Source organism: Nicotiana tabacum, chromosome 22 (genome assembly GCF_000715075.1).
Source record: "Nicotiana tabacum cultivar K326 chromosome 22, ASM71507v2, whole genome shotgun sequence".
Classification (NCBI taxonomy): domain Eukaryota; kingdom Viridiplantae; phylum Streptophyta; class Magnoliopsida; order Solanales; family Solanaceae; genus Nicotiana; species Nicotiana tabacum.
In genome coordinates, this window is record NC_134101.1 from 171228083 (window position 1) to 171300171 (window position 72089).

Consider the following 72089-nt stretch of genomic DNA (forward strand, 5'->3'; position numbering starts at 1 on the left):
CTAACACCTTCCCTCGGGTCAATAGAATTCCTTACTTAGAATTTCTGGTTCGCAGACTTCATTTGGAAAAGTCGAAAATTTCATCGATTTGGGATTCAAGATAAACCGGTGACTTGGGACACCAAAAACCAAACCTTTCCCAAGTGGCGACTCTGAATTAAATAAATAATCCCATTTCGAATATTGTCACTTAAATTGGAAAAACTCCCTCGCGCATTTAACCCTTCGGGGCGGGCGCACAAAAAGGAGGTGTGACATGGATCGGCTAACCAAGTCCACGCACTTCATTCATGTGAGTATTACCTAGTCTTCAGAGCAATTGGCTGAGATTTATATCAGAGAGATTTTTTGCCTTTATGGGGTTCTAGTTTCTATTATTTTAGATAGAGGCATGCAGTTTACATCGTAGTTTTGGAGAGCTGTGCAGTGAAAGTTGGGCACTCAGGTTGAGTTCAGCACAACACGTCACCCTCATACGAACGGACAGTCCGAGCGCACTATTTGGATATTGGAGGACATTATACGCACCTGTGTCATTGACTTTGGTGGTTCATAGGACCAGTTTCTATCGCTCACGGAGTTTGCTTACAATAACAGTTATTAGTCGAGTATTCAGATGGCTCCATATGAGGCTTTATATGGGAGGCGGTGTAGATCTATGGTGGGTTGGTTTGAGCCAGGTGAAGCTACGCTTTTAGGTACAGACTTGGTTCAGGATGCATTGGACAAGGTGAAATTGATTCAGGAGCGGCTTCGCATGGCGCAGTCGAGATAGAAGAGTTATGCTGACATAAAGGTTCATGATGTGTTTTACATGGTTGGGGAGAAAGTTTTGCTGAAGGTTTCACCCATGAAGGGTGTTATGAGATTTAGAAAAAAGGGCAAGTTGATCCCTTGGTTTATTGGGCCATTTGAGGTGCTTCGGAGGATTGCAGAGGTGGCCTATGAGCTTGCTTTGCCACCTAGCTTATCGAGTGTGCATCCAGTATTTCATGTTTCTATGCTTCGAAAGTATATCGGTGATCCATCTCATATTTTGGATTTTAGCACGGTCCAGTTGGATGGTGATATGACTTATGATGTGGAGCCGGTGGCCATTTTGGGGTGGTAGGTTTGAAAGTTGAGGTCAAAGGATATAGCATCAGTGAAAGTACAATGGAGAGGTCAGCCCGTTGAGAAGGCTACTTGGGAGGCCGAGCGGGAGACGCGGAGCAGATATCCACACCTATTTGAGGCTCCAAGTATGTTTTTAGACCCGTTCGAGGACGAATGTTAAGAGGGGGAGGATGTAACGACACGACTGGTCATTTTAAGAGTTATAGCTTTGTTCCCCCATTTCTCGCTTCTTTTGTGTTCTACAACTGTATTATGACTTACTGGGTTAATTGGTTCGGGTCCAGAGTCATTTTGGAGTGAATTGAGACACTGAGTCTCTTAGTTGGAAGTTTAAGTTGGAAAAGCTAACCAAATGTTGACTTATGGGCAAACAACCTCAGATTTGAATTTTTATGTTTCCGTTAGCTCCGTTAGGTGATTTTGGACTTTGGAGTGCATCCAGAATTAGATTTGGAGGTCTGTAGTAGAATTAGGCTTGAATTGGCGAAAGTTGGAATTTTGGCGATTTTGGTCGGCAGTGGAAATTTTGTTATCGGAGTCGGATTTGATTTTCAGAAGTTGGAGTAGGTTTTTGGTGTCATTTAAGACTTGTTTGAAAAATTTGAGGTCAATCGGACGTGATTTGATAGGTTTCGGCATCATTTATAGAATTTGAAAATTTCAAAGTTCATTAGGCTTGAATCCGCATGCAATTCATGTTTTTGATGTTGTTTGAGGTGATTTGAGGATCCAACTAAGTTCGTATGATGTTATGAGACGTGTTGATATGTTTGTTTGAGGTCCCGAGGGCCTCGGGTGAGTTTTGGGTGGTTAACGAATCATTTTGGCCTAGGTGAGTTAGCTGATGATTGCTGCTGCAATCTTTCTAGTTTCCTCTTACGCGTTCGCGAGAGGAGCCTTGCCTCGAAGAGTGTTTGTGATATGAGAAGGATTTTTTCTTCGTGTTTGCGAAGAGGAGGACGCGAATGTGAAGGTTTGGTCTACGTGTGCATCGCGAATGCGGGAGTAGGGTCGCATTCGCGAAGAGGAGAGGTAGCTGGGGACCCCTAACCTTTTGTTCTACGCGTTCACGAGGTAAGGGATGTGTTCGTGAAGGTCTGAGTTTGCGAAGCATTGCCTTCGCGAAGAGTAAAGCAGAAGGTCATTCAAGTTGGTCTACACGAACCCGAGAGGACGGTCGCGTTCGCGAAGAAGGAAATCTAGGCAGACAATGTTAAATTCAAAATCAAGGGTTTGTACCCATTTATTCATATTTTGAGCTAGAGATCACGGATTTGGGCGATTCATGAAGGGATTATCGTGGAGTTGATGGGGGTAAGTGTTTCTCACTTGGTTTTGGTTAAATCCCATGATTATATCTTTGATTTAATCATCTAATTAGTGATTAGGGGTGGAAAATTAGGGAAGAAGATGAAGTGTTCTTGAGTTAGATTTTTGGAGTTTTGAATGGGATTTTGTTATCGAATTAGAGTAAATTTGATATGGTTGGACTCGTGAGGGAATGGGTTTCCGTATTTTGTGGCTTTTGTCAGATTTCAAGATGTCGTCCCGAGGGCCGGTGATTGAGGCCAACCCTGTACTACTACAAAGTAGCAAGAGAGGTCGAAGCAGCTTTTACCCGAGAAGGTCGGGATCGATTTTCACAGGGAGCTAGAGATTGGAGTTTAGTTTCTATCTAAATTGATGTTGCATAATTGTTCATAATTGCACTTCTAAACATTTTTGGTTTTGATTTTACTTCTAATTTTATACTACTAAGATGCTAAATTAGGATAGGTAAAGCTAGGATTAAACTATTGGAAGTTGTTCAAATAGATAAAAGGCACTAGGGTAGTGACTTGCTCCTAGGTGGCTAATTGACGGATTCTTGAGTCTAAGGCTAGATTGTCATATTTGGGGAGTATGATATAACCATTGCATGATTCTACTCACTCTATACTTCTTAGTAGTTCGAGTGATTTTGCCCGAATTGACTTTCTCAAGACCAATTGAGTATGATAATTTGTGCAAGCAATTGAGGTTCAAGTCAGGTATTACTATCTCTAGGTTTAACCCTTTAATTGGGGCTATCAATCTCTTGAATATGCCTCATTTCCTCGTTGGACCAATTTTATAGACTTAGGCTCTCTTTCTCAAGAAGAGCCAAAGTCAACTAGGCATAAACTAGTGTTTGCAACCACTAATTCTACATTAAAACCCTAAATTAGTCCAAATATCAAGCGCATAGACAATCAAGCATTAAAACACCAGACCCGTCAATTACCCACACTAGGGTTGAGCCACAACCCTAGCTAATGGGTCTAGCTACTCATGAATAGAAGAAAACAAAGAAATAGATGAAGAAAAGCCCATAATAATTAATTACTAGGTAAAACTTAAAGATTCAATGATGATACTAAGCTAAAATTACTCAAAATGGAAAAGAAGAAGTGTTCACGAGCACAGCTCTGTCTCAAAATACAATACATGACCTAAAAATGGGAAAAGAAACTATTTATACTAGGCTAAAAATTCTAGACAAAAATATCCCTGCGGGGCTAGTGCGGACCACACAAAATCGAGTGCGGCCGCACTAAGGCTCTTGGCTAAATAATCTTCTCTCTGAAGTTGCCTACCGCGGACCACACAAAATTCTCCGCGGCCGCGGTGGCTTCTATTGCGGTCCGCATAAAATGGACTACATACCGCATTGACCAGGTTCCTCCAAAATAGCACCTCTCTGAACTTGAGCTTTGCGGACCGCACAAAGTCGAGTGCGGCCGCAATGAAGTCAATGCGGTCCGCACAAAATACTCTGCGACCGCATTGCCTGGTTGCCTGAATTGATGTTCTTTGAACTTCATCTTTGTGGACCGCACAGAATGGTGTGCGGTCGCATTTATCCTTTAGACTGAGCTTGGCCTTGTTCTTGGTACTTGTGCATGTTTCACTCCTTTTTGACCTGGTTTTTGACAAATTGTCACCTTGTTGACCAAACTCTGCAATCAAGTACAACATGTGAGTCTTTGGGACTATTTTGTACATATTTCTAATCAAAACTTAAGCAAAAAGGAGTGTAAATTGTATCATAATCCCTAGTTATATACTCCCCTAAACTTAAGCTTTTGCTTGTCCTCAAGCAAACAAAATAAGACCCACCCCTTAAGAGTCAATCCAAGAAAATTCAGCCGACCTAAAGTGACCTCGTCTAGCATCAATTGGGACTAACAATTGCCCTCAATTCAAATGAATTATTAACAACATACACTCTTTTGAACACCATGGATTTAGTGCGACACAAGAGCATCAAGAGTTGACTCAACACGTCAAAGAAACTCTTTTCTATTACTTTGGTCGTTGTGGAACCCAAACTCACACATCCTCAACTCTCCCTAAGCAAACCTCACCTTTAAAATAGTGGCACTCAGAATGAGGTTAATGAAAATACACTCATCTCTCTCAAGGAAAAGTCACAAGTCCGGCTCTAAGTACCATATGTTTGCCCCTTATGTGAGTCACCACTAATGTACGTTTCATTCAACTCAAGATCATATAGGGCTTTTGTGTGGATATAGTGAAGGTTTTTGGTTCAGGGTAGGAAATGTTTGGTCTAAGTAGGTTCCATCTTCCCTTTAGCACTTCTTTTGCTTCATTTTAGCACACATTCACTTGACTTTTTAAGCTATTTCACTTCTTTCTAAGGGGTTAGAGAGACACATTATCACTCTTTCTTGTTCATTTCAATCTTTTCTCCTTTCTCAACTTTCCACACCTTTCATTATTTGCTTTTATTGAATCCCTTTATTCATTTCTACATTGAACATTCTTTTTGTCTTTTTGCTTTTCTTTCTTTTTCATTGCCTTTCCTTTTCTTCATTTTGTACCTTTTTACCACTTTGTTGCAATCATCGTCTCTCCCCCAAAACTTATACTTTTACCATGTGCTAAGGAAAAATCAGGTTCCAAGAGAGGGTATCTTTAGGACGGGTAAAGGCTTGTATCATGGTTCTTGAAGGAAAAAAGGTCTAAGACTCAAAAGGGTTGACTAGAGATTTTATCATTGGTAGGCTATAGAAGTATTCAAGATATCGTTCGGATTAAGGAGAGCCTATAATGATGTCTCAAGTCACATTACACTTAGAATTTCGCCTAGACAAACATTCAGGGCAAGTTCTAGACCATGGCTCGGGACTTGGACTTGTAATTCAAATTCTCACCACACGAGCTAGGGGATTGCTAAAGACACAGAGTCGGGGGCCCACAACAACCTAGATAAGATTTGATAACACAATGGTCCAGAAAAACCACTTGATGATTATCGGCCAACACAAGAGTCTCAAGGTCACAATTTTTACCATTCTATACACAACAATTTGTTTTTGACCATATGATCAAAGGCAAATGTGTTAGGCCCAAGTGAAGTTTTTCTTGAGGCACCCTTACCAACTAACTACTAAAAAGCAAAAGAAAAACAGACTCAAACCCTTAAAAAGGTTGCCATGCCATCCATCATCGGGAAGAGCCACCCGGTTCACACAAATTCCACATTTGGAAAAAACCTTGGCATTAAGAAAACCAAAGGCTTATTGCAAAAACTCAAAACAAGAAGCTACGAACATAAAATAAGAAGCTAAGAAAAGAAAAAATGCGGAAAGTAGAATGAATATGTACAAGAGGGGATTTAATCGAATATACAATAGGGGAGATGAATATATACATAAGAACATAACTTTTATATACAGACCCAAGGTAAAAAGTACGAGAAATGTAATGAAATGCTGAAATTATATACATACCAAAGATAAAAAAAAGAAAGAAATCATAAAATCTGTCATATGTATAGTCATCCAAATCCAAATAGGGCTACCCCCTCAAATGAAAGCTGGAATTGTCCTCAATGCCAACTAACCAAAATAAGCACAAAAATAGAGGAAAGAGGAAAAAGAAACTCCCTATGGGCCGTCCGTCTACATGGGATCCTGAGTGGTCCCTGGGTCCTTCGTATGCCCGGGAACCTGTGACTGGCTCCCTGTGGTCTGTGGCTCTATTGGGACCTGGTCCTGGACCTAGACTGGCTCCTGGGATGCCTCTTGGGGCTGGCTGGAGGAATCTCCCGACGAGTCCTCCAACTGAATAATTGCATCATCAGACTGGGGAATCACCCTCTTCCTCTTAGGAGGCCTCTCGGACTGCTATGGATGGGGCTGAGCTGCTGGTGCTGGGTCATGCAGTATCAAATCTAAAGGCAGGTGATCCGCCTTCAATCTCTCAACCTCGACCCGCAACTCCTTCCCCGACTCTTTGGAAGCCCTAGTCTTCCTCATCTTCTTTGCCTTCCTAGCAAGCTCCTTGAGAGCCTTTCCATGTGAATCAACAGCGTACGTAAGCAATTTCTGAGTCTCTAGGATCTTCTTCTGGTTGTCCAGAAGATCCTTGAGAGTGTCCGCAATGGACTGTGGGACCTGTGGAGGAGGAGGTGTTGATTGAGCTACCACAGCAGTAGATAATATAGACAGCTTGGAAGTAGCTATCTACATCCAGTTATTGATGCTGGTAAGGGCCTGGCTCAAATAGTGGGCAGTCAATGGATAGCAGTGGTGGAAGGTATCTCTGGAGCTATGGAAGTGGATGGACCTGGGGCCATGTCAGCTGAAGTGGAAGGAGGCTGCGGAGTGGTCACTACCACTACTGGCTCTTTAGACTGGCCAGTTAAAGTAGTGGATTTTCCCTTGAAGTGCTTGCCCTTAGGGTTGTCATCACCCTATAGGCTGTACCATGAGAAAGGTGCCTTTGCCTTCACTTTCACATCAAATTTATGCTTTTCCATATCTTGGTCCTCCAAGTACATGGTCAGGAAGTTGGGGAAGGGACAAGATCTGTCACTTTCGTTCACTACCCGTGTAATAACTTGGGACATCACATTCCCGACATTGATCGAGTACCTTGCCATGATAGATGCAACCAGAATCGCCCGGTGAATTGGGAGTGAGTTGTCGTGGGTGGTGGGGTCTAGCCTGCTGCACACAAATGTCTCCCACCCCTTAGCCTCAAAGTTCAATGTTCTCCTCAATATCTTCACCCCTACAGTCAACCACTCGGAGGTAGTACTTGGGATTTCCAAGTACTTCGACCAACCATGGACGGGCTTCTTCACCCAACTTCATCTTATCCAAGTATAGGGACTCATCCTCCTCCGTGAACCCTAAGTAGTCATTGATGGTCTTCCCATCAAACTTCACCTTTAAATTTCGTACTTTGGTGACTGTGGTACCCTTTTTGATGTGGGCCACGTTGGTGTAGAATTCTTTCACCAAGTGTTCATTGGCGTCATCCACCTGGCCTATGAAGTAGTCCCATCCAGCTCTATCTCTGAATTGCCTCAACACATTTGGGTTGTGAGGCAGAAGGTCCCGGGTGATGATTTTTCGCTTAGGTATCAATCTCTTATCGGGCCACCACTCTCTGAATTTGTGATAGGCAATCTCACTGACAAATCGGTCATTCCATGCCTCTGAGTTCCTAGTCCTCTCCACCCTACCTACTTGGGGCTCACCCCCTTCTAATTCTTCCCCTTCTTCTCCTACTGCACCCTCTCCGGATAATGAAGTTGTAGGAGATATGGAGTACTCATCTGCACTGCCTTCAACTGAGCCCTTAGATAACTCAGAAGATATATGAACTGAGGTTTGGGTAGTGGGGGATGCTGGGGGTGTATCTCTTAACCTGTTTCTCTCCGGCTAGTCAGGAACGTACTCTGTCACAGAATTTGAAGAGGCCTCCCGAGAAGGCTCATACTCACTCACGACTGGTCAATTGCTCTGTCTGCATCCCTTATGATTCTCCTTGTGTTTTTTATGTTTTGTCTGACTTGGGGGGTTAATTTTATCATTCCTTGTTTCCCACCCGGGGAGGAATCTCCTCTTCCTGTTTGTTTACCACCTTTTCCTCTTGATTTCACCATTGTTAGAAGTGAGATGTAGTGATGATCAATGAGCCTTAGTAGTTGATTGCGTGCAATTTAGTTAGATGAACAGTAATTTTGTGGTTCTGAGATTAAAAAGTTCGAAAAGTTCAAACGGAGGGCCTCAGGTCCTATTTATAGAAAAAGGTCATGGGCCCCATCTCACCTACACACTACGGATTGCACAAAATGGCACCGTGGTCCGCGGTGCTCGAAACCATAGGGCACTGACAAATTGACCACTGTGTATGGAAAAAAATGCAATGCGGCCGTAGGGGGCCACCGCGAACCGCACAAAATGGCACCATGGTCCGCGGTGGTAAACTTCAGAGAATCCCATCTTTTGTCAAATCACTAGTGCAATCCACATTGATTTCTTGCCCCCGCACCAAGGCCTTTGCGGCCGCACAAAATGAGTGCGGTTTGCATTTCCAACTTTAGAGAGTGGTCATTTTCCAACTTTTTTCTGCACTGCATCAACACAATTCTATAGCATCTCACAACCAGTCAGTCCAAAAATAAATCCTACACTACAATGAAAATCAAAGAAAATCAAGAAGAAAAACACATGGATTGCCTCCCAAGAAGCGTCTGATTTAACGTCGCGGCACAACACAGGTTACAATCAAATCACTTGAGATGAAGTTGTGCCACCACGTGGCTGTCATCAATTTTTCCCAGGTAGTGCTTGACCCTGTGCCCATTCACTTTGAAAACTTCCCCATTTTTGTTCTTCAAATCAAGTGCACCAAACGGGGTCACAAACACCACTTCAAAAGGTCCACTCCATTTTGACTTAAGCTTTCTCAGAAACAGACGTAACCGAAAGTTGAACAAGAGAACCAAATCACCTACTTTGAACTCCTTGCTACGAGCATATTTATCATGAAGGTACTTCATCTTGTCCTTGTACAAGGAAGAACTTGAGTAGGCATGGAATCGGAATTCATCAAGTTCATTAAGCTGCTCCACACAAAAATTTGCTGCCACATCCCATTCAAGATTTAACTTCCTCAAAGCCCACATGGCCTTGTGCTCTAACTCAACCGGTAGATGGCAAGCTTTCCCAAATACCAACCGATACAGAGACATACCAATCAGAGTTTTGTAATCAGTCCTATAAGCCCATAGAGTATCATCCAACTTCTTTGACCAATCGGTCCTATTTGCATTGACCGTCTTTGACAATATACTCTTGATTTCTCTGTTTGAAACTTTAACTTGGCCACTCGCTTGAGAATGATAAGGAGTAAAAACTTTGTGGTTGACACCATACTTTGCAAGCAAAGTGCCAAAAGCTCTATTACAAAAATGAGAGCCCTCATCACTTATGATTGCACAAGGAATGCCAAACCTTGTAAAAATACTCTTCTTGAGAAATGCAACAACACTCTAGGCCTCATTGTTGGGTAAAGTCACAGCCTCAACCCACTTTGAAACATAGTCAACCGCCACAAGAATGTATGTGTTCTCACACGAGCTAACAAACGGGCTCATAAAATCAATGCCCCATACATCAAAAATATCAACCTCAAGAATGGTATTGAGAGGCATCTCATATTTCTTCGAAATTCCACCCGCTCTTTGACATTCGTCACACCTCTTTACAAGTTCACTTGCATCTTTGTACAAAGTTGGCCAATAAAACCCACAACTAAGAACTTTGGAAGCCGTACTCACCCTGCCATGATGGCCACCATAGGGAAAGGAATGACAAGCCTCCAAGATACTCAATTGCTCTTCCTCCGGGACACACCTTCGGATTACACCATCCATGCAAATCTTGAACAAGTATGGCCCATCCCAATAGAAATCCAAACTATCCCATTTGAGCTTCTTCCTTTGGTTAGAAGAGAACTCACACGAGATTATACCAGTCACAAAGAAATTAGAAATGTCCGCAAACCATGGCATACCATTCACCGACACCGAAAGGAGTTGTTCGTCGGGAAATGAATCATTGATCTCCAGGCCATCACGAGGCCTCCCCTCCTCCTCCAAGCAGGACAAGTGGTCCGCCACTTGGTTTTCACTACCCTTCCGGTCCACAATCTCCAAATCAAACTCTTGAAGTAACAAGGCCCATCGCATCAGTCTAGCTTTGGAATCCTTCTTCATCATCAAGTACCGGAGTGCGGCATGATCGGTATGAACTATGACCTTGGCACCTGTAAGATACGGCCGAAATTTCTACATTGCGAACACAATAGACAAAAGTTCTTTCTCGATCACCGTGTAGTTCACTTGAGCATCATTCATTGTCTTGCTTGCATAGTACACCGGATGAAACATTTTGTTCATTCTTTGACCCAAAACCGCCCCAACCGCAGCATCGCTCGCATCACACATGAGCTCAAAGGGCAAGCTCCAATTAGGTGCGGTAATGATAGGAGTAGTAGGCAACTTATGCTTGAGAAGTTCAAAGGCTTGGATACATCTCTCATCGAACACAAACTTGGCATCCTTTTCCAATAGCTTGCATAAGGGGTTCACTACCTTCGAAAAGTCTTTGATAAATCTCCGATAGAACCCCGCATTCCCAAGAAAACTCTAACTCCCTTAACAGAGGTAGGGAGAGGGAGCTTTAAAATAACATCAATTTTTGCTTTATCTACCTCAATATCATGCTTTGAAATTTTATGCCCAAGAGATATGCCCTCTTCCACCATGAAGCATTTCTCCCAATTAAGAACAAGATTGGTTTCTTCACAACGGGACAAAATTCTATCAAGATTTTTCAAACACTCATTAAATGAATCACCCACAACACTGAAGTCGTCCATGAACACCTCCAAAATATCTTCCACCATATCGGTAAAAATGGCCATCATACACCGCTGAAATGTAGCCGGTGCATTATACAACCCAAAAGGAATCCGAGAAAATGCAAAGGTTCCATATGGACAAGTGAATGTTGACTTCTACTGATCTTCTGGAGCAATCAAGATTTGGTTGTATCCAGAATACCCATCCAAGAAACAGTAGAAGGCACGCCCATCAAGTCGGTCTAACATCTGATCAAGAAAAGGCAATGGAAAGTGATCCTTGCGGGTCACTTTATTCAACTTGCAGTAGTCCATGCATACCCTCCAACCGGTGATGGTTCTGGTAGGAATCAACTCATTTTGTGAATTTTCAACCACTGTCATGCCACCCTTCTTCGGTACACATTGCACCGGTGAAGTCCAAGAGCTATCAGAGATGGGGTACATAACCCCGGCATCCAACCACTTGATCACCTCCTTTTTCACAGCTTCTTGTATTGCCTCGTTCAACCTCCTTTGATGTTCCAAGGAGGGCTTTGCATCATCTTCTAGAATAATCTTATGCATACAGAATGCGGGGTTTATCCCCCGAATATCAACTAAAGTCCATCCAATTGCTTTTTTTTGCTTTTGAAGCAATGCCAGTATAGCATCAACCTGCATGTTAGTAAGACAAGGGGAAAGAATAACTGGCAAAGTAGAACTAGGGCCTAAGAACTCATACCTGAGGTGTGGAGGCAACGACTTCAACTCCAACATCGGAGGTTCCTCAATTGAAGGTTTTGTTAGTGGGGTCTTCCTATTCTCAAGGTCCAAAGATAGTTTTTTAGGCTCATAAGAGTAAGAGCACATCCCATGTAAAGCATTCACACACTCCACTCGGCCTTCATTCTCATCAACATCAAGATTCAATAATACGGCCTCTAGAGGGTCCTCCACATTTAACATTGCACTGGTATTATCAACTATCACTGCCGTGATAAGGTCCACAAAAGAGTACACCTCAGAACTGTTGGGTTGCTTTATTGACTTGCACACATGAAAGACCACTTTTTCATCGCCCACCCGGAAGGTGAGTTCCCCTAACTCCACATCAACTAAGGCCTTCCCAGTAGCAAGGAAAGGTCTCCCAATATGATTGGAACTTCATAATCCACCTCACAATATAAGATCACAAATTCAGCTGGCAAGATAAATTTGTCCACCCGGACAAGCACATCATCAATAATACCCAATGGTCTCTTCATCGTTCTATCCGCCATTTGCAATCTCATGGAAGTTGGCCTCGGTTGCCCAATACCCAAAGTCTTGAAAACTGAGTAGGGAATCAAATTAATACTTGCCCCCAAATCACATAGTGCCTTGGCAAAGTCCGCACTCCCAATGGTGCAAGGAATGGTGAAAGCACCGGGATCTTCAAGCTTCGGGGTCATTGAATGCACTATTACACTAACTTGGTGGGTCATCTTTATAGTTTCACAATCCATGGATCGTTTTTTTGTCACCAAGTCCTTCATGAATTTAGCATAGATCGGCATTTGTTCAAGAGACTCCACCAAAGGTATATTAATGGATAAGCTCTTCATCATGTCAATGAACTTTTTAAACTGATTCTCATTTTTCTGCTTCGCAAGCCTTTGAGGATAAAGTGTAGGTGGTCTTGGCAAAGGAGCCTTGGCTTTAGGAACAACCCGCTCCAGCATGTCTATTATGTGTTCCCTAGATGGGTTCACATCATTTTGAGTTTCCACCTCGGCATCTTGAATATCAATCCTCACTTCTTCATTCACATTCTCATCAATCACATTTTCAACCACTAAAGGAACTTCACCTTCTTGCAACTCAACTTCATTCACCTCACCACCTCGTCTACTCCTTATAGTTACCGCCATAACATGATTGTTCCCACCCTTCGGGTTTACTACTGTATCACTTGGTAGATCCCCCTTAGGGTGAGTATTCAAGGACTGTGAGATTTGGCCTAACTGAACCTCCAAATTTCTAATTGAAGTCTTGTGGCAAGACAACTGAGCATCAAAATCCGCATTCTTCTTCATCATCTATTCGAACATCATTTCAATTCTCCCCATATCATTGTTAGAAGAACTAGGACCTTGGGATGGAAATGGGGGCGGATTGTTCGGTTGTTAGTACATTGGGGGCCTTTGAAAGCCTTGCCCCCCGATTTCCTTGATTGCCGTTGTTCCACCCACCTTGATTATTGCTACCACCCCTGTTGTTGTTGTTACCATTCCAATTACCCTGATTGTTCTGATTATTGTTCTGATTGCCCCAATTGGAATTTTGGTTGTTATTCCCCCAATTACCATTGCCTTGTTGTTGTTGATTGCCCCAATTGCCTTGGGGTCTCTATTGTTGTTGGTTGGAAGAATTGCCCCTTTGGCCTTGCTAATTGTTCATGTATTGCACCTTTTCATTCTGCCCATCATAACCATCATCTTGGAATCCACCACAATCATTGTCAAATTGTTCCGAATTCCCTTGGTTCTATTGACCTCTTTCTTCTTTTGTTGACTAGCATGTTGACACCCTCCATAGCATTCACTTGGCAAGGATTTTGAACTTGTTGTAATTGTGCCTTTCCTAGTTGGTTCATTGTAGTTGTCAACTCAGCTATAGTCTACCCATGATCATGTAACTCCTTGTGCAAATGAGTGACCGTGGGGTCTGGGCACATTGGCTCTACTTTGCCAAGCAGAAGAAGTGCCAGCCATCTCGTCAAGAATGTCACAAGCCTCATCATAAGTGGGCTTCATGAAGTTGCCCCCAACAAGTTGGTTCACTATGCATTGGTTTGTTGTGTTAATGCCTCGATAGAAAGTCTATTGGATCATCACCTCAGTCATATCATTGTTGGGGCATTCCTTTACCATTGTTCTATAGCGCTCCCAAGTCTCATGCAAAGGTTCAGTGTGCTCCTGCTTAAAAGCCAAGATCTCATCTCTCAATGCTGCCATATGCCCCGGTGAGAAAATTTTTGCAATGAACTTGTCCGCCAACTCATCCCAAGTAGTGATGGAATGGTTGGAAAGTCACTCAAGCCAATCCAATGCCTTCCCTTTAAGTGAAAATGGAAAGAGTCTCAACCGAAGTGCATCTTCGGACATATTAGTTTGATTGCTCCCCCAACAGGTATCCACGAAACCCTTGAGATGTTTGTAAGCATTCTAATTGGCAGCACCCGTAAAATACCCACACTGCTCCAGCAATGTTAGCATCATATTGGTAATTTGAAAATTGCCTGCCTGGATCCGGGGTGGGACAATTGCACTTGCATAGCCTTGGTTGAGAAGCACTCGAGGAGCCACTCTTGGAGGTGGCGGGGGGGGGGGTCTGGAATATTATCATTGGCCTGGCGGGCTCTCCTTTATCCTTGAGTAACAATAGGGACATCATCATAAATAATGGCATCTACCTCCTCCCCCGGCGGAAGATCTCCAAGAGGTGCGTTGTTTAAGTTTGTTGCCATTTTGTACCTGAAGTTGTGACACACACAAATTAGTAACACAGAAGGAAATAAGAACAATACACAAAACTATTTAGATAGATAGCCAAAACCGTTAGCTCCCCGGCAACGGCGCCAAAAAGTGATTGAGGCCAACCCTCTACTACTACAAAGTAGCAAGAGAGGTCGAAGCAGCTTTTACCCGAGAAGATCGGGATCGATTTCCATAGGGAGCTAGAGATTGGAGTTGAGTTTCTATCTAAATTGGTATTGCGTAATTGTTCCTAATTGCACTTCTAAACATTGTTGGTTTTGATTTTACTTCTAATTTTATACTACTAAGATGCTAAATTAGGCTACGTAAAGCTAGGATTAAACTATTGGAAGTTGTTCAAATAGATAAAAGTCACTAGGGTAGTGACTTGCTCCTAGGTGGCTAATTGACAGATTCTTGAGTTTAAGGCTAGATTGTCATACTTGGAGAGTATGATATAACCATTGCACGATTCTACTCACTCTATACCTCTCGCTAGTTCGAGTGATTTTTTCCGAATTGACTTTCTCAAGACCAATTGGGTATGATAATTTGAGCAAGCAATTGAGGTTCAAGTCGGGTATTACTATCTCTAGGTTTAACCCTTTAACTGAGGCTATCAATCTCTTTAATACGCCTCAATTCCTCGTTGGGCCAATTTTATAGACTTAGGCTCTCTTTCTCAAGAAGAGCCAAAGTCAACTAGGCATAAACTAGAGTTTGCAACCACTAATTCAACATTAAAACCCTAAATCAGTCCAAATATCAAACACCTATAGACAATCAAGCATTAAAACACCAGACCCATCAATTACCCACACTAGGGTTAGTCACAACCATAGCTAATGGGTCTAGATACTTATGATTATAAAAGAAAACAAAAAAATAGATGAAAAAAGCCCATAATAATTAATTACTAGATAAAACATAAAGATTCAATGATGAAACTAAGCTAAAATTACTCAAAATGGAAAAGAAGAAGTGTTCACGAGTGCAGCTCTGTCTCAAAATATAACTCATGCCCTAAAAATGAAAAAAGAAACTATTTATACTAGGCTTAAAATTGTGGAAAAAATACCCCTGTGGGGCTAGTGCGGACCGCACAAAATCGAGTGCGACCGAACTAAGGCTCTTGGCTAAATAATTTGCTCTATGAAGTTGCCCACCGCGGACCGCACAAAATGCTCCGCGGCCGCTTCTATTGTGGTCCACATAAAATGGACTGCGGGCCTCATTGGCCAGGTTCCTCCAAATTAGCACCTCTCTGAACTTGAGTTTTGTGGACCGCACAAAGTCGAGTGCGGCCACAATGAAGTCAATGTGGTCCGCATAAAATACTTTGCGGTGCTTGGCTGCCTGAATTGCATGTTCTCTGAACTTCATCTTTGCGGACCGCACAGAATGGTGTGCGCCGCACTGATCTTGTTAGACTGAGCTTGGCCTTGTTCTTGTACTTGTGCTTGTTTCACTCCTTTTAAGCTGGTTTTTGATAAATTGTCACCTTTTTGACCAAACCCTGCAATCAAGTACAACATGTGAGCCTTTGGGACTATTTTGTACACATTTCTAATCAAAACTTAAGCAAGAAGGAGTGTAAATTGCATCATAATCCCTAGTTATCAGTCGGGTTGAGCCAATTTCGGATTTTTGAGTCTAAATTAGTAGTTTTCTTGTGGAATTGATCCCTTTAGCCTATATTAATTGTATTGTACTGCTTGTGTCTAGATTCAGGACATTCGGAGGGCAACTTGCGAGGCAAGGGCATTTTAGAGTAGAGTTTTGCTCGGGTTGAGGTAAGTAACAATTATAAATCTGTTCCTGAGGGCATAAAACCCCGGATTTTATGTCGTGTGACTATTTTGGAGGTGACACACATGCTAGGTGACAGTCGTGGGCGTGCACCGAAGGGATTGTGACTTGGTCCATCCCGTGAGACTGTAGAATTGAATAGCTTACTGTTAACTACATGTTCCCTCTGTTTTTATGGAAATTGACTGCAATTCATGTTAGAAATCATGTTTAGGTCTTATGATATCACTGTTGGGACCCGTTGAGGTCGTGTACTTGTTGAATTAACTACTACTTGTTGTTTTGTTCTTAGTCATGATATTACTTGCGTATCATACCTTCGTCCCTTCTTGTTTATTATTTATACATCTTATTATCTCTGTTAGGACTGAATTATATGATTTTCAGAGATCCCGAAGGACTAGAGAGGCTGGTGACTGAGATAGTGCTTGAGTGCCGAGTTGCGACCTATGTGAGTGTATATTGGATCGGGTTGCATGCCGCAACGAGCCTCAGGGCTATATAGATATATATTGGATCGGGTACACGCCGCAACGAGCCTTCGGGCTAATTATCTATATTAGATCGGATTGCATGTCGCAATGAGCCTTATTGCTATTTATGTATTGGATCGGGTTGCACGCTGGAACGATATAGCGCTTGGGCTAAAGGAGCTCTCTAGAATCTATACACCCCTAGTGAGTGCAGGTACCTATTGAGTGTGAGTATCGAGGGCTGAGAGCCGAGTGATTGAGTTGTTCAAATGAGTTAAGTGACTGTTGTCTTGAAGGGCTGTACTTGCTTTTAATTATTTGTTGCACTTGGTTGCTACCTGTCCTGGTTGTGCAAATTTCTAGAAGACTTGATATCTGGTTTACTTGAGCACGAATTGAGTTGACTTAAACTGCTAGATTTGAAAGCATGTCTATTCTTTATTAAAAGTTATCGAAATAAACTGTATTTGCATAGCTCGTCACTACTTCTCAGTTCCTTATTTGTTTCTATTACTTATTGAGTTGGAAGTACTCACGTTACTCCCTGCACCTTGTGTGCAGATTCAGGTGAGACCCGTTACGGAGGTCATTGAGTTCGTGCACAATCGACTATCGGAGACATACGAGGTAGCTGCCGGCGTCCACAGTCCTTATCTCTCCTTCCTTGTTATCTTTTCTTTTTGTTTTTGGCATTTGGCAGATTATTGTAAACTCTAATTCTAGACTTGTTGTAGATGCTCATGACTTAGTGACACCCCAATGTCAGGCTATCTTCCGCATTTTTATTTTGAGGTTAACTCATGTCTTTATAAAATTTCTGTTGTGAAAAAGCTTTAATTTATCTTTTTATGAAATATCGAAATGTTTTGGAAATGTCGGATTGCCTAGTACCATAATAGGAGTCATCACGACGGGTTAGGTATTTGGGTCGTGACAGTAGTAATTTCATCTTGAAAATCAATTCACCAAAATAATAGTAATAGGAAAGGAAAACAGGAAATGACGGCAAAGTAGTAAACTAATGAAAACAACCCAATCCTCGAAATCAGTATATCCAAAAATATCAGTCCTCGGAATCTCATATGATGAATACTGAAAGCTAATACAATACAACACACACAATTTTTTCCAGTGTGCAACCCGATCCCACTGTATCATCATTTATCAATATCACAATTATCCCTTATTTCATCTGTTGAGGCATGCAAGTCGATTCCACCATATCATCATATATCAATAACATAATTCTTCCTTATTTCACCTATTGCGGCATACAACCCGATCCCACTGTGTCATCATGTATCAATATCCCAATCTTCCCTTATTTCACTTGTTGCGGTGTACTACCTGATCCACAAACAATTTAAATTAACAACAATAATTCAATAACTCAATTTACAAGAAGTTCCACAACCAAAGGCTATGAGTACACAACAACAAGGGAACCACGTGAAATAAAGGAATGCCACAAATATTATAAAAACAACCGGACAATTGAAGCACGTGACAATTAAGGTGTGCAAGTATAATAGTTAACGCAAGTAGCAAATAAGCACGGAGTCATAAAAGGGAGTCAAAAATTAAGAGGTAACAAAATGATAAGAAAGGCAGTAACTTCAACCAAAGCATATAAGGGCGAAATAACAAGGGCTAGAATAAGTGCTAACAACGTCAAATAGAGCATGTGAGAGAAGATTATCAATGAAAGATATCACACGTTATGTCAAATCAATTAAATACATGGAAAGTGACTAGATAATCTAAACCATTCAAATACCACATATAGGTCGTGTGCCTACTCGTCACCTAGTATACCCGACTTTCACATAGCACAAATAGCACAATTAACCCAAATCCTAAGGGTTAGTTTCCCTCACACAAAGTTAGGCAAGATAATTACTTCAATTCGGCCAAATCAATATCCAAATTAGCTTTTCCTTTACAAATTCACCTCTACTCGGCTCAATCTAGCCAAAGACGACTTAAATACATCAAACAACACAAGAGAAAATAATTTCAATTAACAAAGCTATAATCTTTATACAATTTCTAAAAGTTCAACAAAAGTCAACCCCAGACTCGCCCGATCAAAACTCGGGTCCAAGGGTGGGTCGTGACTATCCATAACCTAATGAGTCCATATATGTGTTTTGTTTCCAAATTCGAGTCCAATTCGACTCTCAACTCCCAAATTTTTATTTTTTAAAACTTTGACAAAGTCTCCAAATGTTTCCCTTAGATTCTCATGAATTTGATGCTAAATATAATGTAAAATCATGAAATAAAATTGAAAATTGATTAGTGTCACTTACCCAATGGTTTGATATGAAAATCCCTCCACAAAATTGCCCCCCATCGAGGCTAGGGTTCATAATATGATAAAATGAAGCTATGTCTTGGAATACTCAGCTAATAGCAGGCTGCAAATGTCGCATTTGCAACATGGGGTTCACAAATACGACCTCCGCAATTGTGGAGAAATCATCGCAAAAGTGACCCCTGGCAGTCCATATGAAGATTGCATTTGCGATCAAACCTTTGCAAATGCTATGCAACAGTAGCCGCAAAAGCGAACACTGTCATCGCAAAAGCGGACAGCCCAGAGTCGTAAATGCAACTCCAGTATTGCATTTGCGATTGAATTCCAATCCTCCCTTGGTTCGCAAAAGCGAGAAAATAGTTGCAAATGTGGTGGTCACATTTGCGACCTGCTCATTGCATTTGCGATGGCACAAGTACCAGTACATACAATTCTTAACAATACACTCAGAAACTAATCCAAAACTCACCAAACCTCCGAGGCTCAAAACCAAATACCCACACAAGTCTAAAAACATAACACAAACTTGCTTGTACTATCAAAACATCGAAATAACCTCTAGAATCATGAACCGGATGCCAAAATGCAGGATAATCACACTGACCTTCAAGAACTTCTAGATTCTCAACCAAGCGTCCGAACCATATCAAACCAACTCAAAATTACACCAAATTTTACAGGCAAGTTCCATATGACGAAACAGACCTATTCCAAGTCTTGAAACCAAAATCCAAACCCGATAGCCTTAAAGTCAAACCATGATCAACTTAATAAAATTCCAAACCTTTAAATTGCCAACTTCCGCCAAATGTTACCGAAACCTTCTAGGAACAACCAAATACAAATTCGGGCATACGCCCAAGTCCAAAATCACCATTCGGACCTGCCGAAATCATCAAATCTCCGATCTAAGGTCAAATACCCAAAAAGTCAAACTTGCTCAATTCTTTCAACTTCGAGCTTCTCAAATGAGAGTCACCCTTTAAAATCATTTTTGAACCGCTCATAAATAAGAGTTGATGATGCACACAAGTCATAATATACTATGTGAAGCTACTCATGACCTCAAACTACTAAACCGAACACAATTGCTCAAAACGACTAACCGGGTCATTACAATATCGGTTCCAACCTCCTTTTTTTCCTATAAAAATATAACATCGAGTTCTCTTCATTCATATTTTTAGGTACCTGAACCTTTCTTGAGATTTTATTAAGTGTTATGTCATGTGATCTTCTAGATCACCTTGCAACCTTCTTATAATCATTTTAATCATTTGTTCATCTTCTTTATCAAAAACTTTATTTGAAATTGATTGTCTATACACTTTAAGCGTATCATAGACTTTGTCCTTCTAGAACTTATTCTAATAGAACCATTTGCAGTGAGAATATAGTTACTTTCTTTGGGTCAACAAATGCGTCTGGCATACTAATTTTGGAGACCCACATTTGTACGTTATGGTATTAATTAAAATATACACCGCACATCAATAATAATAATATGGAATTATTTGGTTCTTGACTATGAACTGCTTGTGAGGGAAGAATGTAATATACTTTCGTATATAATGTATATCAAAGTGATATAGATAATTTTATTCTCATAAGCAATAGTTTAGCTATTAAGTGGAGGCACTTAATAAATTATTTGTTAAACCAACTGTGATATAAACCAACTTATCAAGATACCTATATTGAATAGAAAATATGAAAATTATGTTTAAAATTAAAATATTGAACAAGTTACCTTGCAAACACTAGGTTGTGGGTTAACAATAATCGCACATATAACATTCAAATCCAATTTTAGTTGGTTTATTAATTAATGAGTGTTGCACCCTATTTTGCATAAGTTAAAACAAGATTCAACTAGTGATTTTTCTATTGATGATAAAAGAGAGTCACCATCTAATATTTAAAGGTATACTAGGGTACCTATTCAATATGAAAATCATTATCCTATTAGTCTGCTAAACAGTGAGATTTGGGTAAGGGTTTTTCATCTTCTAAGAGAAAAGTGTTAGGCACCCCCTAGAATCTACCTAAGGTAGCTCCATTTAGACTAGGTTCAGGAAAATAAAATCCTACTTAGTTAGTGCTTAAAAGTGTATGTCTTACCTTATACTACATTTTAAAACTTAGGTTTTATTTAAAGAGAGGCTTTTAAAGATGTCCATACAATTGAAAGAGTGTTTTGAAAAAATAGATTTGTAACACTTACTTACTAATAGAATGGGGTTAAGTTTAAAACATTTGACCTTTCGAAAACAAAATGGTTAAAAGTAAGAACTATTGGGGATGTGGTTTCAAAATACCTTGAAAGTTGATTTTAAATTTGAAGAAATTGTTTGAAGATATTTGACTGCAACAGTGTTTGTTTGATTTTTGGAAATTATTTCTAGTTTTTTCCGTTTTTTCTTCTTGTTTTAGAGACAGACTATCGACTTTTGCAAATCTATATTAATTTCAAAAAACTTCATGAAAATTGTTAGTGAAGATAAGAATGTAAATTGAATAACAAAAGTGATTATCAATTAGAACTATTTACCACTAAGTTGCAGTACTCTTATTTTTACCTACGTCTTTAAGACTTGCCTAAGTTATTAATATAACTTAAAGAAATACAAAAAAGTATTCAATCAATTATCGCCAGTATTGTCTACATATAAGAACAACAACAAGCTTATAAAATGATAGAGGAAAAGAAAAAGACTCATGATTTGGGCCTGAAAGAAATTATGCCAAGCGAAACAAGTAGCAGCAGCTCCGACGACTCCAGATTCAGGCAAGGAATTTGGGATTGAGTACTTTTGAGAACTTGGCAAGCCCAATTCAACACATGTGTAAAAAAAGAGAAAGTCATTAGAAAATTGGCCTAATAAATACAACACAAGTAACATCAATGTAGGGCTTAGAACTTATAACAGGTATTAATTAAGAATGTCAATGAAATTAACGTAAAGTCAAACAGAGTAAAGCAATTTATAATGAAGCCTTTTCTTTCATTTAACACTAATCCTAAAGAGATTAGCAAATGTCAATAACTACCGCTTAAGGTAAAATTTCATTCACGATCGAGACACCCTTTGAATCTCCGGTACTTCAAAGTTCATTAGGGCCTCAAGGACCCCGAGCAGTGCTTATGTCAGGGAAAGCATCTCAACTAAGAATTAAACTCTACTCCTAAATACCCTTAACTATTTACGTTTACTCTTCCCTACAGGTTTATATGCTAATAAGGCACTCATTGTAAATTCTAATACAACATACAAAGATATATACATTTCTCACAGCAACTTTATAGAATATCATGTTGGTCTTAAAACAGCTAATCACATTTTTGAAGCCACAATCCAAGCATAAGTATATGATACACTGTAAATGTTTTAGCATGTTCTGGTGTGCTCGAAGGAATCAGTCACAAGCACACATAAGGGAAAAGAGCACCAACAGATCACTTTAGAAACACAAACAATTAAATCATATAAATTAAAGAGTGGGGAAGGCTCACAGTTCAAGCTTACAGAAGTCCCTGGTCATGGCTACATCCTTTTAATAGCCTTTTTTTAAAATTAATCAATGATTCATCCCTAGAATAAGTTTTAACTTTTGGGAGATATACAAGTTAACAACCTCAATTGAAACCTCTAAAGGGTGTTAACAGAGATGCAAACCAATTTCATCCTAAGCAAATGACATAATTATCTTCTTCTACATCATTTAATTTTTGTACTCATACTAGTCTCATTAAGAGTTAAAGGATATTATTGTATTTAAGCAAAGCAGATAATAGTAGAAATTCCATCTTAGGTTCACAGGTCAATTCTAGTTCACTTGGGTAAGATTGATGAAGTTCAGGGATGATGAAGGTGTATACATGAGCATGAGAGGCAAGCAAAGTTGTTTAAGAACAAGGTAAGTGCAGAAATCCCAAAGATAGATTTCAAACACATACATAGGAATTCTTATAGGATCACAACATGAACAACAAAGTTGAATATCATAAGATCAAACCAGCAATATTACCATGTATAAGTTTCAAAAAAGACAATGGAACATTGTATTGGAGATATGTTATACAAGTTAAGTATGGGAACTTAATCAGGATGAAGCTTAATTTTTACACTTTAACACATCAGATGGAACTCAAACACCACAGTTACATATTAACCAGGTTCCATAACTTAGACTAAATGTGGAGCAGCTTCAGAATACACAAAGGGTGAGTATCGGGGTCCAGTTAGTTTAGAACATTCGTATATAATGGGATCCTAGACATGATTACATAGTCATGAGGTTTAACAAAAGGCTAATGATCTTTAAAGAGTCAATAATCACATAAGCACATTTGAAAGGAAAATTGATCTAAATATCATAAACTGATATACCCAGACTACAGTGACAGTGCTATTTTTATCATTAAAGGGTACATATACATTTAGATTAGTTTATCAATTGAATCATACCAATAACATTAAGACAAATTAGAATAACATACATGAGAACTACAATAGAACATTAGGGAGGTCTAAAGTTAAGACACCTACATGAGATCATTTGAAAGATTCTTTGATAATCATAGAAACTTGACAATACGGGATTTACTTCAAGGGCATATTTTAAAAGTGTATATGTTACTTAGTGCTTAAAAGTGTTTGGCTGACCTTATATTACATTTTAAAACTCATCAAATTTGAAAGAGAAGAGTGTATATATACCTTGAAAAGCGTAAGTTTTATTTAAAAAAAAGGGTTTTAAAGATGCCCATACAATTGAAAGAGTATTTAAAAAAAATAGGTTTGTAAAACTTACTAATATAATGGGGTTAAGTTTAAAGCATTTGATCTTTCAAAAACAAAGTGGCTAAAAGTAAGAACTATTGGGGAAATGCAATTTAGATATACCTTAAAAGTTAATTTCAAATCTTATATTGTCATGATCCAAAATCCAACTAGTCGTGATAGAACCTAAACCCAACCCACTAGGTAAGTCAATTAACAACAATCTGATTCAATGAGATTTAATGAGAAAATAAATAAAGAAATAACTGTACTTTTATACAAAGAATTTCCAAGGACTGGTAATACAAATCATGAGGTTCTAAGATTTAAAGTTTACAAAGTTGGTATGAAATAAATACATCATTTATTTGAAATATACATGAACAAATTAAAAATTCTAAAGCAATCAAGAATAAGAGGCAGTTATGACCAGAATACAGGTACATCTTCAATACCATCTCTAGCCATACACATCAACATTAGCATCCAAAAATTGCACGCAAGGTACAGAAGTGTAGTATGAGTACAACCGACCTCATGTACTTGATAAGTAACAAATCTAACTATAGGTTGAAAGTTGTGACGATCTTGGACAACGGTCAAAGTCTAACACCATTAGTCAGGAACAACTCGTAATAATATAATTAAAGTACTACAAGTAATAACTCAAAGATATGATGCTTGGTTTGGTCACAGTTCCGGAAAATAGGCATATTTTTCAAGTATAATAGTAAAACCGAAATCTTTCACCGAAATTACCAAAATATGGGTAAATCTGAAAATGGTAATTTTTACCAAAACCTTTCAACAACAAATAAGAAGTTTCATTATCATATGGCATGAGGAGAGTACATCTCTATGCCTATATGTCAATGTGCATGTGAATGTCATGAATGTCACTATACCATACAACACGAGGGAATGCATCTCAATGCCTACAAGCCAAGTATGCATGTCAATTGTAATGCAACATAGTGATAAAATCATATGCATATCTCGGAGTATCAATTCGCTCAGTCCTCTCAGTCACTCAGTCCTCACAGTCACTTAGTCCTCATAGTCACTTAGTCCTCACAGTCACTCAGCACTCACGCTCGACACTCGCACTCAGTAGGTACCTGCGCTCATTTTTGGTAAGTTAGACTTCGAAGGGACAGATCCTACCCAAGTGCTAATATAAGCCAATCATGACGTGAATCAATAAAGCCTACCACAACGAGCAACCTGATCTCATAAACATCCTCACAATCATGCCTTTGGCCTCACTCAGTCATCAATCTCTTCATTCTCTCGGACTCATAATGTCATGAAAATCAGCCCAAAAATGATGGTATGATGTATCAATAAATAGTAACAAAGACTGAGATATGATATGCAATGAATGCGTATGACTGAGTATGTAATTGCAATGTAAGCAAATAACTCAACAACAGAAATGACCTTAGTAGGTCCTACCGGGATAAACATATAACCTAGACATGGTTTTTCACATAGATCGCAGCTCAATTACTCTAATCCGTAGAAATTTCATGAATAGAAACAAGATTAGGTCACCACACATTACCACAGAATCAATCGAGTCATAAATCATACGGTGCACGCCTACATACCAGTCACCTAGCATGTGTGTCACCTCAACACCAACACATAATACGTACATTCTAGGATCCATACCCTCAGCACCAAGTTTAGAAGTGTTACTTATGTCGAACAAGCCAAATTGAATACCAATCAAGACACACAGTACTTTAGAAATTCCATCCCGGACGTATCAACCTCCGAACGGCTCGAAACTAGCCAAAAGTAACTCAAAATATCAAATAATGCCAAAGAAAACAAACCCAACTGATAAAGGTAGAATCTTTAATCAAAAGCCCAAATTTAACCAAAAAGTCAAACTCGGACCCCGCTTCTCGGAACCCGACAAAACTCACAAAATCCAACAACCCATTCAATTATGAGTCCAACAATACTAGTTTCACTCAAATCTAACTCCGAATGCTTCAAACTCAAAAAATTACTTTATGAAATTTTAGATAAAAACTCTCAATTTCTCTTTTGAAATCATCAACCAAATGCCAAAAATGAGGATAGACTCCTGAAATATAATCAAAATCGAGTAGAGAATACTTACCACAATTCATATGGTGAAAATTGCCTCAAAAATTGCTTCAATCCGAGCACCATAGCTCCAAATATGTTAAAATGGCTGAACCCCCCAAAATAGAGTACTTATAATCACTGGAAGAATTAATGAATCGCAATTGCAAAAATACCATCGTGAACGTGAAGAAGAAAAATACACTGCCCATCAATGAAGACAATGACAAATGAGTCAAGCTATGACATGAACACCCTGCTATGTAGCATGGAAGATCTATGTGTGTTTTTTTTTCCGTAAGATGATGGAGTATGAGTGATGTATCAGCCAATCCTTAGCGGGGCTGAGATCGGCTATGGAGATTCTAGCATTCATAAGGTTTAGGGGCTGGATGTTATCATAGGCAAATTATTCCTTGATTTCAAATTGTGAAGAAGTGTTGGGTATTGGATAACAGATGGTATGTGTTATGGATAGATTGCTATGGGCTTTTGGAAGGTTATTTACCTACTTGGGGATGATTGGAATTGGTTTGGAGGCTATTTATAAACCCAATAAGAATGTGTATTCTATATTAGATCAGGTTTGGTACTCTTACGCAATTTCTATCGTGGGTATATTACTGGGCAGAATGGATGTTATTCGTGCCCCAGTCTATGTTATATGCTTCTCTCTTATGCTATGATAGGTTGTGAGGTTGTATGATTATTCACACGTATGTTGTAATCACGTTCAGGACTTATGTCGATATGGTAGAGATGTCCCTCGTGATGTGATTTACTTATTGCACCTTAATTGTGCTTGCTTTTCTCCGAGTTATATTATTTCCATTCATCTTTCCACAATTATATTTGTGCACCCTATCGTGCTTGATGTTGGCATATATATGATTAGTGAGCCCGGGCAATTTGGCTCGATAGATATCTCTATATGGATTGATATATTTGGGATCGGGTTGCACGTTGCAACGGAGTTATGTGGGATACCCTTCCTTGTGTTTATTGCGTGTTTTATTTTCCCTTCATGGGACAAGTTAATGAAATCATACCTTTTTTGTTATATTTATTGTACTTGTTAGATAATCCTCATACCTTGCTTTCTTTCTATTGTTAGATACTTTCTTTCTGATTTATTGCTTGATTGGTGTATGAACCGTGTTGTGTGAGAATCAATGTGATTTTGGTGTTATTTGTTAGTTGGGCTGCTTATATTGGTTGAAATAAGGTTTCTAGACCTGAGATTCACACTATCGCGTCGGAATGAGGAGTGTTTGGAAGAATGATACCTATTTCCGCTCAAAAATTGGGCAATGAGCCTTGTCGGACGAGAGAGTTTCTTAAGTTGTTGATTTCATAGGTGTTTATGAGTTTCTGTATGTTTCTCTTATCACTAGCAACGTTGCGAAGGTCCAAAATGAGTGGGATGAAGTGTATTACTGGTACCGAGATTGTTATTGGGCAACTATGGTGGTCGAAAGTTATTGCTACAAGCATCTGGGTTATGCAGAATATCAGATGATTATACCTTTAGTTGAGGTTGTTACTTGATCAAGCTTGTTTTGGCTTATACAATGTATTGATATGAGATTCAGGTCTTATGATGAGTTTCATATGTTGAGATTTGGGTTCTAAGGTTTATGAACTAAAGAAGAGGTGAGATCTTTAGCTAAGTTGTGTTGTCAGGCTTATATGGATTGGGGTGTCGTGGGATCACCCTCGGTTGCAGGTATGGTGAGCTCATGCAGTAATTTGATAGCTTTGGAATGGCTATTGGCACGTTCGAGGACGAACTTATGTTTAAGTGGGGGGAGGGGGGATGTAATGACCCCACCGGTCATTTTGAGTATTTGCATTCAATTCGACAGTTTGAGGTCACAAATAGATTCGCATGGTGTATTTTGACTTGCTTGCATTGTTAGTTTTGATTTTCAAGTGGTTTGGAATTGATTTAGAAGGATGACTCTCACTTGAGAAGCTTGAAGTTGAAATAATTGACCAAGTTTGACTTTTATGTATATGATATTATATCAGAGTTTTGATGGTTTTGGTAGGTCCGGATGGTAATTTTGGACTTGGGAGTATGCCCGGATTTGCATTTGGATGTTTCTAGAAGGTTTCGACAATAATTGGCGTAAATTGGCAATTTAAAGGTTTGGATTTTTTCTAAGTTTGACCATGGTTTGACTTTATGTCTACCGAGTTCGGATTTTAGTTTCGGGGCTTGAAATAGGTTCGTTTCGTCATTTGGAACTTGTCTGCAAAATTTGGTGTCATTTGAAGTTGATTTGATGTGGTTCATTCGCTTGGTTGCAATTCTAGAAATACTTGAAGTTCAATGTGATTTTCGAGCGTTTTGGTATCTGATTCGTTGTTTTCAGATGTTATTTTGGTATTTTGACCATGCGAGTGAGTTTGTATGATATTTATGCACTTGTGTAGATATTTGGTGTGGAGCTCGAGGGCTCGGGTGGGTTTTAGACGCATTTTAGAGTGTTTTGAAGAGTTTCAGTTTTGTTGGGTTTGGTCTGGTGCATCAGGTCTCACAAATGCGAGATTTTGTTTGTGTCTACGAACCTCGCATTTGCGAGGAGGGTTATGCATTTGCGAGGTTAGGGTGTCACTGTTGAGCTTACATTTACGAACAAGTTGATCGCATTAGCAATGGCACCTGGGCATGGGCTTTTTTCGCATTTGCGACCCTTATGTTGCTTTTGCGAGGTGCCCAGCTTCGCATTTGCGAGATTTTATGTCATATTTGCGATGTATACAGAGTTGGTCAGTGGTCGCTTTTTGCGATCAAGTTTTCGCAATTGTGGGGTTCGCATTGCGAACCCCTGGTCGCAAATGCGACGTCTGCAGCTTATTTATAGCTGAGTATTGCAGGACTTAGCTTCATTTTATCATATTTTTAACCCTAGACTCGGTAGAAGGAATTTTATGAAGAGATTTTCATACCAAACTATTGGGTAAGTGATTCTAATCAGTTTTCTATTATATTCATGATTTTATACAAGATTTAGCATCAACTCCATGAGAATCTAAGAGAAATTTTTGGATTATTTGTCTATGTTTTGAAAAATAAAAATTGAGATTTGAGAGCCGAATTGGACTCGGATCTGAAAACCAAATATATATCTGAACTCGTGGGGCTATGGGTAGTCGAGACTAACCCTTCGACTCGTATTTTGACCGGTGGTCTCGGGGTTGACTTTTTGGAAATTGTATAAGGATCATAGCTTTATTAATTGGAATTGGTTTCTCTTGCATTGTTTGATATTATTAAGTTATTTTTTGCTAGATTTGAGTCAGGCGGAGGTCAATTTTAAAGGAAAAGCTATTTTGAGTATTGATTTGGCCCAATTGAGGTAAGTATCTTGCCTAATTTTGTGTGGGGAAAATTACCCCTTAGTTTTGGGTTAATGGTATACTTGACCTCTCGATCGAGAATAATCATGATAACACTAGGAGATGGCCATGCATGCCACCGATTTAATAGGGCATAGAAGAATATCTAACGATTTGACATTGCACCGCTGAATCTAGGGCTTCAGATTTGGGCGTTTGAATTTTAAGTGATGAAACGGGCAAGGAATCGGCGAGAATCATGGATAGGGAAGACAAAGGAGATGATTCTGCGTTTGATTTGTGACCTTGCACAAATTTGTGCAAGGTCTGTGCCTGATTTGTGCCGGTGAGCTTTGAGAGAATAGAGAGGAAAGGGGAAATGAGGCGACTGGGTCAAGGGGAAATGATTAGGGTTTGGGGATAGTTGGGATCATCTCGTGAGTTTAAACTCAAAGACGGGATCTGAGCCATTGAATCTTTAGATCAACGGCCCTGATAATTCAGCAGTTAAATAATTAAAACGAGAAAATATGACAACCATTAGATATTTGAATTTGGACGGTTGAGATTGAGTCTGATGGAATATTAAAATTAAAAGGGAAAATGAGATAAAACATGGGTCATTGATCTAAAGGATGGACGTCTTAGATTGGATGTGTTTATTTTGTAAGTGTTGGAGATGGGTGACGTGGCATGAGCTCATTGGCTCAACATAAATTGCCCCGATTGCCAAAGTGGAATGGGAGGGGTGAACCTGGACCGACTTTTGGTCTTGGGGCAGTGTTTTCTGGGCAGAAATTAGTTTAACAAATAGCCACATTGTATTTAATTGTGCAATTGTAGCCATTTAGTCTTTAACCTTTTAAAAATTAATTTAAACAAACTTAATTAATTTCAATAAAATGTAATAAAAATTATAATCATCAAATACACTATTAATTACTGTATTTAGTTAATTAATTATTAAATATCTCATTTTCTATTTGTGATACTAATTTCGAGCTTATTTTGAAATAATGGGTTATTTTTACCAAAATTAAGAAATAACCCTATTAAATTAACTATAAACCTATGTAATGAATATGAGAGTTATTTTAATTACTACAAAAATAATAAGACTAGTATATATATATATATATAATACTAACTTATTAATTAACACCATTAATTACTTAATTTTATATAAAAATAGGTATTATTAATTAAAAAATATTTTCAACATATTTATTGGAAATCAGTAAGTATAATTAAATTAATATTTAAAGGAAGGGTCAAAATTGGTTGTCAACAATGAGAACAAGCAACATAAGAGATTCGTAAAGAACTTTCTAGATTTTTGATATTTACCCATGTGAATTTTCGTTTATTTTTGCACATCATATTTAAATTAATATGGCTTAACCAATTATGTCAACTGAATAAATTATCAACATCGATAAATTTCAGGTTTACACCATGACGTATGCAATATCAATAAAATCCAAGTTTATTATAATATGGGGTTTTATATCAATAAATTTCTACTTTATTGTGACATTCTTTTTTTTGTGTGGTACAAGCTGAAGAATAAAGCGGGTAGCTTTTCACATACATATTACCCTGCTACAAGTTGTAATAATAAAAGATATTATATATTTTCTTTATTTATAGTCTCAATATAACCAACCACTTTAGCGAACACTTTAGAAACTCAACAAGTTTTTTTGAGACTTACTACGATACAATACCTTATTGATAATCAATTTTATTTCTCCAAAACAGTACAGTCAGACCTCTCTATAACAACATCCTTATATAATAACACTTCACTATAAAAGCCAAGTTTTTCCGTAAACCAAATTTCATGTTATAATATATGTTCTATATAACAATACTTCGCTATAATATACAAAAATATTCGGAACAAACGAGGTTGTTATAGAAAGGTTTGACTACATAATTTGCTCTTCTAGAGCTCTCTAATTTTGTACTACCATATATTCATCAATATCCCTATGGTGAATATCTCTTTCAAAGAGAAAGTTATACCATTATGGTAATGGTTAAAATTATATGCAAGATCTGTTTCTTGCATTATTGTTGTCATTTAATAATTACATTGTCAAGTCCACATTCATTGATATTTTTACGGTAATTTTATCTTCTTTCAAACTTATCATATATTGCTACCATATTCTCTTAAGGGAACGAGAATAAAGCAATTTCAATGGGACGAGTTTCCACTTCTTGTGCTCACAATCATACATGAATTTCTTGTGCTCACATCTGGTGGTAATAATTTCTTACAGCTCTATTATAGTTGAAATCAAAATTTATTGTCTTTGCTTGTATTTAAAATTAAATTATAGAATTTCAAGAATTTAAAAGAGAAAAATAAGGTGAAATACCTACCTTTAATCCATAATTTATTCCTGAAGAACATTTATGGAACAATTGACAATCATTATGCCCAATATTATTACAAATTAAGCATCGTACACGTATCCCAAATCTGATGACCAAAGCATATGCCTAGTGTAAGAAAATCAATGCATTCACGCAAATTACTATATCTTATCTCCACGGGTGGTTTAAATTTTCAAACATTAGACAACTAATTAATAGTATATCTAGAAATTAAAACAACCTCAGTAATGGGACGTTCGGGATGAAGCCAATCAAAAAAAAAAAAATTCGATTTGGATAATATCTTTATTATGACACAAGATTGTTCTAAGCAGCTCAATTCCGATCTTCACTGGTCTGAGACGGCCCTCTGCAAGGCCAGAAATTGGAACACATTGATTCCGCTCGTTCCCGTCATTCGCTTCAGGGCCTCTCCCTCAGTGTGGTCAGTACTCCATACGTCCTTCTACTCAATTGGTTAGAGTCGTGTTGCAACGTATTATAAAACAATAAAAGGAGAAAAAGAGTAATGAATAGAAAAGTAGAAATAAAATTGTTATTAGTTTAGGATTAATTTACAATGGAATAGAACACATTTATTTATAGGAAAAAAATAATTTAGCACCAAACTAACAAACTCTAAAATCTAAACATAGACATTCAATATAAATAAATTACTATTTATAAGAAATTTCACGTACTACTATTTTATTTTATTTTTGGAAAAAATTATAACCCGATGTCCAAACAAATAATAATGCTCCTGTTATATGTTGGTGCGCGTTTACTTGGACAATGGTTTTCGAATCAAGTATGACAAAACCTTTGGCGCCTTTATCCCAGTGGAAGAAAACTTCTTCATCAACGTATTTGCGTACAATTCAAACATTCTTCTCCATTCCTAAAATTACTGTCAACTTCAAGATTTCCCAGCGAATCACAGCAATCTATTTTCAAGCTTCACGGAAGCTGTTATATTTCCTACACAAAGCTCCTTTCACAGCTTTCCCAAACAAAGTCTTTGAACCCGGGTCTTCGAATCCAAGCTCATTTAACCAAAATTGAATTATCAAATGATAGCAAACATAAGAAACCACTTAATTAGTTTTTATTTAAAATGTGGTACTTTTGACTATGCATGAAAACTGATCGATGAAAGTCCTGAACCAATTTGGTTTCTTGGTCATCTTTGATATCTGGATATACCCAGAATAGTTTTAGTAACGATTCTATCTGGGCTTTCTTCAAAAAGCATTCTTTGGGTCTTAAATGTAATGACTTCACTTTTCCTAATGTGCTTAAGGCATGTTCTACTGAGAAGGAACTTCTATTAAGAAAGCAGCTTCATGGGATTGTTGTGGTGACAGGGTTTGAGTTTGATGTTTTCATCGCGAATACTTTGGTTGTTATGTATGCAAAATGTGGCGAGCTTTTTGATTCTAGGTTGTTGTTTGAGGAAATTCCGGAGAAAAATGTTATTTCTTGGAATGCTTTGTTTTCTTGTTACCCACAAAATGCTTTTTTCAGTGAGGCTATGTGTATGTTTCTTGACATGATTGATAGAGAGGTGATGCCTGGTGAGTATAGTTTATCCAATATACTGAATGCTTGTACTGGTTTAGGAGACATTGTTCAAGGGAAGAAAATTCATGGATTTTGGTAAAGCTTGGTTATGATTCTGATCCTTTCTCGTCTAATGCTACTTGTCGACATGTATGCCAAAGGGGGAGATATTAAGGATGCAATTACAGTTTTTGAGGTAATGCAATAGCCTGACATTGTTACATGGAATGCTATTATAGCTGGTTGTTTTCTTCATGAATGTCACCCGCAGGCTTTAGACATGTTGAATCAGCTGAGGAGGTCTGGAATTTTCCCTAATATGTTCACTTTATCAAGTGCTCTCAAGGCCTGTGCTGCATTGGAGCTTCCAGAATATGGTAAAGGGTTACATTCTCTTTTGATAAAGAAAGATATCATATTGGATCCATTCATGAGTGTTGGTCTTATTGATATGTATTGCAAGTGTGATTTGACCAAGGATGCGAGGTTGATCTATGATCTGATGCCCGAGAAGGATTTAATTGCATTGAATGCTATTATCTCTGGTTACCCACAGAAAGAGGAAGACGAGGAATATCTAGACCTTTTTGTTCAGATGTACAATCAAGGAATTAGATCTGATCAGACGAGTTTACTTGCCGTCCTCAAGTGTGCTGCTTCTTGCAGGCTGCTTATGTTTGCAAACAAGCACATGCACTTTTATGAAGTCAGGATTTCAGTGTGACACATTTGCCGTAAACAGTCTTGTTGATTCTTATGGAAAATGTAGCCTGCTGGATGACGCAACTACAAATTTTGACGAGTTCCCTATACCGGATTTTCCATCTTTTACCTCTCTTATAACCGCTTATGCTCTATATGGCCAGGGTGAAGATGCTATGAAACTCTACCTGAAGTTGCAAGATATGGGACTCAAGCCAGATTCATTTGTTTACAGTTCTCTCCTAAATGCATGTGCAAATCTATCAGCATATGAACAGGGGAAACAAATACATGCTCATGTATTGAAACAGGGGCACATGCACCCTTCATCAAAAAATTTCGTCAATATGTATGTATAGATAATACGAAAAATACATAATACTTGATATAAATATAAAAAATGACACTGCATATCCTTATAGTGATTTATTTATTTGTTCACTTTTTCAAATGTTGACACAGCTTACAAAAATTCTTGCTTATGCCATTGTATTAAAATATGTGCTCATGTCAGATGTATTTGCTGGTAACTCCCTAGTGAACATGTATGCCAAATGTGGAAGTATAGAGGATGCTAACCGTGCTTTCGTTGAGGTTCCTAAGAAAGGTATTGTTTCATGGTCGGCAATGATTGGAGGACTTGCCCAACATGGACATGCAAAAGGGGCGCTTCATTTATTTGGCGAGATGCTGAATGATGGCGTATTTCCCAATCACATAACATTGGTTAGTGTCCTCTGTGCATGTAACCATGTTGGCTTAGTTGCAGAAGCCAAGAAGTATTTTGACACAATGACAGATTCATTGATTTGGGACTGAACCAACTCAAGAGCATTATGCCTGCATGATCAATGTCCTTGGGCGGGCAGGAAAACTAGATGACGCTATTATTCTCATAAAGATGCCTTTTGAAGCTAATTCAACTGTCTGGGGTGCTCTTCTGGGTGCTGCAGGATTCCATTTGATTTTAGAGGTACCGCAATGTGCTGCTGAGATGCTTTTTTATCTTGAACCAGATAAATCTGGCACTCATGTTCTTCTTGCAAACATTTATGCATCAATTGGGTTGTGGGAAAATGTTGCAAAAGTAAGAAGACTGATGAAAGACAGTAAACTGAAAAAGGAACCTGGAGTTGGATTGAGGTCAAAGATAGTGTTTATACATTTATAGTGGGAGGCGGAAGCCACTCTAGAAGTGAAAATATATATGCCAAATTGGAGGAGTTGGGACAATTAATGACTAAAGCTGGTTATGTTCCAATGGTAGAGATTGATCTCCATGATGTGGAAAAGAGACAAAAAGAAATTCTTCTCTCCTACCATAGTGAGAAACTAGCTATTGCATTTGGGCTGATTGTTACACCTCCTGGTGCTCCTATTAGAGTGAAGAAGAACCTCCGGATATGTTTGGACTGCCATACAGCTTGTTTCAAATTCATTTGTAAAATTGTCTCTAGAGAGATCATTATTATAGTATTAACCTATTCTACCATTTTAAGGACGGTTCTTGTTCATGTGGTGATTATTCGTAGCACTTGAAGGATTACCTCTTTCATTTGGCTAGAAGACCCACTGAGCAAGTTTACACTTTCTAATTCGCCTGGAGCTGATAAGAGGTAGAGTGAAACCTTTGGACCAAAAAAACTTGTTTCTTGTTTCCTGTTTCCCTTATCTTCCCTTTAACTGCTTCTGCGTAGGTTCAACTAGTTCCTGTAACTTATGGAATATTTGGATTTTGGGGATTGTCCTGCTAACTGTGTCACTAATTATCTGAATACCTTTTCTCAGTAATATGAACACCTCATCCTTTACTTAATATTTTGAAGGGGCATATCTCAATTCCTTATTGGCACAAAAACTTACTCTATCTTGTGATGATAGCGACAATAACCTGACGAATCGTGGTTATCTTGTAAACTGTCCTCCTAGAAAAGTTTGTCAGTAACTCTCTTGTAATTTTTTAAAAAGAAAATACAGAAATATGTCACGTCCTTAGTCTTGAACTAAGTACACGTGCGGCACTTGACAACTCACTTACGATCTTGCACAATTTGCTCACGTTCTTGCTATGCCAAGTCAGCTTACTTCACTCAAGATCGCTAAGGAATGTTAGAACACAAAAGAATCGCCAAATGAAGCTTTTGTATTAGAGAGAACTTGATTGTCTTGCTTGGTGAGTTTACAAATGAATGCCCCCTATTTATACTAATCACCTAAGGGCTAGTGCGTAAATAATAATTGTTCCACAAGTTCTTCCATATTTACAAATAAGTACACTCTCTAGAATCTTCTATATAGCTAGAATCTTCCAAGGACTTTCCTAGTAATTCCATAGGGTTCTAGAGTCTTCCTAATGAAACCTCTATATTTTTCTAGAACCTTCCTACAAGTGCATAAATATCTAGAGCTTTCCCAAGAAAATTCTCTATAGTTCTAGAATATTCCACTAAGATCTAGTCCCTAACTTATGTAACCCTTCCATATGACAAAAATATATGCCAAGTGACACCTACGTGGCATGATGATGTGGCGGGTCATGACAAATAGCAACAATTTTAATGGTAAAATCTTGCGTAGATTCAATTTACTTTTTGATGCATCTATTGCAAAAATACGAGAGTGCATAGATATGCGTCATATGTGTGTTTATGTAATGCAGAAAGAGACATTCATACTTTTGCATTTATCGCTACTGCTCAACATATGTTCCTATTGAGAAATGGTAACTCAATATGATAAAGGTAAAGAAGCATATCTTGAAAAGTAAAGACTAACTGTTGCAGATAAGTAATCTGTATCAGTGGTTGCGTTTGGCTTTGTGAAATTGCATCTTATTTTTTGTTTTCTTTGTCTAACCTGATGTGCAATGTTTTCCTCTTGCTTCCGCTTAAGAAAATAAAATAATATTGACGCACAAGTTATCAGACCCCATGGTGTGGGATAATATTGGGTATGTTGTTGTTGTTGATGCACAAGTTACATGATATTTGAATTTGCAAAGGATGTGCTTGCAAAATTGCATTGTCTTTGTTAGACATGGATGAATTGAAGTTATATGATGGGTTCCATGAATGTATAGAACTTACTGAAAAAGGATGATAATTTTTGTTTCTTTCTTTGGTAGGCTGATGGTGCATGTCTCCACAATCTCCAGTATCAAAATCAATAACTAGTTCAACAGTTAGATGCCAGAAACATAAATTGCATGATCTTGAAGGCAAAAGGAAAGAATTATGGGACAGTGAAGCTTCTTATGATTACTTCTTGATTAAATCGGATCTGGAATCAGCTAACTTCTTTACTCATCCTAATAGTCTGGTGTCTGAATGGCTTAAATAACCTAACTTGTGATTTGCGTCGTTTTGATGGTCTTCTAAGTGATCTGATTCTTCTTGGAGCATGCAGTGTGGCAGATCAATTTGCTTTGCAAATCTGGGATCATCTGGATTATTCCGGAGGTTGGTTGTTAGAAGTATATGTGAATTTGGGTTTTATGTATTCAGTGGCGAAGCTAGGAATTTTCCTAAGGGTATTCAAATTTGAAAGAAATGAAAAAATATTCCCGACAAAAGGTGTTCAATATGTGTTATATACCTCTAAAAACGTAATATTATACCTATATACATAGTGCAATTTTGCGACGAAGGGTGGTCAACTGACTACCCTTGTGACCATGTGGCTTCGCCACTCTATGTATTATCCTGAAATTTCAATGTAGAAAGGACAAGCTGTTGTGCATTGTTGTGAGAATAATTTATTGATTTCTAAAGTCATTTAGGTTCAATTCTATGATGTCCCACGGAGGAGATATTCCTATGTAGGCTGTTGAAAACCAATGTTTGGCAATTCCAATGCCAAATCTATCCTGAATATCAGAGAAGCTCTTGATTTTTTTTAATAAGGTAAATTGTATTAATCAAAAGAGAGAAAACTCCCGTATATAGGAAGTATACCAAAAAGTAGAGAATTACATCAGAACATGATTCTCTACAAAAGACGCCCAATCTTCTATACAAGTAGGGGCTATATGAGTGCACCAAAAAGCGATCAAAGATAAAAGACTATTCTTAAAATGTGAAAAAGGAGACTCAATCCCCTCAAAAGCTTTCCTATTTCTCCTCTCCCCCCCTAAACTATCCACATGAGAGCTATCGGGCGAACTTCCACGCCTTTTGCTTTCTTCTTCTACGGAAATCGGTCCAGCTATATAACATCTCCTTTACCGTTCTTGGCATCACGCATTGAATACCAAAAAGATTCAGGATTGCCCTCCACAAAGCTGAGGACACAGGGCAATGCAATAAAAGATGATCAACTTCTTCCCCTGAGCTTTTATACATTTAGCACCAACTAACAAGTGTAATTCCTCTCTTTTGAAGATTTTCAGCAGTCAAGATCACTCCCCTCGCCGCTAGCCATGCAAAAAAGCACACCTTTGTGGGTGCCTTAGGAATCCAGATCGAGGAGTATGGAAAAGTGGCCCCCTCTCTCACGAACATACTCTGATAAAAGGACTTTACGGTGAACAAACCATCGCCACAAAAACCCCATCTCCAAGAATCACAAGATGGCCGAGGCCTGTCTTGCCCATATAGCAATGTAAACAAATTTAGGAGCTCCGCAATATCCTAATATTGTATGTTCCTTCTAAATGAGAGGTCTCATACTACCCCCCCCCCCCCATGCTCCTTACGAATCTGTTGGACCATCAATTCCTTCTGGTTTGAAGCTCTGAAGACGTGGGGAAGGAGACCCACAGAGTATCCTCTCCACACCACCTATGATTCCAAAAGCTGATTCTCCTCCCATCTCCCACCTTGTAAGTGATGTTTCCACTGAATGCTTCCCAATTCTTCATGATGCTCCTCCACATGCCACACCCAAAAGGTGTTGTGATTGATTTGGTCCTCCAACCCCCTCCTGTGGAATCGTACTTTTTCTACTATGACCTCCCTCCATAGGGCATGCTCTTCTACCCCGAATCTCTACAGCCACTTCCCCAATAAAGCTCTGTTGAATACCCTAAGATCTTTTACTCCAAGTCCACCCCACTTCTTTGGGGAAGTGACTGTCTGCCAATTCACTAGATGAAACTTTCTAGTTCCATCCGCGGCATCCCAAAGAAAATTCCTTTGAAGCCGCTATAGTTTTTCTGTGATGCTCACCGGAGCTTGCAACAGGGACAAGTAATAGGTGGGCATACTGGATAAAGTGCTTTTAATAAGCACTTCCTTACCGCCTTTTGACAAATACCGTTTCTGCCAGCCTACTAATCTTTTTTCAACCCTTTCGATCACTGGATTCCAAACCGTAATTCCTTATGCGACGAGCCCAATGGGAGACCCAGGTAAGTAGTGGGGAGGGAGCCCACCTTACATCTGAGAACATAAGACAAAGCATCAATATTAGCAACCTCACCCACCGGGAAAATCTCACACTTGCCGAAATTGATTTTGAGTCCTAAAACTATCTGAAACCACTGCTGGACCTGCTTTAGGTAGGTCAACTGATCCATATCGGCATCACAGAAAACCAGGGTGTCACCGCAAAGAGCAAATGAGAGACTCTTCGGGCACTGAGCACCTCGATTAGAGTTGCGAATCCTCTCAAGAAGCCTCCGCCTGCCGCACGATCCATCATTTCTTAGAGCATCCATCACTAGAATGAATAGCTTGGGGGATAGGGGGTCACCTTGCCTGAGACCCCTGGAGCTGCCAAAGAAACCACACGTGCTGCCATTAACCAAGACAGAGAATCTTTCTTAGGCAGAACTTGATCCATCCCCTCCATCTTGCCCCAAACATCATCCGCATCATAATGAAATTCAGGAACTCCCAATTGACATGGTCGAAAGCCTTCTCAAGGTCTAACTTGCATAGTAAGCCGGGTTCTCTATTTTTCCTTCTGGAGTCTACAAGTTCATTTGCCACCAAAGTAGCATCCAGGATCTGCCTACCTTCCACAAACGCATTCTGGGAGGACGAACAGTCACGTCAAGAATCTTCTTAAATATGTTGGAAAGCACTTTGGAAATGATCTTGTAGATGCTCCCCACGAGACTAATAGGCATATAGTCTCTGCTACAAGATGCACCTTCTTTCTTAGGCACAATAGTAATAAAAAAAGCATTGATACTTCTCTCAAAAACACCATTCACATGGAAGTATTCAATGACTTCCATCAACTCCCCCTTGATGGTGTCCCAATAGAGCTAGAAGAAGGCCAAAGAGAAACCATCAGGCCCCGGGGCCATATCACCAGCACAACTCGACACAGCTCCTTGCACCTTCTCCTCCTCGAAAGCCCTTTCTAGACACTCACTGTCTCCCTCCCCTATGTGGTTGAACTCTATTCCCCGCAAAGTCGGCCTCTAACTAACTTCCTCTTTGTATAAGTTCTTATAATATCCCACTATCGCCCATTTTACCTCCTACTCTCTCTCAATCCTCACGCCATCCACAACTAAGGACTCTATGAAGTTTCTCCTTCGATTTACAACTGCCACCCTGTGGAAAAACTTGGTATTCGAATCCCCCTCGTTTAACCAGAGCGCCCTCAATTTTTGCCGCCAACTATCCTCCTGAGCTATTACTAACTCGACTATTTCCCTTTTAACCTCCCCCAATTTCGCTTTCTCAGATTCATGTAACTCCTTTGCCCCTTCACCTCTTTCTAATTCCCCCAATTCATGCATAAGCTCCCTCATTTTAACCTCTTCCCTTCCAAAAACCTCCTTATTCCACCTAATAATATCTCCCTTGAGCAATTTAAGTTTTTTCAAAAGACGGAATGAAGGCGTCCATGATATCCTGTAGCTTGTCCACCATTCTTTCACCTTGTTACCGATTCCTGACACTTTCAACCACATGTTCTCGAATCGGAAGGGAGCACGTACCCCTTCCCTCTGCATCCATCTAGCAAAATAGGCAAATGATCCGAAGTCAGCCTAGGTAAAGGAATCTGCAGCACATTCGGCACCAGCTCATCCCATGAGGGCGATATCAGGAATCTATCAAGTCTAGACCTTGAGTTGGAATCCTCCGCCCTAGCCCAAGTAAACCTTTCCCCTGACAGAGGAAGGTCAATGAGAAAGTGATCATTGATGAAGTCAGAAAACTCCTCCATGGCCCTTGAAATCAGATTACACCCTAATCTCTCCTCCAGGAATCTAATAGTGTTAATGTCTCCCCTAGAACCCATAGAATGTCCCATTCCCCATCACAGTGACCAGTTCCTCCCAGAAAGACACCTTGGACCCTTCTCCTACCGGTCTGTACACTCTCCCAAATCCCCACTCTACCCCACTCACTCTATCTTTGACAAGAGTTGCTAAAGAAAAAGCTCCCTTCTTAATCTCCTTTACCTCCAAGCTTCTATCATCCCACATTAGAAGAATGCTCCCGGAACTTCCCACAGCTGGAACCCAGTCATATTTTACCCAATTACCTCCCCAGACACTCCTCACAATCACATCCGACAAAACTTTCATTTTTGTCTCCTGAAAACAAACTAGGTTAGCACCCTACTATCTAACTCTCACTTTGATGATGTCCCTTTTGTTTGGGTCATTCATCCCCCTCACATTCCTTGAAAGAATCTTAACATCTATAAGTAACAATACCCCCTTCTCCCCCCTCCCTGCCGAGCTCCCCTCCTCCTTGTCACACACCCGACCCCTTCTCTGGTACACCACTATATCCCCTAAATTATTTTGCTTAACACCTTGACCCAACTCCCTCCCTGTACCATCATAAAGAGATTGTTGCTCAATCTCCCTCAACAGTTCTAACACCCTATCTTCCTTTCCTTCAAAAGAAACACCTAGAAACTTCCCAAAGTTTAATAGTTTATACTCCATCCAGAAAGACATATACCCTCTTCCAATTCGTGACGAAATTGGGCAGGCGTCTTCTATATGTATCCTTTCCTTGCTCCTACCAGAAGAATACAAGACCATAGCATTGCTCGCAATAGGAACTTTAGTTGCCGAAAGGATCTCACCATTTCCTTGAGGGGCAGCAATCTCTGAAATTAACACCCCGCTACTATAGGAATGACCAGAAACGCCAATACGGTAGCAGGAAGGAAGAGAGCATGGAACCCTTGACGGCATATTAACTGGAGATACTGGTTCGGCACTAACATCAATTGGAGCATGCTCAACAATCTCCCCAGAAGAAGAAGAAGCTTGAAGTGTAACCTCAGGTGAGGGGGCGATGGAGCTGGGTCCATCAAAGGTGGGAGGCCGTTGAATAACAGCACCTGAAGCAGCGACCATCGAAGAGGGGCGCAGGTCACTAGAGCTCGGTGAAGAAATGCCACTGTGAGAAGCACCATTGGCAAAAGAAGGAGGAGCGCCTGTTCCCATATGCTTAGGAGCCTTATCAGGCGTACCTTGAAATAATTTGGGCCCCTTAGGATCAATTCTAATAGAATTGGAAAAAGTTGTTGGTCCTATGTGAGGAGGTCAGGCATAACTTGCTGAAAACTTGTCCGGCCCTATGATAATTAGAAGAGGACTGGCTCATTCTGCCTTTCCGGCCCGCATCACTAACCCATTCACGTCTTTTCCTCCTTTTGAAATTTTGTCTTCCTCTCAAAATTCAAACCTCTCATCTCTTCTTGATCTAACGCCTGATTTTGGCTTAGTCCAGTAATCCGGTGAGCCCTCCTCTCCTCTCAGAGACTAATTCCCCCTCCCCTTCCTTCTATTTGACCTTCCCTTTTCTTCCGCCACCATCATAGGCATAAAGATAGGGCGAAATTCAGGGCTCAACCAAACCCTATAACTCAAGTAGCCATCCTCCACCACAGTGGAGACTGGGATTCTGCCCCTTTTCCTCACCACAATCCTCACTCGCGAGAGATCGTGTAAGTTGCAAGTGACATCAATAAAACCCCTACAGATTCCCCTAATCTTCTTGAATAGGTCAAGACACCAAAGATGCACCGGGAGACCTACCATGTTGACCACCAATGTTTTGCCAATGAAAAGAGGGTCGAGACACCCATCGTGCTCCACCCATCTGTCTAGTTTTAAGTTCCCACCAAACCACCTGTTTCCTCTTACAAGAATTTCTGAAGCTTGAGACTCATCAACAAATCGAAAGAGATATTGCATATCCCTCAGTTGCGATATTTTCAGTCCGTCCTTGACGTTCCATGTCTCTGCTGTCCAGTTCCTAATAGCCTCTGGAGAACCAACCCGTTTGGAGAAAGACCTAATCAAACAAGATTCCAAGAAACCCTTACGCCTGAGAGTGTACTCCTCAGACAGCGAGAAGTGCGGCTCCTGCCCTACGTCAAGCTTTTGATGGCATCTTCCCCCAGGTTCTAGGGCTGGCCAAGAGGCAGCTTTGATAAAAGACATGTTTTCCAATTTTTTAGATTCTAGGGAGAAGTAGAGTTTCTCTCTGTAGAGTCCATCATAACTAAACCAAAAGCCTTGCTAGGGAGCTGACTGAAGAAGAAGAAGAAGTGAAATCTGGCCGGAAAAAGCCACCTCCGTCGCCAGAAAATAGTAAAAGTGGTCGGAATCTGGAGGTTGGTGGATGGGTAGGGTCGGAACAGCCTCGCGAAGAGGCTATCTGAAGAAAAGAAGTTCAGATCTAGCCTGGAAAGGCCTTACGCGCCAGCGCGTGGGTTAGAGTCGCCGGAGCTCTGCCACGCATGGCGGTGCGTGGAGTCGGATTCCGGGGATTTTTTCTGGGTAGTGTCGCGGCAGGGTTGGCTCTCGGATTATGGCGGTGAAATCCTAGGATTCATGGTTCTCAGGCGCCTGGGGAAGCGTGCCTGGGAGCATTTTCTTTGTGTGCAAAGGGAATGTTAATGTCCTCCTTACTAGATCAAATAGGGAACCCATGAACCATCAGAGAGAGCTCGAAAGAAATACCGTTATCTTGGAAGATGCTGATCTGTGTCAATCTTTATCTTGGAAGATGCTATTGATGCTCAGCGAATTAAAACAGAAATTTTTTCTCTTGTTTTGGAAGGAGAATCAGCACAAGGTAGTAACCTGGAAAGACCTTGAGTTGGTCCTACTTTTTACTCTTTATTCTGTGACTACTTTGCAAGTTTTAGTTGTCTTCGGGATTTATTTTTTACTATGTACAGATGTAGTGCTTGAATCAGGTCAAAACTGATTATTTGCCATCATTTAAATTTTCAGATGCTATCATTCTTTTAAGGAAGGTTGATGCTACGATGAAAGAGGAGGCTAATTATCTCCGTTAAGTGATTGATGTTCTTTATTTCAAACACAAAGAATGGGCTGATGCAATTGAAGCTTATAGTCAAAGCCATTCAGTGCTTCAATCTGAGTTAAAACGCCTTGAAGGTAGTTGCAACATTTCTTTATTTCATGCGAGGACACAATATTTTGAGGTGTCCGTATATGAGAGCTCTAAAGTACAATCAGTATTCTGCTTATAGTCAACATTGATATCAAATTATAGAGACATACTTATGTGGCTGTTGGAATTGGTATGTAATGTTTATCTTCAACCATGGTCTATCTATGATGGCATGGAATTGAAAGCTAAGAGCTCCAAATAGAAAACCTGTATCATCAGTTACCGTCCAGCCAACTTATACAAAGAGTGCTGTGCCTGCTACAGAGTGGAAACCTGCTTCTGAGTCAAACTCAATGTCCCAGGCAGATGAAGGTTTATGTCAAGAAGGTAAGATGAATGCATATTCGCAATCAATGTCGCTACTCTTTGAGTAGCTGCATTCTAGCTTCTAGTTCATTATATTACCGAGTTTAGCTAGATTTGACTCTATATGCTTTTCTCCAGGGGAATCAAAATCTGTCTACCTGAGGAATTTGCCATATCCAATGTACTAGTCTAGATTTTTTGCAAGAGTTTAAGAACTTTGGGAAGAATAAGCAGAATGGAGCATTCTTGGAAAAGCGCAAAGTAGTTTTTTCCCGTTGTCAATATTATATGCTTCAATTGTCTTACATGCTCTAATATTTCGATTGCAATTGATGGATAGAATATCAGCATTTGCTATACCTTTGTTGAGTTTGAATACCTCAGGGTTTCCAAAATGCAATTAAGGTATGAAATTTGAAATCATGATTCATTGATTTGGTGTGTGTTTTCGTGGAGGATTTGAGTTGCATTTCTAGTTGTTGGTAAAAGCTGCTCTTAACTTTTTTTTTTTAACCTTCTGTCCTGTAAGATTCCTAGCAGATTGTTCACTCAAATCTTAATTTTAGCTAGCTTTCTAGTACTAAATCGCATTAGTAAGGTCCGTGCTTGAAATATTTCTGATCACATAGATCGATGATCTTTTATTTAATGGTTGTGGAACTTGCATTCAGTAGATAAAACATTTTCTGAAGCAATATGATGCAGTTAGTTGTCTTGAGTAATAGTTGTAAGTGGAAGGTGTACGTCCACGAATTATTGCCACAATCTCATATTCATACATTACTTTGTTATCTCATCCCTTGTATACCTAGTATATGATGCTTTCTCTTCCCTGTTCTTAGGCATTACCCGTACCATTGACTGGAAGGCAAGTTTACATTGAGGAAAGTAGATCAATCAGCTGTAGTGTTTCTCGTGGAGATAGTCTGTAGCTTAAAATTAATTTCAATTTCACATTGTGGTACTTATATCTCTTTATGCTTTTCTTAGAGATTTGTTCTATCTTTTGCTTGCTTGAGTAGTTCTTTGGTAGAATCAATTAACATTATCCTTGTATGCAGGATATAATCTCTTGGTCATGACTTTTAATCTCCACGTTCTTTAGTTAGACTGTGTATGGAGATTTCCTGTTTCATTTGGACTAATGCCCTAGTCACAGTTAATGCTAATTCCTCCCTACGATGATGGTACTACAATCCAAGATGAAATACTGTTATTTTTATTGTTCAATGCAGCTTGTCAGAATGTCTTGAGCAAAGCTAAATGGTATGGTGGTGACATCAAGCTGCTTCTTCATAATCCATGTCCCCCAACTCTCCTGATTGTAATATGGTATTAAACATGTAAGCTTTGCAAGCAATGAAAGTCGTGAGGAAATTGTCAATATAAACGCTTAGCACAATTGGAGTTTGACAAGTACTTCTGTTTCACCATTCACAGGGGTAGTCAATCAACCACGACAGCAGAAGTAATACAGAAGTACTGTGCATCAGTTTTATTACTACCTTAGAGGCTTAATTACAGGTTCTTCCTAATTGCTCACTAAGCTTCAGCTAATACTGCTGTTAAATATTTGAATGAACAATGATTTTCTTTCAAGTCAAGCAGTTATAGAGGCTGTAGCTACAGTATGCAGCATTGCTGGTGCTTGTATATCATCGTTCTCATCTTCTTCATCTTCTATCTCCCAGAGGAAATTAGCATAAGCTGCATGTATGTGGCTGTCAACACATCAAAGATGAAGAGGTCAGTTCTTGAAATAAATAACAACTTGTTCTTGAATTGTATTTCTATAATAAAGCTTATTCTCAGTAGAGTATGAGAAGCGAACCTGTCACTAGAGGCAGCTTGAACTGCTCTTTCAAAATAGCTCGTGGCTCTATCTTCATCGCAGTGAAGCTCCCATATTAGTTTAGCGTACTGTGAAAGAATTTCACCATCACTTGGATCTGCTAAAATAGCTCTTGAGTAGTATTCCTCTGCCTCTTTAAGATCTTTCTTTATCTGCTCCAACATGAAAGAAGATAATTAGCAAAAGCATAGGTAGCTATTCTGGACTCCCAAGATGCTATTAAACAACAGTAGCTTAATTAAGGAAGCATAAAGACTCACTTGGTATAAAAAGTTGGCATAATTCCTCAAGAATAGAGAATTGCCAGGATTCTCTTCCAACATCCTCTTGTAATACTCTTCTATGTGGAGCCCCGGGCTGTCGCCACCACTTTCCCTATCAAAGGCTACGGGCCGATAACCGCCTCCTCCTCCTCCTCCTCCGTTGCCCCAGCCTCCATAGGGGCCACCATCATCAAAACAACCAATATCAGCAACCCCAATTCCTCTGGCTAGGTACATTTCTTCTCTGCCTTCAACAATTTCTAACTTTAAATTTTGACTCACATAACTCATTTCCTCTTTTAGACCATTAGTTCCCAAACTGTACTGCTTACTAATGTAACCAAAGTCATCATCTTCATCTTCCTCATCATAGCTGTCGTCGTCCGAATGAAACTCCCTTGAATTGTGAATGTTGAAAGATGGAATGGTTTCCAAGAATGCTTTGTGGGGTTTACGTACAAGCCTCTTCGGTAGTTTTGAGAGGCTAAATTCATCAACTTCTTCAGTTGAGGCTTTTGCCAATCCTTCCAAGTTCCCTTCAGATTGAGCTCTTCTAAAACCATGAGATGCTAATTGTCTGCCATTGCTAAGCTCAGAAACTGAAGGAGAGATGGGAGAGTTAGAAATCTTGGTGTAATTCTGATATCCACCATGGTTACATGAGAGTTTGGTGTAACTATGGTGAATGGAATTGGGTGTGTGATTGCTTGGACTTTCTGAGAGTAAGGATCGAAGAAGTGGTGTTGATGAACTCCTTAACATCATTTTTTCTTTTCTTGTTTGAGTGTAAAACAAAGATTCAATCTTTATTTACGTGATTATAAAGTTCCTGTAGAGAAGAGAAAAGATTTTAGGCATAAACTGACAAATACCAAAAGGAAAAATCAATAGCAGAAGAACAAAGCTAGATTTACCTAAAATGAGTATTCTTGAAAATCCTCTGGACCAATAATCTTGCTGGTGAAGAAATGACTCTTTATATAGAAAGAAGATATTTTGACATAATAAATGGAAGATATTACAATAGTGTTGGAATTGAAGAAGAAGAAAAAAAAGAAGTGGTGGAGAATGAAAGTTTCCAGCAAAAATATCAGATTTTGCTCAATTATTATTTTAGCTGGAAAAGGTCAAGACTGGTTGCTTTTTAACATGTGTGTTTGGGGTGATATGCTCCGTTGGTTACCAAAGAAAACAAATTTGATTTTGGCATATATCTACAGGTTGGAATAACAAAAAATGAAGAGTTGTCCACTTGTTTTCTTGGGTAGGACTAGGAAGGTAACAGGGTAAGAATTGTAGTCTGACATTTAAGCATTTGAATATCCTGGCATTTAGCACGTTTTTCACCTATTTCACGTTACGCGTTTTACTGCTTTGTTGATTAGTATGTTACTAACACATATAATCATATGCAAATTCTGCTGCAGGAATTTCTACAACAATTATTCACACGATTTGGCTCCAAGTCTCAATTTTTAAATGTAATTTGAGAATATTGTTTTCGAAAACTGATTTTATTGATACCTATGAAAGCTAGGGAGAAATTGTCACCCTTGCTTTTTTCCCCTTCTTCTTCTCTTTTTTTTTTTTTTTTTGGGGGGGTGGGGGGGGGGGGGGGGGGGATAATCTTTTTCAATTTAGAAAATCTTACACCACAAGCAAATTCTATTTTTCGGTTAAAAATCTCTGTAACTTTGGATTTTAAATAATAATCTTAGTTGATAATTATGGGACTCTTGAGACTCTAGAAAGGGTTTAAAATCTTCAATGATTACAATTCCAAAAACTTAAGATTCTGTATGGATATGTTAATGTAAGATTTAAGAAAGTGTTAGTGTAAAATAAGCTCACACTGCCAATTCATGCTTTTGTAAATGCTGTAATTAAGGAGAACTACATGAATATATAAACTTAGACATCGTAGACGATAATCATTATTATATACATCATATTAGTTTGATGGCCTGACTTATAAATCGTGATTGTATAACTCCTATCAGTTTGATGACCTGAATTATAATTACACATACTAAAACTACGATAAATTGATGAAAATTGATTATATATTTAGTAAAGTGACTTTCCTAATTAACTTTCATTAGTTCAGTACAAAACAAAGCATGTGGAGTCATGAAACGGGTTGGTAAATGGTTTTAGTGGACACTTTTAATTGTTTAAATAATTAGGCGAAATGAAAATGCCAAATATCCTAGTTACAAAAGGTTAAATTGAGTGATCTTTTAAGTTACAACAAAATTACTTTAATAACCAATTTTCATTAGTTCAGAACCTTATGAGGAATCAACTCTTTTTATCCGGCAAGTTTTACCGCATAAATGATACTTATCAAATAACCAAATTTTTGAGTACCTCAATATAATCCAACTAGTTTTTGGACACGTACATTGCACGTGTATGTCTATCCCTTGTTACAAATTTTTTAAAGGGGCTAAAATAAAGCGAAAAAGTACTAGCTAAAAATGATGAATTGCACACGCAATATAGTGTTGAACTTAAAATAATTGGATATGTAGATGTATTTTCTTATTAATTTTATGAGATACAAATATGTAATATGATATAGCATACCCAAAGTTTTTTTATAAATGTTATTCTTGGAGTATGTTCTATTACAACATTTCAATTATTTGTCATGATGATAATCTTAGTGTCGGCGGTGATATCCCTCGTGAAAATACAATGAGTATATAATTGTCAGTGTGAGAAAATTTGTTGAGGAACATACAACCCATATTGGAATTGTTTGATCTTGTACTTTACTTATTACCCTTAAATCAAATAGCATGACATGTTAGAGCTCGATCGGGAGCAACAGAATTTAAGAATGACACCATTGTATAAGTAAGGGTAAAAGGTAAACATGAATCCATGTATAGAATAATCTTGTAATACAAAAACCAATATATCACATAACAGACTTAACCAATCTTAGCTGATTTATGTTACTAAAACCTAAGCAAAATGAAATTTAGCAATAAAAATGAAATTTAGCTACTATGCGTGCAAATGTTAGTAACGTTATTGGCATGATTTATAATTCAGTAGCAATAAAAAAGACACAAAAAGGGACTTGGGGAAAAATAGCCAAAATGCCCAAAAATGAAAGTTATCATCACGACGAACATTTAAACCCTCGCAATACTATAGCCAGGAACTCACCAATGCTAAATAAAGAATGGTCTTCTTTAGGAATATTTTCAAGCTTAATATAAAATGAACTACTCGTCAGATAGCCATTAAACTAAATCTAGTATTTCTCTATTACGTATAAAACAGTAGATAAGAATTAAAAAAAAACACACACACACACACAAAAAGAATCAAAAACAAAAGAAAGTAAACACAACTATGCTAAAATGATACAAGAATTACTTTTAAAATATGGGTTGCATAGCTTTCCGGGTCCATTACATCTAACCCCAAGTATGAAAAAGAAAAATTAATTACATAGTGAGTAAAACCAAACTTTTCTCGAAGTAACAGTGCATCTGCTTAATTCTAGTAAAGAAGAGAATTAATTAGTGAAATGGATTACCAAAGAATAATTTGATTGACCTGATTTGATTGCTAAATATTAACACTTTTGTTGCAAGAGCTCTTCTCTTCTTCTTCTTTTGAACTTTGGCACTTGTCCTCTTCTGGCTTCTTGTCAACAGACTTCTTTGCTTTTGTAGCCATAGATAATCCAGAGAAAAAATTAGAAAACAAAATTAGTAGTGAAGAATATATTTGATGCAGGAAAAAAAATTATACTTAGAATTTGATGATATTCAGAGTCATATGCTATAATATCAATAATCAAATAGAGGACTGTACTTCCATAGACAAATGATTTCCTCTATTCCTTCTTTTTTTTTTTCAATCAGAAAGTATTATTCCAAAATGGGTTGAAATATTTTCTTTAATTTAGATGATTTCATAATAGTGTTCATCTGTTAAAGGCTAATAAATCTTCTTCGTTAGTTATTTTGCACCGTTTCAACATTGCACTACTTCGAGATAATAATAATTATGGTCACAAATTAAGGTAGTGTAATGATAACACTCGTACAGTCATAAATATGGCGCCCCTTCCACTTCTTATATAACGGCCAAAAAATGAAAAAGAAGAGAAAGGCTAACATTAATGTAGAAGATGAAAATTTCTTTCTCACGCCCATTAACTATTGATGATAGGCTATAATTACGTATTTTAGTCGATTATTACACTCTAATTTACTGCACTTTAGTTGAGTTTGCGCTTTAATCGCTAGTGTTTTGCACTAAAGTGTGTTTTATGCCTTGTAGGTGTGATTCCGAGCTATATAGATGTTATGTAATGAATTTAAGTGGTTTGGAGCTTTGAAGTCTGAGTAATAGCTCAAGGAATTAAGTTGGGATCGCGTTCGGGGATCAACGGATGATAAAACAACAAAACGAAAACTCGAAGAGGCATATTGCGCATTGTCTAGTAAAATAGATATAACATTTTACTCAGAACTCCATTTGAGCTCCACAATATATGGTTGGAAATATAACTCAAAGGCCTACAACTTTCATGTTTTATGTTTTTCCAAATTCCAAATGGAACAGGGTCAAAAACCGCGACCGCAGCAGAACTGCGGCAGAGGGCAGTCGCGGACAACTGAAGAATCTGAGAGGGTGTTTGGCCGCGGTTCCGGCGCGACCGCGGTGGAACCGCGGCAGGATGCGTAAATTTCAGAGACCAAAGTGCAAAACACGGGATTTTAAGCCCTAAACCCTATATTAAACCAAGGAAGCCGACCAAGAATTGGGGAGGACATATTTTTGACATAGATTTGACCTAAGGAGGCAGAGACACAATAGGAGCAAGGCTTGGGAATTCTTCTACGAGTTTTTTCCTTCCTCTTCCTATATTTCATTGTTAGTTATGACTTTTAGTATTGTAGTTTTACATACTATTATGAATAGCTAAGTTGTTATCTAGAGTTTTGATAGAACCTTTTGTAGGATAAATTCTTGTTATGTTTTTATATAATTGAGCCGTAGTATAATCTCTATTTGTTCAACTACGTTCTTATTGTAGTTAATTGAAGAGATCTCAATTAGCTGTGCCTATTTAGTGTGCATAACTCGGGAGAGAGTGCATATTTAGGTAATTGTTGAACAACACCACTCCCAGAGTATATGAGGGATCAATAACCGAGGGTTTAAAGGCGGGATTAGGGATAACGAAGCCTTGGGTGCGATCTGAAGTGAGCTGTATCAAAAGCCAGCTAGCGTAGCTCGGGAGAGTGCGTCTAGTAAATTGTCGTGATTACTCGGGAGAGATTTACGGTAACAAGAGTGCTCATGATCGGTAGAGAATACTTAGGCGAAATTATAGAAGACATAGTGGGAAGGATTCCGACAATTGGGAAAATCATAACTCTAGACCTCCTTAATCTTGTCTCTAACTCTTAGTATCTTTAGTTGTTAATTTATTATTTTAATTTGTTAATCAATTAGTTAAACACAAGAATCTAAATATCTATAAGTTAGGAATTGTTCAAGCTTGTCTTCTTGGTGATAGTGAACAGCTGTAGCCAAACCTTAGTTCTCTGTGGGATTCGACTCCGGACTTGTAAACCGGATTATATTTGCAACGACCGCATTGTCCTTTTTATAAGGCATAGTTGGGTGTGATCAACTATGAATATCATTTTAATTATAACTGCTATATTCATTATACTTATGAAAGTTTTCTAATTTAACTTTTTTTTTAATGTTCATTATATTGTATATTTACCTATTTGTACACCAATGTTGTTGGAATAGTATTTGATTGTAAGGGCAAAATCGTTACTTAGTTTTTTATGGGTAAATTTGTAATTCAACTTTAACTTAAAGTGTTCTCATTATTTATAATATAGTATGATATAGACGATATCTGGAAGGATAATGCTCCATTATTTCTTTCTGATCCTTGTGTATATCCCAAAGGCTCTTGACTGACTACTCCACCAGCAGATGGCGTCTCATTATTTTACCAATTACTATTTTATAACTTAATGTTTATATCCCTTCTTTAATAGGAAGAATTTTGTGACAATATGGACGACTGATCAGTAGCACGTGTGTGGTGGCGGTTTTCTTCACAATGGAAAGAAGGGGAAGCACACGGTTAGCGACTATTTAGAGTTGTATTTATTCTTTAAGTCACTGTTTAAAATATATTTAATATTTAATTAGTAATTTAATAAAATTTTACCTGACAGGATGAAAATACTCTTGTGCTAGACTTATTATAAGTCAAGCTTCGCTCCATAAACCTTTGTTCGTCAATCTACGTTCAGTTTTGTTCCAACCTTTGTCAACCTGCTTTCTCCTATTTCAAATTGGAAAGTTCAGCTTTCTCCTCCTATTTCACCATAAAATCACTAAAGATTATCCACAAAAATAGTAAGTTCATTTTTTAGCTTTTAATCAATTGTGTGCATAAACTATCAGATATCTCTACATGTTTTTTTGTGTTTGGTCGATTTCTCCTTGACAGTATGTATTCAATTTTATTTTTTTTGGTAATAATATGTATTCGAATTTTTTTTTGGCTATTAGTATTTGTTAATTTGATGATAGAACAAACTTAAAACTTTATTATGTAATATTAGTTTCAAAGTGTGTCCTGAATTAGTATCTTCAATTGATAAAGTTTAGGATATCGTGTCCTTAAGTTCGTGAGTGTTGTTTAAATACTAAGTTGAAAGTGTGTCTTGAATTACCAACTTCTATTGATAAACTTTAGGACATCGTGTCCTTAACTTCATGACTGTTGTGTAAATATTAAGGACAAAGTGTCCCGAATTTGCACCTTCTATTGATAAACTTCAAGACATCGTGTCCTTAACTTCATGTGTATTGTGTAAATATTAAGGATAAAGTGTCCTTAATTTGCACCTTCTATTTATAAACTTTTAGGACATCATGTCCTTAACTTCATGTGTGTTGTGTAAATATTAAGGACAAAGTATCCTGAATTTGTACCTTCTATTGATAAACTTTAGAACATCATGTCCTTAACTTCATATGTGTAGTGTAAATATTAAGGAGAAAGTGTCCTGAATTTTCCCTTTTCTTGACTTGTAGGATGGATACAATATGTATTATTATTATTTTCAATGGAAAGTGGACCCATACTATAAGTATCTGGATCATCAAAGAAAGCTTGTTCTTGTACCTGAGGTAATTCGATTTGAAGATTTTGTCAACCAGGTCTTTGAAGTTTTTGAATTGGATAGAGACAAGTTTGAAGCAATGATATGGTTTGATATCAATCCGGGAACAAGCAAGGGAATGCTTGTAACCAAACTTCGAACACGTATAGAGTTACTAAAAAACCATTCACTCTTCAAGGATTGTCGTTTCATTGTTGATGTTTCGGAAAGAGTTTTTGGCTCTGCAAGCACCTTTGAACAAGTCAACATAGAAACTCAACAATATAAACAAGACAAATACTAGAAGATAATGAAAATAAATATGGTCGAACATGAACCAATAATTGATGAAGTACTTCAAACATTCAATTATATTCAAATGGAAGGACAAAACATTATAGAGATTGACAACCAACAAGCTTTGGGTATACAAGTCTTAGAGAGTGCAACAGTAATTGAAGAAGTTGCTGAATAATCATCTACTCGACTAATTAGGTGAAGGTCAAAGACGAAACAAAAATCCCCAACTACAATATTGAGAGAAAATGCTTCTTTGGATGAAATAAAAGTAGGATCAATATTTGACAAAAAGAAGAGTATAATTAATTGCTTTTCAAATATAGCAATTGAGGGACATTTTGAACTCAAAGTTGTTAGATCAAGTTTAATAAGATATTCTTTGAAATGCAATGATGAAAAGTGTGGTGGTGTGTGAGTGCTTTCAGAATTAAAGATTCAACACTATTCAAGATAATAAAGGTTGAAAAAAATCATGACTGCTAAGTTAACACTGTGAAAGCTAATCAAAGGCATGTAACTTCAAAGTTGATAAGTGGTTATATTATTGACAATCTTCGAGACCCTAGGTTTGAAGTTGCACCAGCCTTTGTCATAGCGGAAATGCCAAAATTTCATGGACTAGACATTGGGTATCACAATGCGTGGACTTAAACAAAAGAACGTGTGATTATTTTTTGTTTCAATTTGATGAATTAACATGTATACATGCAATTGCAACAATCGAAAAGAGAAACATCAAGAAGTCCAACCTCTGCTCGGAGTCGTACTTAAAAGAATCTTGGCTGAAAACATATGAAAGACAAATATATCTCGTAGGACATACGAGTTATTGGATTGTACCTAAGAGTTTTAAGACACAAATTATTAAACCTCTAGATTTCAAGGTTTTGCTAGGTAGAAGGCAAAAGAAAAAGAATATTCCAACTACTGAATCGTCAAAAATAATGCTGAAATGTGGTTGTTGCAGGAGAATTAGTCATAATAGAATATCTTGTATATATTCTCCGGCAGTCCACCTATTTTTATTGAAGCATAGAGAATTATAGATATATCCACGTATCCTTTACTAGTCTTTTAAATTTTTGCTATAAATTATATTCCTTTAAATTGTTTTTATTTCAGCAAGTAAGCTTTAGCAGATGGTTACTTGGAAAATGTCCTGAATTTTCAAAGTACACAATTAATATTCAGGACATAATCATTTGAAATGTCCTGATGTGATGATATTGCTTGATTTGGAGCTTTTATTTTTGTCCCTTTGCTTCGTGTGATCATACTATTTGTTTCAGCATAAGTTTGATTTGGCAGTCAAGTTATCCGAAAACTGTAGGTGAAATTGATTGGAACTGAAGGATATGATTAGACAACTATTTCTTTTCCATTTTTAAGATGTTGTACATGTTAAATTCGGCAGTTTGGTTCTAGTTTTTTGGCCAAGGTTTTGCGCATCAAATGCTTTTGGTTTTGTCCATTTCCTTCGTGTGGTCACACTATTTGTCTCAGCATTATGGTTAACGTATAACATTACAAAATTTACATGTACTCTCAAAGCATATAAAAACGAAACAAGTAATTTTCCGGACATGATTTTTGAAACATTCTGAAATATTGAAGTATGAATCTAATATTGAGGACAACATTTTCTGAAATGTCCTTAACTTCTGAAAATTGCAAACATTTTATTAAAGTTGGCTTTTAACCTGTAGATTGGAGATATGCTATGTTAATTTTATGTCATCACTTTTTATAATGTACCCAAATATGTAAGTCATGATCGATATGATATACTCAAAACGTGGATGAAGCTCAAAAAATTGCATGTACGCTCAAAGTAAATAATACCAAAACAAGTAAACTTCTCAAAATTTGAATCAAACATCTTGAAAGTTTGAAGTATGAATCTAATATTAAGGACATAATTTTCTAAAATGTCCTTAACTTCTCAAAATCTCACAAACCCTTAATTAATGAATTGTTTGTTTCAAATCATGAAAGTAGAGTAATGTACTTTGACAATAATTAACCACAAAACCAACACTGCAGCCGTTTAGTAAACTAAGATTTGGTGTACAAGCATAATTAACCAGGTCCATATATTGGTGAATCATTAAAAATAAAGTTGAGTGTCTTTGATTTTCAGAAGTTCGGAACATTCAGAAATATATGTCCCAAATAACAGTTTTATCCTTCAATAAATAAGGACATTTTAAAATATTTGTCCCGAAGTTCTACAACAATCTAATAGAAAAAAAAAATCATACTAAAATTATAAAAAGACAAAAAGCTTGAATTGTCATTAACTAACATATCATCTTGTAGATGCACATTTATAGGGATATATAAATTAAAATTCAACATAGCTATTGAAATTCAAGACACTGTAATAAAAATTTGAACTAAGACAATGAATTTCTAGACTCATGGGTCTGAATTCAAGACAAAATTACTTCCTGCAATATTCTAATTGTCATTGACATCCTATTACAATCTGAACAGTTAGTTGACTTTCTATACTATTATATTACAGCTCATTGGGGCAAGAAGTTTCGTTTTCACTATCATAATCGTCACTGACCTTCTTTGGTAGCGTTTTATAACCAGAATTTCTTTTTCACTCTCTATGTGCTCAAAGGTTTGATGTAAGTTCTTTTTCTGATGTTTGATATGCCCTCAGGTTGGAATTTATCCACATTCTTCCCCATCATCAACAACTCAACATATTTGATTAGGAATGCACCACAATCAGTCCTAAAAAAAAATTTAAGATAGGGAATCAATTAGATAATATCTTTAATAAATAAATTTAAAGTACATATAAATTATATAGCAAATGACAATACTTACGATCCAGTTAGTTTCGGTGTTCTTTGCCACTGAGTATCAAATTTATTGAATGCATTTCCAAAAGACTTATGATGTTTCTCAAACTGTGAGAACTTAAGCAGGTAGGGGATCATGTGTGCATACATTTCAAATTATTTCAATCCAGTCTCATATGGTTCACTATATATGGAGTCATACACATTAATTTTTTTCTCATTCAAGTCCAATACCCCCAAAAGAAAATGCGTCACGTTATCATTGTTCTTGAAAGTAGTCGACATGAGTTTTTTTTATCAACATTTGACCAAGCAATTCCGGAAAGTTATCACCTTTAAATTTTCGATGCCCATATCAGTTTCATCTTCTAAATGCATATGTGTATAAAAACTTTCATAATGATCTTCATTATCGTCACATTGATCATCAACTGCATCTTTGCTAATTAATGGAACATTAGGTTCTCTCTCTTTGTTCATTTCATGTGGTTTCTCAAGAAGCTCAAATAACGTATCAACCTTTGACTCTAAGTTTATCTTTAAAGCTTGTGAGATAGTATTTAAAATTAAAATTAGTAATATTAGTTGCTTATGTGATGATCCAAAAGGTCATCTCTTATTTTAGAAGTCAAATTCATGTTCCGAGGCCTTGAAAACCTCCTTTTATCTCTCCTCGATTTGCATGCGAAGTCCGGGCGCGATGCCGGAAAGCCTTATGTGAAAAATTTAAGAAATGATGATTTTTGGCTTAAAGAGATGATTTTTGTTGACTTCGGTCAATGTTTTAGATAAACGAACCTGGACTCATGTTCTGACGGTTTCGAAAGGTCCGTAGTAAAACATGGGACCTAGGCGTATGCCCGGAATCGAAATCTGAGGTCCCTAGCCCGAGAAATGAATTTTTGAAAGAAATTGATAAGACTGAAAATGTAATAATTTAAAAAATTTGATCTTGTTGCTATCGGGCTCGTATTTTGGTTCCGAAGCCCGATACAAGTCCGTTATGATATTTAAGCCCTATCTGTGAAATTTGGTGAAAAACGAAAGTGATTTGATGTGATTCGGACCTTTGGTTGAGAAAATAGGAGTTTTGAACTATCTTGAAAATTTCATGAGTTTTGGTGTTGAATTCATAGTTCTAAATATCATTTTGGTGATTTGATCGCGCGAGCAAGTTCATATGATGTTTTAAGACTTGTGTGCATGTTTGGTTTGGTGCCCCGTGGGCTCGGGTTAGTTTTGGATAGGCTATGGGATGAGTTTGGAACTTAGAAATCTGCTGCTGCATCTGATACCTGTAGCAGGCCTCTAATCTCGCAATTGCGAGATCAAACTTTGCAAATGCGAGCTTAATAGTTATGGCAATTGCGAAGTCTTTATTGCAATTGAGAAGAGGATCTGGGCCAGTTCGCAATTGCGAATATATCTTCGCATTCGCGAAGTAGTCAGGGAAGGGGGAATCATCGCAATTGCAACCAAAGGTTCGCATTTGCGACAGCAGCAGAAATGCGATAGGTTCGTATTTGTGATGCCAGTCTCGCATTTGCAAAGCTCAGGTCGCAAATGCGACATCTGCAACTGTTCAAAACATAAACTTAGACGGGATTTTTCGTTCATTCTCCCATTTTTCAAAACCTAAACTTCAAGAGGCGATTTTTCTAGGGCAAGTTCTTCCCCAAATCATAGGTAAATGATTCTTAACTTATTTCTTTCAATCTATTTCATCTTTTTACAAGATTTCATCCTAGAATCTAGGGGTTTTCATGGTGGAATTGGGGATTTGGGTAGAATTAGGAATTTTTATAAATTGGGGATTTAGACCTCGATTTGGGGAGAATTCCAAAACCAATTATGTATCCGGGCTCAGAGGTGAATGGGTAATCGGGTTTTGGTCTGAATTTCAAGTTTGGACCAAGCAGGTCCGGGGTCGGGTTTTGACTTTTTGGGGAAAATATTTTGGAAAACCTATAGTTATGCATTAGAATTGATTTCTTTAGCATTTATTGATGTTATTAAGTTAATTATGGCTAGATACGAGTGAGTTGGTGGTGGAATCGAGAAATAAAGTGGTGACTAAGCCTTGAAATACCCGTTGGTTTAAGGTAAGTGTTTGGTCTAACCTTGACTTGATGGATTAGGAATCCCCGACATATTTGCTATGTGAAATTCCATGTGTGTGGCGTATAGATGTGGTGACGAGTACCTATGCGCCACCAAATTATCATTTTTGCATGTTCCCTTCCCCGTTTCTAAATATGTTGTTTCTTGTCTTAATTGCTACTTGCTCATAAATGTTTCCATGTCTAATTGCTTCATATTAACTGTTGTGTCCTCTATTGAAGTATTAATTATTTCATAGTTTCATTTTTATTTCCTTGTTGGTTGAAGTTGGTTTGTTGGTGCCTCATGGTACACTTTGGTTGGTCTCGCTGTGTAGTATTAACTATTGAAGTTTCATAATGGCATAGACCTCCCGATGTTATGATTTGAGGTATAAACGTTGTGAAAGGTTTTAAGTTAAATTGTGAAACACCTGTTCTTGTGTTGTGATTGGTACTGATATGTTGGGATTGGGTTGCACGCCGCAATAGAAGGAATAAAGGTGAATGTGTTTGTCTGGTTGGATCGGGTTGTGCGCCGCAACAAGGAGTAACAAGGGTGGACAAGTGGGATCGGGTTGCACGCCGCAACAGGAGGAATAAGGGTGATATATTGAGGAGTAATAAGGGTGGAATGGTGGGATCGGGATGAGCGCTGCATCAAATGTTATTTATGTATTCTTTTCTGCTGAAATTCATTATTGTAGTGTTGAAACTCCCTTAAGTATTGACTATATGTCACGATCCAAAATCTAACCATGGTCGTGATAGCGCCTATCGTGTTACAAGGCAAGCATATTCCCAAAATATTACTACTTATTTGATTAATTTTAAGAATTTAATAAAATATTTCCAATAATTTAATTTTTAATAAACTAAACCAACTCTAAATATAAATAATATAAAATACGGAAATGAGTCCCAAACATTGGGGTGTCACCAAGTCACGAGCGTCTAAAATTATGAACTAAGATATATAAACTGTCTAACTGTCCAAAGGAAGAAATGACAAAAGGAGTAACAAGGTCCGGACACTAGCAGCTACCTTGAAATCTCCAAAGATAGCCGGCCTGAACTCAACGATCGCCGTGCTCTAACTCACCTGTATCTGCACATAAAGTGCAGGGTGTAGTATGAGTACAACCACCTCAGTAGTAACAGAAATAACTAAGGAACTGAGCAGTAGTGAAGAGCTAAGTAAAACAGTCCAATTATTTATTTTCACAATTTAAAAAAATAAATATGAATAAACAGGTAAATTCCATAACTCAACAAATACTACAAAGAAATTTAATAGATAAATGCAGCAATAGCAAAAGTAAATGCAACTTCACAGCAATGTCACTTCATCAGTCAGCACTCGCACCCGCACTCAACACTCAATACACTCAACACTCAATACACTCAACACTCTATACACTCAACATTCTGCACTCACTGGGGGTGTGTACAGACTCCGGGTGGTCCCTCAAATCCTCACTTAAAACTCTCCAAAACTCAAACCCTAACTCCCTTAATTTCGCTTTGAAATCATCAATCAAATCCTAAAAACGATGATGGATTCATGAAATATAACCAAAAATCGAGTAGAGAACACTTACCCCAATCTATATGGTGAAAATCGCCCAAATCCGAGCTCCCCAACTCAAAATATGATCGAATGAACAAACCCTTATTTTATATATTTTTCTGCCAGCTATTCGGCCTCGTTTCTCATGCCAAATGATCTTGAAACTTGTTTTCTATGCCTCCAATGGATTCCTTGTGAAATTCTAGTCAAGTTAGGCATTTGAATCACTCAATTTGACCTTATAATGAATGAGATATGTAGGTTTTAATATTTGCAAATAATGTAGATTTTTAAATACGCTGCTAGTGACAATTTTGTAATTAATCTGAAAAATCTAGCAACCTAATTCTTAGTAAAATGACCCTAAAATCCTCATACGATGTCCAAATTCGATGATTATTTTTGATACGGGTCCGTAATTATGATACAGATCTAATGCTTCAATCAAAAAAGAATTCGGAGCTCATTTGTTCAATATGATATCATTTATGCTTGAAGAAACGTCGTCGAAACATAAGAAAAACGAGCGCAACACAACCCAAACTTATCCAAAACTCACCCGAGGTCCTCGGGACCTCAATAAATAATTCCAACTAGTCATATATCACTACCCAAACTTAGTCGAACCTCCGTAACACCCAAAACAATACCAATACACTAAATCAACCTCAAATTCAAGCATAAGAATATCTAAACTTCCAACTTTCGCCAATTCAAGCCTAATTCTACCACGGACCTCCAAATTATATTCCAGACACACTCCTAAGTCTAAAATCACCCAACAAATCTAATCGAATCATAAAAATACAAATTCGAATTCGTTTACTCATAAGTGAACTTCCGATTGACTTTTCTAACTAAGAGACTAAGTGTTCATTTCACTCCAAAACTACTCCGAACCCAAACCTTCCAACTTGATACAACTCAACACAGCTGAACAATACATAAAGAAGCATAGATGGGGGAAATGGGGCTATAACTCTCAAAACGACAGGCCGCATCGTTACATCTTCCCCCTCTTAAACAAACGCTCCTCCTCGAATGAGTCTAAAAGCATACCTGGAGTCTCAAATAGGTGAAACCATCAGCAATACCTTCTCATCACATTCAAATCATATGAACTCATCTCGCGGTCACATCATACTCATCACGTATCTATCCATCCACTATTTTCACTAATAGGGACACTACCGAACATATAAGTCCACAAGCACGCGCTCACACAATCAGCACCTTAGTGCTCAATCTACAGTCAAAACCCGGCCTCAAATCCTCCAGACTAGCCCAACATCAACACACAGAAATCATATCTCGCACCTCATCCAAGGAATCACAAAATCCGTCGATGCACAACTGATACCGAGAACTCATGTGCGCATATGAATGCGTGGAAGGAATTCAAAGAGTTACACTTCAAGCTGAATCAATACCGCACTATAAGAATTCAAGAAGGTGAAGTTTTCCTAAAGGTTCTGCAGCCTCTCGAAGATAAGTACAGACGTCTCCGTACCGATCCGCAAAACTCTTCTAAACCCGCTCATGACTCGTGAGACCTATGTAACCTAGGCTCTGATACCAACTTGTCACGATCCAAAATCTAACCATGGTCGTGATAGCGCCTATCGTGTTACAAGGCAAGACTATTCCCAAAATATTACTACTTATTTGATTAATTTTAAGAATCTAATAAAATATTTCCAATAATTTAATTTCTGATAAACTAAACCAACTCTAAATATAAATAATATAAAATACGAAAACGAGTCCCAAACATTGGGGTGTCACCAAGTCACGAGCGTCTAAAACTATGAACTAAGATATATAAATTGTCTAACTGTCCAAAGGAAGAAATGACAAAAGGAGTAACAAGGTCCTGCGGACACTAGCGACTACCTTGCAATCTCCACAGATAGCCGGCTTGAACTCACCTGTATCTGCACATAAAGTGCAGGTACAACCACCTTAGTAGTAATAGAAATAACTAAGGAACTGAGCAGTAGTGATGAGCTAAGTAGAACAGTCCAATTATTTATTTTCACAATTTAAAAAAATAAACATGAATAAACAAGTAAATTCCATAACTCAGTAAATACCACAAAGAAATTTAACAGATAAATGCAGCAACAACAAAAGTAAATGCAACTTCACAGCAATGTCACTCCATCACTCACCACTCGCACTCAGCACTCAACACTCAATACACTCAACACTCAATACACTCAACACTCTGCGCTCATTGGGGGTGTGTACAGACTTCGGAGGGGCTCCCAAAGCCCAAGCGCTAAGCACAGACAACTCACGTGCTACCATATCAATACCTAGATCCGCACGGTCAACTCACTTGCTACGCAGACAACTCACACGCTATGGTATCAATACCTGTACCTGCACGGTCAACTCACGTGCTATGCAGACAACTCACGTGTTATGGTATCAATATCCTTACAACCAGGCCCTCGGCCTCACTCAATCATGTACTTCACTAGCCTTACCATCATCAATAAATAAGGGGACACAACCCACATCAAGTATCACAACATATTAGAAAATAATAGAGACTGAGGTTAACATGTACAATAACTTCTATGACTGAGTACAAATAATGTGAGCATGAATAAAGCCTAAGCATGATCTCTAACATGAAGGTAGACAAGTTCAACAATAAGTAACTACATAAACACAGATGATGACCATGAGGCCTCACGGGACGGACCAAGTCTCCATCCCTCGAGGTATACACCCACACGCCCGTCACTTAGCATGGGTTTCACCTCAAAACAATCACACGATATCAAATTCTCCGGGTTTATACCCTCAAAGACAGAGTTAAAACTGTTACTTACCTTAACCGCATAAAATCCTACTCTGGGATGCCCTCGTCTCTGGACTCGGTCTCCAAAAGCTCTAAATCTAACCATAATCAGATTAATACCATCAACATGTGCTAAAGAATCAAATTCCACAATAAAAACTATAAATATGCCAAAAATTCGAAATTGGCCAAAACCCAGCCCCCGGGCCCACATCTCAGAATTAGTCAAAAATGGCAGAATCATAAACCTCGTTCTCTCTCGAGTCTAACCATATAAAATTTATCAAAATCGGACTCCGTTTGGTTCCTCAAATCCTCACTTAAAACTCTCCAAAACTCAAACCCTAACTCCCTCAATTTTGCTTTGAAATCATCAATCAAATCTTAAAAACGATGATGAATTCATGAAATATAACCAAAACCGAGTAGAGAACACTTACCCCAATCCATATGGTGAAAATCGCCTCCAAAATAGCCCAAATCCGAGTTCCCCAACTCAAAATATGATCGAATGAACAAACCCTTATTTTATATATTTTTCTGTCAGCTATTCTGCCTCGCTTCTCATGCTAAATGATTCCGAAACTCGCTTGCTATGCCTCCAATGGAATCCTTGTGAAATTCTAGTCAAGTTAGGCCTTTGAATCACTCAATTTAACCCTATAATGAATGAGGTATGTAGGTTTTAATATTTGCAAAGTGCAGATTTTTAAATACGCTGCTAGTGGTAATTTCGTAATTAATCTGAAAAATCTGGCAACTTAATTCTTAGTAAAATGACCCTAAAAGCCTCATACGATGTTCAGATTCGATGATTCTTTTTGCTACGGGTCTGTAATTACGATACAGATCTAATGCTTCAATCAAAAAAGAATTCAGAGCTCATTTGTTCAATATGATATCATTTATGCTTGAAGAAACGACGTCGAAACATAAAAAAACGAGCGCAACACAACCCAAACCTATCTGAAACTCACCCGAGGCCCTCAGGACCTCACCAATAATTCTAGCTAGTCATATATCACTACCCAAACTTAGTCGAACCTCCGTAACACCCAAAATAACACCAAAACACCAAATCAACCTCGAATTCAAGCCTAAGAATTTCAAAACTTCCAACTTTCGCCAATTCAAGCTTAATTCTACCACGGACCTCCAAATTATATTCCAAACACACTCCTAAGTCTAAATTACCCAACGAAGCTAATCGAATCATAAAAATCCAAATCCGAATTCATTTACTCATAAGTCAACTTCTAATTGACTTTTCTAACTTAGCTTTCTAACTAAGAGACTAAGTGTTCATTTCACTCTAAAACTACTCCAAACCCAAACTTACCAACTTGATACAACTCAATACAGCTGAACAATACATAAATAAGCATAGATAGGGGGAAATGGGGCTATAAATCTCAAAACGATAGGCGGGGTCATTACACTATAGCTGAGTATTGGTAGAAGATTGGGTTCCATATTTATTTAATGCAAGTTACTGTTATATTTCATTATGTATTTCTTTTCTGTTTTAGTAACAACTGTTGCAGGTTATATATGTTGTTATGCCCCATGATGACGTCCAAATCCACCACTAAAAAGTAAATGGACACGGTCGCACGCAATATAATTTATCCAACTATCAGTCAGGGTCGAATCCCATAGAGAACAATATGTAGGCGATTAGGAATGTAAGAGAATTATCACTTATCGCGCAATGCCAAACACTTAGAATTGGTTTAGAAAATGTTTATATTTAAATGCAGAAATGTAAACTAACCTAGAAAGTAAGTAAAATTATCAATGGCTACAAGGATGGATCTATCGGGAATTACACTCAAGTAACGATCCCATGTATTTCACGATTTTACAAATATGAGCGAGTTTATGTTAATTAGCCACGGATAATAATTCTTAATTAGCTTCTTCCGAAGACTAACAAGACTTCCTAATTGGATTATCCCTAAAACAATTAAGAGATTAAGCACACCCGGAATAGCTACAAGTAGTTCAATCCTATCCCTAGGTAGAATCTATAAAATGAGGGTTAAATCCTCAAGTTCTTGTTAATTAATCTTTCCCAACCCCAAATTATCTTTTCCAAAATTAATTCGGAGTTAATGGGCGAGTCCTAGGGTTAGCTAATCCCTTTGGAAACATTAAAGAACAAGAATAATTAAAGTAACAATAACTCACTTCATAAAAGAATAAAAATCATTCAATACATAAGCACAACAAGATATTTAATCTCCACTTTAAACATGAATATTTTCATAAACAAGATTCAAGTGTTGGATAAAATACTACACACTTAGATATACAATACAAAGCAAGAAAATGAAGAAAGTAACATAAATGGGTAAGAAATTCTCAACCAAAAGCTTCAAATCTTCAAGACCAAAGTGTGTGTACAAAGCCCTAGCTTCCAACCTTATTCTCTCAAGCCCTAAGAATTGAAAAATAAGCCAAAGATTTTCCAAAGATCTGCTAGGTCGAGTATTTGTGGGTTTGGAAATGAGAACATGTGAAATGCCTAAATTACCCAGGTCTGATGCCCATTGACCGCATCTGCAGATGAATTCTCGCAGATGCGGTTTCACAGATGCGGAACTTTGAAATATGTCTGACACCGCAGATGCGGACTCCAAAGCGCAGATGCGCTACCGCAGAAGCAGAAAAATACTCGCAGATGCGATTCCTGGCAAAAGGCTTAGCTCCGCAGATGCGTTTCCTCTCCCACAGATGCGGGGTCGCTTCTGCGACCTCTATTCCGCAGATGCGGAATCACTGGAGAGTTTTGCATTGTTCTCATCCTTTTTTTCTCAATTCCACTTCAATTCAATTCAAACGACTTCATAGCATCATTTACCTAAAAATCTAACAATATACACCATAAACGACCTCATATTATAGTTAAAGGACATAAAAGCTAAAGAAAAGAGACTATAATGAGTGGTAAAATCACCGCTCATCAATACCCCCAACTTAAAGCTTTTTCTTGTCATCAAGCAAGTCATAACCAACGTTTCAATGGGATTTACCATTTAAAACACAAGTTGTATTGTTATCATTTACATTTCACATTCTCTAATTTAAGCACCATACTTATGGATTTGGTTGGTACTAATAATTAGGCTCAAGTATGTGTATCTTTCCCAAATGACTCCCTCTTTTAAAAACAACTTCAAGAATGTGCAAGGGAGTTTCAAAATAATCAAGTGACAAGAATAAGCCTCAAGAAGTGACTCAAAAGCACTAGTCCACTACATATGCTCAACTTACTCAATTTCACCAATCCTTCCTAATTCATGTGCCCTCACAAGAAAGAAAGTCCCAAAATCACTATATTTACAATACAACATAAGGGACAAATTTACGAAGACACTCACTCTCACAAAGAATTTCAAGTGTTACAACATCTCATACCATAAGCTTGCCCTTATTTTAATTCATCGCCTATTCAAGAATGTTCGGTTGGAGGTACCATAAGGACTTTTTAAGCTTGTAATGTAGGTTTAGGGAAGGGTATGATAAGTATTTGGATACAAGTGACTTCATTCTCCTTGACCACTACTCACATTTGTCATTCTTTTTGCACTTTGTTTCTTTTCAAACCACATAGCCTCATTGGCATCTAGTTCCCAATATATAACCACCTTAAATACCTCTCTAATTTTCTTCAAGGCTCCATAATTTATATATATACAAATATTTCTCTCTTTTTTTTTAATTATATATACATATTTTTCTTTTGGAGCTTGAATAATTTAATAAGAACACTTTGAGGTATATGTTCCTACACTCAATGTACAAACTTACCAATTTACACTTTGACATCACACCCCCCAACTTAGGCTTTTAGCCTCATTCTCAATGTTCAAGGAGGGACGAGTTCAAAAGAGGGAATTATTTTACAAAAGAGGAAAGGTTTGTAGTGAGGTGACCAAAGAAAAGGTTAAAGGCTCAAATAGGGTACTAGTGATATTATTTATGCAATGTAGCCTTGAAAGGCTAAAGAGGTTTTGCAAATAACACAAAGAATGCCTAAGATAATCCCTCCAACCAAACATACTATCATTAGCGTTGAAAGACCAACCGGGCAAGTTCTAGATGATGAAAGTAAACACAAGATTTATTTGTACAAACACTAACACACATGGCACATGAAGGGCACACAATATCATAACATGAATACAGTATACTCTTACAGCCACCCCCAACTAAAAACATTGCAGTGTCCTCACTGCATAATATCAAAAATAAAGCATAAATAGTTTGAGGGTCTCCCTGAGGTCTGCATCAGACTAGCAGACCGTGGGAGGACGACTGATCAATGTTGTGCTGAACTTGTGGTCTCATCATCATCACCACCATCACCAGCAGCTTCTGACATGAAGGAATACTCCTCGCTATCATCTTTGTCCGCCACTGGTATCTTCTTGCCTGGGTTTGCCCATTTGAAGATGGCCTTTATGCCTCTCCACATTTTATCATGAACTTGCTCTTCTTCTTGTTCTTCTTCTTCTCCTTCTCGAAGTCTGACTGGAGATCTGCGTGCGCCTTGGCCAAGTTGTCGTAGGCTGTCTCAAGTCTGGTCACTGATGCTGCCATCTTCTCATGAGAATCTTTCTGACTCTTTTGCGCATCTAAGTAACTCTTCATTTTGTCCCTAGAGAAGTACGAGGGCCCAGGATGGGAGGATGAAGGCCCACTTGGAAGCTGTGACACCAACTCCCGGATGGATGCAAGCTCGGAGTTTAGCACCCCAAATGGTCCCTCAGGTGCAGCTGCCTTTGAAGATGACTCTGAACCAGCAGCCGTAGTGGTGACCTTCCTTTTCTTACTTTTGACTGCACTACCCTCTCCTATCACTCTCAGTGGATGAAAAAGTTTATCAGCTAGTAGCCATCGATCGGTGCTACGCACCTCAACCTCTGCTCTCGTGCATAGCTGTGTGATCAATGAAGGGAACATCATCCCTGCATCCTTGTCCCGCAAATACTCCCTCAGCTCCCACAGAGTATAGTAACCGACATTCACAGGAATGTTGTCCAGGAGGCATGCAATAATCAAAGCCCTAGTGTAGGAGACATGTGAGACGCTTCCATAAAGAGACGCCCTCTTGCATAGGATGTACAACCACATTTTTGCTTCAGTTGTGAAGTCAATTGACCTCAAGCCTTTTCTCTTGTTTCCCCATTTGGATCTCATGCTTGGAGGGTAGAGTTTGGAGACAAGCCATTCCCTATTGTCACACTGATCTTTCTCTTGCACCGGCTCTATTGGATAGTTGTGAATCCCAAGAGTGTTATTTATCTATTCTATCCCAAACCTTACCAATTTTCCTCTAATGATGAGTTGTGGGTTGGCAAAGTCTGTGTGCTTGAGGTTGGCATAGAATTCGTGTACCCACTCCTCATTAGCTTTGCATGGAGTGGGAATGAAGCATGACCATCCAGATGTATGGAGACGGGCATATAAATCTGGGAGCTTCTCGGCCAATTTTTCTTCGTTGATCCCCTTTTCAAGCACTATCCTTTTGTTGACGAGGTTGTCATAATATCTGCGATGACAGTCAGCCAACATGAAGCATGATTCATCAAACGGTTCCTCAACCCCTTCCTCAATTTCATGTTGTTGTGGGGCATTTTCGCTCATGTTCGGGTCCATTTTAGCTCCAAGTACCTTCATAAAATCAAAACAAAGTCAGTTGGGAAATAGAATCATGTAAAGAAAGTTAAAACACTGCAATTAGGCTAAAGAATTAACTTGAACGAGCCCAGGAAGGCCCTGTTGCAAAGCCACTGGAATTGGCAATTCTGCCCAGTTTTCGCATCTGCAGAACAGTAACCGCAGGAGCGGTTCCGCTACTGCGGAATTTCAACCGCATCTGCAGTTTTTCTCAGCTTGGCCAAAGCCGCACCTACGGAGTAACCATCGCAGGTGCGAGACCGCATCTGCACTACTAGTGAAGATGTTCAACAACCTAGAATTCTTTTATTTTTTTTACTCTTAAACCCAATTTTGGCACCTAATTTATACTCAAGACTTCTAAATTAGTGCACTACATGAAATTCTAATTGTATTGAGACCAATTTTGTGATACTTAGCAAGAAATTTTCTTTTAAACATTTTGTTGAACACATTGCAAGCAGTTTAAAAATGGCCTCTTATTTACACAATTTGGGTACTCAAATTTCCTATAAATTTGTTTCATGATATACAACACACACAAATGCACTCTCAACCAATTTTCCTCACCCTATTTTCACACAAATCAGAAGGGAATGGGGAAATAGGGGACATGGCCACTGTTAGGGCTAAGAAAAGAAGAAGGGGAAAAGAGAAGACAAAAGGAGAGAGAAGTATATGAGAACTGAGAGAAAATACCTGAGTCTCGTATGAGTGTAGTAGAATTCACAAGCAATGGAGGTTTTGGAGTATGTTAGAGATGGGAGAGTTTAGGAATGGGGGAGCAAATTGTAGAATATACCTGTGAGAAGAGCAATATGCAGAGAATACAGACTTCTATTTTTTTAAACTGCTCGATTTTTGCATCTGCGGTAATTTCTCGCATCTACGACGCTGAACATGCGGCCAGTAGCTCGCTTCTGCGGAAACGATCGCTTCTGCGGTAATGTAGCCGCTTCTGCATTTGCAGTCACAAATCCGCAGATGCGGTTACACCAGAAGATTGATGCACAAATTTTCCAGCTACTGGTTTTTTGCCCTTCGGATCACTCTGACCTGTAGAAATCAGCTCCAAAAAATGTAAAACTTGGCAGATTAGTCACAAATAATATTCTAAGCTATTCTAAAAATGAAAATTTCAAAAATGACTAAAATATTTTTAAAAAAAAATAATGGGTTGCCTCCCACCAAGCGCCGCATTTAACGTCGTGGCACGACGCAACTCAACTTTACCACTTTTCTCGCCACTTGGATGATATGAACTGGGCACCTAGCTTGGAATCAAGCTTGTAACCACGAGCGATGGGGGGTGGTAAGTCGATGATAAAGCCAAGCTTTAAATTCTTTATTTTGCACTTCTTCGCTCTCATGTGAGGAATGTCATTTTGCCTTCTTGTTCCTTCAAATTGCAAGATGTATGGTTATTGCCTTTCCTCCTTGCAATCCCTCATTGACTCGTGTAGTTCAATTCTCATATCACCACACAATTCCAATGTTGAAAAATGCTTGGAATGTGACTTCAAACCTCCAACTTGCAATTTTTTTCGGATTTTGACATCCTCTTCTTCCCCCGGACTAGAGTCAATCTCAACCAAATTCTCATTTACACCGGTTGACTCTAATTCCATATTTTTCTTGGCATCGCTAACAATCATGGAGTTGGTTGGCGGATGTTCAATTCTTGAATCCTCAAAGTAAAGCTCACTTTCTTCCTCGAAATTAACTCTTCTTGGCTTCCTTCCACATTCTCAAGTTGGTGGGCATAATGAGCCTCAACCAATATTTTCATTTGCTCTTCCAAAGTGCGGATGTGTTCATCATTGTGAACCAAGCCTTGTTTCAAGTCCTCGAGTGCAAAGTTATGTTTCTCCTCATTTTCAAGAATGGTCTCCAACATGAGCATCATCTTCTCATCTTGAGCATTTGAGAATTCTTCTTGGTTTTGATCAAGTGCCAAGGAAGGATTTTTGGCTTCCACATCTAAGAAAAATTCTTGGCTATCATTAACTTCCGAGGATTTTTGGTCCTCTAAAGCTTCAAGCATTTCTCCCATTTGTGAGTACAACCTTGCAAGTGCCAAGTCGTTTTGGAGACTATTTTCTAAAAGCTCCTCCAAGGCACTTTGTTCTTTGTTTCCTCATTCAAGTAGGCATTCTAACATGAGCTTGAACTCTCCATTTTGACCATGCTCAACTTCTTCCACTTTCATGGCCCTATAATTTTCATCACAAAAAGTAGAATAATCATAGCGGGGGCTAGGGGAAGGGAAGGACAAATAAGCACAATCATCCCAATTACCATTTTAAAAACCACACTTATCACAAATACTCCACTCATGGGTTTGAGATTGTGTGCACAATTCACCCCCGGGAGAATTTAAATAATTTTACCACGAGTGTGGCCCTCCACAAGAAGGACAAGGGTCATCAAAGTATGAACAACTACCATCCGACCCATTTTCATTATATAATGCCATTTTTCAAAAATAAGAAAATAAACAAGAAACAAACAAAAAAAATAGACCAAGGTACAAAAAATTAATTACACAAATATTCACAAGTTTGGACCAAAGCACTTATGCTTATTTCTCAAACAACCTAAATTACGCCAAATTGTTCCCCGGCAACGGCGCCAATTTTGATGACATCCAAATCCATTACTAAAAAGTAAATGGACACAGTCGCATGCAATATAATTTACCCAACTATGAGGCGGGGTCGAATCCCACAGAGAACAATATGTAGGCGATTAGGAATGTAAGAGAATTATCACTTATCGTGCAATGCCAAACACTTAGAATTGATTTAGAAAATATTTTATATCTAAATGCAGAAATGTAAACTAAACTAGAAAGAAAGTAAAGTGATCAATGGCTACAAGGATGAATGCATCGGGAATTACACTCAAGTAACGATCCAATGTATTTCACGATTTTACAAATATGAGCGAGTTTATGTTAATTAGTCACGGATAATAATTCTTAATTAGCTTCTTCCGAAGACTAACAAGACTTCCTAATTGGATTGTCCCTAAAACAATTAAGAGATTAAGCAT

At 38.2% G+C, this 72089-nt stretch overlaps 2 protein-coding genes and 1 pseudogene across 2 annotated transcripts; 1 reads left to right on the forward strand and 2 right to left on the reverse strand.

The window, feature by feature from the left end:
• The first annotated feature begins 32357 nt into the window (after window positions 1-32357).
• Window positions 32358-45730, forward strand: LOC107762265 (pentatricopeptide repeat-containing protein At4g14850-like; annotated as a pseudogene).
• Window positions 40233-40927, reverse strand: LOC142176157 (uncharacterized). The gene is made up of 2 exons (XM_075243241.1): window positions 40827-40927; window positions 40233-40716 (listed from the first exon to the last, which is right to left on the reverse strand). The coding sequence occupies exons 1-2, from the start codon at window positions 40925-40927 to the stop codon at window positions 40233-40235; spliced, it is 585 nt and encodes a 194-aa protein (XP_075099342.1).
• A 138-nt stretch (window positions 45731-45868) lies between the features above and the next one.
• Window positions 45869-47743, reverse strand: LOC107762264 (uncharacterized). Its single transcript, XM_016580615.2, has 4 exons — window positions 47490-47743; window positions 46573-47404; window positions 46292-46464; window positions 45869-46181 (listed from the first exon to the last, which is right to left on the reverse strand). Exons 2-4 carry the CDS (start codon window positions 47338-47340, stop codon window positions 46061-46063), a joined length of 1062 nt encoding a protein of 353 aa, XP_016436101.1. The 5' UTR covers window positions 47341-47404; window positions 47490-47743; the 3' UTR covers window positions 45869-46060.
• Window positions 47744-72089: the final 24346 nt, after the last annotated feature.

Bases quoted from the DNA above. Each gene is read 5' to 3' on its own strand.
- LOC142176157 (XM_075243241.1), bottom strand. From the start codon at position 40,927: ATGGAGGAGTTTTCTGACTTCATCAATGATCACTTTCTCATTGACCTT. The intron at 40,717-40,826 runs GTCTAGACTTGA...CTATTTTGCTAG, and splicing joins GCGGAGGATTCCAACTCAAG to ATGGATGCAGAGGGAAGGGG.
- LOC107762264 (XM_016580615.2), bottom strand. From the start codon at position 47,340: ATGATGTTAAGGAGTTCATCAACACCACTTCTTCGATCCTTACTCTCA. The intron at 46,465-46,572 runs GTGAGTCTTTAT...ATGTTGGAGCAG, and splicing joins ATGCCAACTTTTTATACCAA to ATAAAGAAAGATCTTAAAGA. The intron at 46,182-46,291 runs GTTCGCTTCTCA...ATGTGTTGACAG, and splicing joins CAAGCTGCCTCTAGTGACAG to CCACATACATGCAGCTTATG.